General features: G+C 52.0%; 1 protein-coding gene across 1 annotated transcript; it reads left to right on the top strand.

Annotated features, from left to right (window-relative positions):
* The first annotated feature begins 39026 nt into the window (after positions 1-39026).
* Positions 39027-60499, top strand: LOC125626115 (IgGFc-binding protein-like). Its single transcript, XM_075123016.1, has 16 exons — positions 39027-39830; positions 39906-41869; positions 41912-42103; positions 42348-42371; positions 42922-42930; positions 43214-43344; positions 43426-44297; positions 45210-45786; positions 46898-47487; positions 48990-49557; positions 49944-50545; positions 51318-51891; positions 58210-58409; positions 58910-59290; positions 59832-60120; positions 60489-60499. Exons 1-16 carry the CDS (start codon positions 39027-39029, stop codon positions 60497-60499), a joined length of 7788 nt encoding a protein of 2595 aa, XP_074979117.1.
* The last annotated feature ends 474 nt before the right edge of the window (positions 60500-60973 follow it).

Below are 60973 nucleotides of genomic sequence, written 5' to 3'. Positions count from 1 at the left end.
CTCTTGATTTACACCAGGATGAGCAAGAGGGGAATGAGCCCCAGTGACCCCCCCATGGGTTACTCCTGAGCCAGTGTTACATCTTGCTCCACTCTCTATTTACCCTCCTATAAAGGCCAGTAACTCTTCTCTCCCCCAGCTAGATACACACAGGCACAAAGCGAGGGCAGCAAGTGCCCAGTTACCGTTTATCGACTTCCGATGCCTGCCTGCACCCCATCCAGGCATCGCTGTCCCAGTGCAGTTAGTGCTGCTGTGTGCCAACAGGACGGATAGGCCCTGGGCTCAGCTCCCTGGCGTGACTCCGGAGTCACCCCTCACCCACTGATAGCAATGGAGCCAGCACCGGATTCTGCTCTCAATTACACAGGGTAAATCTGGTGTAGCTCACTGACTGTGATGGGGTCCTGCTTTGCCTGGAGGAAACCCAGAGGAACTCCACAGATTTTAATTCAGATTCTGATGTCTGTTATGCTGGTGTCAATCTGGCCTCATCCCTTTCACCGCAGTACCAGTAGCACCAGATGCTAATCTCCATGACCTCGATTTCTGTCCAGAGATGAACTAGCTAACTGAATGGGATTACCAGAGAGTTAATCCCAAAATCAATGAGCCCCTGTGACACCATTGGGGTTACTCCTGATTTACACCAGGGTGAGTGAGAGGGGAATTGGTCCCATTGATCCCAGTGGAATTACTCCTGAGTTACACTAGGATGAGTGAGAGGGGAATAAGAACATAAGAACAGCCATACAGGGTCAGACCAAAGGTCCATCCAGCCCAGTATCCCGTCTACTGACAGTGGCCAATGGCAAGTGCCCCAGAGGGAGTGAACCTAACAGGTAATGATCAAGTGATCTCTCTCCTGCCATCCATCTCCACCCTCTCACAAACAGAGGCTAGGGACACCATTCCTTACCCATCCTGGCTAATAGCCATTAATGGACTTAACCTCCATGAATTTATCCAGTTCACTTTTAAACCCTGTTATAGTCCTAGCCTTCACAACCTCCTCAGGCAAGGAGTTCCACAGGTTGACTGTGCGCTGTGTGAAGAAGAACTTCCTTTTATTTGTTTGAAACCTGCTGCCCATTAATTTCATTTGGTGGCCCCTAGTTCTTATATTATGGGAACAAGTAAATAATTTTTCCTTATTCACTTTCTCCACACCACTCATGATTTTATAGACCTCTATCCTATCCCCCCTTAGTCTCCTCTCTTCCAAGCTGAAAAGTCCTACCCTCTTTAATCTCTCCTCATATGGGACCCGTTCCAAACCCCTAATCATTTTAATTGCCCTTTTCTGAACCTTTTCTAATGCCAGTATATCTTTTCTGAGATGAGGAGACCACATCTGTACACAGTATTCAAGATGTGGGCATACCATGGATTTATATAAGGACAATAAGACATTCTCCGTCTTATTCTCTACTCCCTTTTTAATGATTCCTAACATCCCGTTTGCTTTTTTGGCTGCCACTGCACACTGCGTGGACATCTTTAGAGAACGATCCACGATGACTCCAAGATCTTTCTCCTGATTAGTTGTAGCTAAATTAGCCCCCAACATATTGTATGTATAGTTGGGGTTATTTTTTCCAGTGTGCATTACTTTACATTTATCCGAATGAGCCCCTTTGATCCCAGGGGAGTTATTCCTGATTTGCACCAGGGTGAGTGAGGGGGGAATGAGCCCCATTGGCGTCGGTGGCAGTACTCCTGAGTTACACCAGGTTGAGTGAGGGAGAATTGGTGCCAGTGATTCCTGTTTCCTGCAGTGTAACGCCTCAGGGGCTGTATTCACCGGGGTATAGAAGAGCCATGCTGAGAGTTGTCATGCTCGTGCTCCGGAACTCAGCCCCAGGGCTCTGTGTGGCCTCCTGCTCCATGTGTGTGATCAGCCCACAGGCCTGTGCACACACTAAGGCCCTGTTAGCCCAGGGTGTTAGTCAAATGTTTGCAGATACTTTTCCCCTCATGGCACCTTCAGAGGCATGATACTTCCATATGCAAAACACTCGCAAAACACTCACTGATGTTAGCTCTGCCTCTAGTGCAAATTCTAAACAGAGAGCACCCCTCCCTGCCCAGAGTTGGGGCTAGAACCCAGGCTCCCAAGCCCCCTCACGAAACACACTAGACTCCCACTCCCCACCCCCACTAGACCCCTCCTAGAAATGGGAACAGAACCCACAAGTCCGACTTCTCCTTGTTCTCAATACAAATGTTTATTCAGGGACCAGTCACCTTGCCATCGACAAGGCCAAATCCCCAGCTGGTGTAAATCAGAAAGGGTTCGTTAATTTCAGTGGAGCTGCAGCCAGTTGACCCCAGCTGGGATCTGGCCCCACTGCTTTATTCCATCCCTATGGTTGGGGTGTGGCTGCCAGATTTCAGGCATTTATCTGATGACCTGGAACACTCAGCTTTGTCCCTAATCTGATAATCCCCCAGCACTTTACCTACTCATGTTACAGTGTACAACACCCCAGGGCACAGAGCCAGGGCTGCAGCTGGTTCACACATCACAGGAGTAATGCAGCCACAGGTTGAGAAGCAGACCTCAGAATAGAACCCAGGAGTCCTGGGTCTCAGCCCCCCTGCTCTAACCACCAGCCCCACTCCCCTCCCAGAGCTGGGATAGAACCCAGGAGCTCTGGCTCCCAGCCCCCCTGATCTAACCACTAGACCCCACCCCCCTCTCACAGCTGGGATAGAACCCAAGAGTCCAGGTTCCCAGCCCCAATCTAACCACTAGATCGGGGTGGCCAACCTGTGGCTCCGGAGCCACATGCGGCTCTTTGGAAGTTAATATGCGGCTCCTTGTCTAGGCACCGACTCCGGGGCTGGAGCTACAGGCACCAACTTTCCAATGTGCCGGGGGGGGGTGCTCACGGCTCAACCCCTGGCTCTGCCACAGGCTCTGCCCCCACTCCTACTCCTGATATTCTATGATTCTATAGATTTAGGTTGGATATTCGGAAAAACTTTTTCACTAGGAGGGTGGTGAAACACTGGAATGGGTTACCTAGGGAGGTGGTGGAATCTCCTTCCTTTGAGGTTTTTAAGGTCAGGCTTGACAAAGCCCTGGCTGGGATGATTTAGTTGGGGATCGGTCCTGCTTTGAGCAGGGGGTTGGACTAGATGACCTCCTGAGGTCCTTTCCAACCCTGATATTCTATGATTCTATGATTCCACCCCTTCCCGTGCCCTCCCCTGAGCCTGCCATGCCCTTGCTCCTCCCCACTCCCTCCCAGAGCCTCCCCCACGCCGTGAAACAGCTGATCGGGAGGCGTAGAGAGGGACAGGGAGGTGCTGATCTGCGGGGCTGCCGGTGGGTGGGAGGCACTGGGAGCAGGGTGGGGGAGCTGCTGACGTGTTACTGTGGCTCTTTGGCAATGTACATTAGTAAATTCTAGCCCCTTCTCAGGCTCAGGTTGGCCACCCTTGCACTAGACACTCACTCCTCTCCCAGAGCCAGGATTACAACACCATTCCCCAGTATGCTGCTTGGGAACCTTCTGCTACAAGAGGTTATTCTCACACGCACGTTAAAACCAAGGTCTTCCTTATGCCTCAAAATCACAGATACGGAAAAGCCCCACTGAATTAAATCAGATATCTCCCTCACCTCAGTCCCTGGAAAACTCATGGAGCAGGTCCTCACGGAATCAATTCTGAAGCACTTAGAGGAGAGGAAAGTGATCAAGAACAGTCAGCATGGATTCACCAAGGGCAAGTCATGCCTGACTAATCTAATTGCCTTCTATGACGAGATAACTGGCTCTGTGGATGAGGGGAAAGCAGTGGGCATGTTATTCCTTGACTTTAGCAAAGCTTTTGACACAGTCTCCCACAGTATTCTTGCCAGCAAGTTCAAGAAGTATGGGCTGGATGAATGGACTATAAGGTGGATAGAAAGCTGGCTAGATTGTCGGGCTCAACGGGTAGTGATCAATGGCTCCATGTCTAGCTGGCAGCCAGTATCAAGGGGGGGGGGTGCCCCAAGGGTCGGTCCCGCGGCCGGTTTTGTTCAATATCTTCATTAATGATCTGGAGGATGGCATGGATTGCACCCTCAGCAAGTTTGCAGATGACACTAAACTGGGAGGAGAGGTAGATACGCGGGAGGGTAGGGATAGGATACAGAGGGCCCTAGACAAATTAGAGGATAGGGCCAAAAGAAATCTGAGGAGGTTCAACAAGGACAAGTGCAGAGTCCTGCACTTAGGATAGAAGAATCCCATGCACCGCTACAGACTAGGGACCGAATGGCTCGGCAGCAGTTTTGGGCCCCACACGAATGGGTTACCTAGGGAGATGGTGGAATCTCCTTCCTTAGAAGTTTTTAAGGTCAGGCTTGACAAAGCCCTGGCTGGGATGATTTAGTTGGGGATTGGTCCTGCTTTGAGCAGGCGGTTGGACTAGATGACCTCCTGAGGTCCCTTCCAACCCTGATATTCTACGATTCTTGCAAATCCTTTCCCCACGGCTGCTGCCCACATTTACCCTGTCCCCCGAGCTGGGATTCTGAGAAAGGCCCATCTGTTTGCTAAGCTCTCTCCTCGTGTTAAGTTGCAGTTTCAACATGAAGCTGGCAAATAAAGTATTAGAGGGAATTCCTGGTCCACAGGGCTGGCGAATGTGAAAGCTGGGACTGGGGGACAAGGACACATGAGGATGGCCTAGTCTCGCTCAAACCATATACAGGCCTAGCTAGACTGGTCAGGAGTGAGAAAACCCTTGCCGGTAAAAACCACAGTGTGGACCCAGCTACATGGACAGAAGAGCACTTCTGTCAACACTGCGAATGGCGATTGGTGTCACGGCGTTCCTACCCCCCCAGAAAAATTCCATCTCTGGGAGTCTACACAAGGGGTTTGTGCCGGCCTAGCTACGCTTCCCCAGACCTCAGAGGCTGCTGATTGGGACGGCAAGGACTGGAGGACCTGGACGCTGCAGAGCCAGTGAAACGACCAGGAATGAAAGAAGTGTGTGCCCCAAGAAAAGCAGAGAGAGGCAGGGGTTGGAGAGAAAGTCCCCCATGACTCTTCTCCAGCAGCACACACAATCGCTGCAGAACACCATGGAGCAAACCGCCCCCAATGCTCCGTGCTCCATGGATGACGCGATGTACACAGAGCCATTGGTGCCACACACACATGGCGCCTGTATGGCTGGCCTCCCATTCCATGTAGCTGGAAGAGAGGTGGGTAGAGAACTACCACAATGCATGCTGTGCATCATTCCGGGTCAGGCAATGAGCTCCCAGTGCGTTTCAGTCTGATGTGTGTAATAGACTCATAGACTTTACGGCTAGAAGAGACCATCGTGATCATCTAGTCTGACCTCCTCTGCATCGCCGGCCACAGAACCTTGCCCACCCACTCCTGTAAGAGACCTCTAGCCTCTGGCTGAGTTACTGACGTCCTCAAATCATGATTTAAAGATTTCAAGTTCCAGCGAATCTACCATTTACACCCATTTAAATCAGCAAGTGACCCATGCCCAATGCTGCAGGGGAAGGCGAAAATGTCCTGGGGGAACATTCCTTCCTGATCCCAAGTATCACGGTCAGTGGGTCTACCTTTTAATAAGGCTGCATGTGAGGTTTTCCAGCTGGTGATACCCTCAGTGTTTGCTGTTCTTAAGCAGTCTATTTTTTTTGCACTCAGTAAAGTTTGCTTTTGAAAATTACTGTTTGTTTTATTGGGTGTCAGACGTGTCCCAAACCAAATCTCCCATGTCCCCCGCCCTTCCTCCCCCACCATGCCAACTATCACATTCACAGCAGACATTTATAGGATCACTGAAATGTCAAGCTGGAAGGGCCTCGAGAGGTCACCTAGTCCAGTCCCCAGCACCAAAACAAGACAAAGTAAACCAGAACCACCCTGACAGGTGCTTGTCTAACCTGTTCTTAAAACCTCCAGGGACGGGGATCCCACAACCTCCCTAGGTCACCTGTCCCAGTGTTGACCTAGCCTGAAAGCATGGACGACCCATGCACCCCCGGTTTGTGGAAGCTAGCCCCTTGCCCCTCCCCTTCCACCCAAGCCCCCGCCCCCACTCTGCTCTTGCCAGCTGCTCACTGGTGCAGCCCCAAACCCCTGCCAGTGCCCGGAGCAGCCCTGAACCCCGGCCGGCCTTCTGGTGCCTGGAGCAGTCCGGAGGGCCAAGCCCTAAGTCTGGGCCACCCAAAGGAGCTCTGAGCCCCACAGCAGCCCGGCCCGGAGGCTGTAGCCAGGAGTATTAGTGGAGGTTTGAGGAGCCTTAGCCTCCCCCAGTCTCCATTACCCATTACCCATGCCTTAGAGTTAGAAAGATTTTCCCAATATCTAACTTGCTATGCCAATTCCTTCTTGTCCTACTCTTGATGGACATGGAGAACAATTGATCCCCACCCTCTGTATAACAGCCATTGACACACTGGAAGATTGTTATCACGTCCCCCCTCAGCCTTCTCTTCTCTGGACGAAATCACGCGCACCCCACAATGAAGTACACTACACAAAGCAGCACACAGCAGTGCTGTGCTCTGTGGGTCAAGTGATATTTATGGCACATAGGTAAAGTGATCTTTCAAGGCCACCGTCAGCCCTGCCACTCCTCCATGGGCTTTGATTCCTGCCCTCGCATCTGGCTGTTCTAAATCAGTAGACTGCCTTTCCACTTTGCCCATCCACCCGTCCGGGAGCATGACAGGAATGTAGAATTGGAGAGACAAGGTGGGCAAGGTAATATCTTCTATTGGACAAACTTCTGCTGGCGAAAGAGACAAGCTTTCCAGCTCCACAGAGCTCTTCTTCATGTCATAGGCCAGGCATGGGAGGCCGTTGTCTCGCTTTGCTCACACTAGGGAGGCTGCGGCTGGAGTCCTGGGTCCAGTTCTGGGTGAGGCACTTTAGGGAGGACATATTGGAGAAAGTCCTAAGGAGAGCAACAAAAATGATCAGAGGTTTAGAAAACCTGACCTACAAGGAACAGTAGAAAGAACTGGGCCTGTAGGGTCTAGAGAAGGGACGGCTGAGGGGGGTCTGATGACAGTCTCCGAATATGTTATGGGCCATTATAAAGAGCATCAAGTGTTCTCCATGTCCACTGAAGGCAGGACAAGCAGGAATGGGCTTAATCTGCAGTAAGGGAGATTTAGGTTAGATATTAGGAAAACCTTTCGAACTCTAAAGGTAGTTGAGCTCTGGGATAGGCTTCCAAAGGAGGCTGTGGAAGCTCGGTCATTGAAGGTTTTTAAGGACAGTTGGACAAACACCTGTCAGGGAAGGTCTAGGTTTACTTGGTCTTGCCTCAGCGCAGAGGGCTGGACTAGATGTTCTCTCACGGTCCCTTCAAGACCAACCTTTCCATGATTCCCCACTTTGCTTCACAGCTATGAGGTGATACACACCATGCAGCAATACCAAGAACAGCTGCCTGGCTGTGCCCCAGAAAGCATCACCAAGCACCCGTTTCAGTCTACCAAACCCACATTCTACAGCCATCCTGAAGCTGCCCAGACAACAGCTAAACCTCTCCTTGCTGCTCTCCAGGTGTCCAGTGAAGGGTTCCATAAACCAGGGAACAAAGGGTAGGCCAGGTGCCCCAGAATCACCACTGGCATTTCAATTCCAGGATCTATGCTAGGAATTATTTGGGGCAGTTCTCTGGCCTATGCTATGTAGATCAGACTAGATGATCTACTAGATGGGGGGCAGGGATAGCTCAGTGGTTTGAGCATTGGCCTGCTAAACCCAGGGTTGTGAGTTCAATCCTTGAGGGGGCCATTTAGGGATCTGGGGCAAAAATTGGGGATTGGCCCTGCTTTGAGCAGGGGATTGGACTAGATGACCTCCTGAGGTCCCTTCCAACCCTGGGATTCTATGATCACAGTGGTCCCTTCTGGCCTTGGAATCTATGAACCCTGATGTGATTATGCCATGGTCCTACTTGTATCTTTGGGGAAAGTTATGTGTGCCCAAAGATGTGAGTGCCACGCACCTTCCCAGACCAACCGCCATTCACACCAGTAAAATATCCCTGGTAATCCACCAGCACAGTGTCATGGATTCACAGCATCTGGGTGCTATCCTGGCCTTGAAACAGGACTGTAAGGATCTTGAATGTGCCAGGTACCACAGCAGCAAAGGGGATGGGAAAGATGCTTTAAGATCTATGGATAACAGCCATGGTTGCACCTGAACTCATAAGTGCCAAGCTAGAGGGTTGGAGCTCACCCTGGTTCAAGTGACCCTGCTCAATGCAGTCTTGACGGAGGAAGAGATCTGACGAAAATGGGAATTTGGGTAAAGTTTTTATCATGCTGCTGAGTGTCTCACTTTCCCTCGGTGCTTCGTACTGCTGTTTACTGAATGGGAAGGGAGAGGGCCGAGGTGTTGGCCTCATGAAACCAAAGTCAACAAATGGGATACAGCCAGCGCCTGTGAATGAATCATAGAAACATAGAATATCAGGGTCGGAAGGGACCTCAGGAGGTCATCTAGTCCAACCCCCTGCTCAAAGCAGGACCAATTCCCAACTAAATCATCCCAGCCAGGGCTTTGTCAAGCCTGACCTTAAAAATATCTAAGGAAGGAGATTCCACCACCTCCCTAGGTAACGCATTCCAGTGTTTCACCACCCTCCTAGTGAAAAAGTTTTTCCATATATCCAACCTAAACCTCCCCCACTGCAACTTGAGACCGTTACTCCTTGGAATGGAGGGTCTGGAAGAGACAGTGGAAAGCCAGTGGCCAGGACATTCCCACCAAATGTGTAACAACCAAGAGGCAAGAAATTTCCCCCACACATGCACTGCTCATCAGAGAAGCAGACCAGAGGCCCTGAGCTGGAGAAAGAAGGGGAAAGGTGTCTGGCGCCTGCGGAAAGAGCTGAGCTGACAGATATATACGGCCTCTCACCTGGAAGATGGAGAAGACTCAGAGAGGGGAAGCAAAGATGACCACAGCATGGCTCCAGGGTCTAGCTGCACTGGATTAGCTGCAGGAAGCCATGTAGAGAGATAGGGTGAACTGGCACCTGTAGGTCCCATCTCAGAGTCATGTAGGCCACAGGCTGCCCCTGTGGAGCTATGTGGCAGCAAACTAAAGGGGTTACCCCCAAGGTCCTGGGTCCATGCTGGGGCGGTGTATCTGTGAGAGCTGTAGAAACAGGAGTGTCATACTAGACAGACAAGATCTCTTTTATCCTACAACTTCTCTTGGGGGAAGAAGCTTTCCATCACCACAGAGCTCTTCTTCAGGTCATAGGTAAGAGGCAGGAGATCGTTGGGGAGGCCTTGGCTGGAGTCCTGGGTCCAATTCTGGGTGCAGCACTATAGGAAAGATGGGGACTCATTGGAGAGAGTTCAGGGGAGAGCAACAAAAATAACCAGAGGTTTAGAAAACCTGACCTACGAGCGGAGGCGGATTACAGTTTTGTGGGGCTCTGGGCCAGAGCAAGTGGGGGCCTCTCCCCACCCATTCCACCTGCAGTTTCTCCCCCCACCCCATCCCCTGCGCTCCTTCCAGGGAAATGAGGTCAAGTGAGCAGAATCCCCCACAATGGGGGGTTGGATGAACACCATGGTCCCATAAGACAGCTTGTCACTGAGTAGTTTCACATATGTGCCATCTGGTTCAACCTAACAGAAAGACAGGATGGAGGCCCAAGAGCTTTCCTGCCATCTAAGTTCCAGCAGCAGCTGCCACCTTGCTGTGGAACAGAATGTGTGAGAGCCCACCTACCAAGTGGCATCTAGACTTCACAAGCCTCTCTCAAAGAACACCATGTCAAAGCTTAATGTCCGCTACCTCACCTGAAGAGTTTTAGAAGTGGCTCTCACTGTAGGAGCTGCAAGCAAAAGGATGAGGGCTCCAGAGAAAGTTTGACATATTTAGCTCAAGTTCCTTGCACATTCAAGAAAAAGGCAAATCAACAGATGTCCTTGTAAAAGTGATCAAACTTACATCTACTGTTCTAAATGGTTTGACATTTTTCTAGGTGCACTGTAGAGAGCAGAGTTAGCGTTCCAGAGAGGACCATATAGGCAATAATTTTATGGTCTTCAGCTATATCAGCTTGGACTCTAACCACATTAAGTCACTTTAATGAGGCTCAGGTCTTAGACTCATAGAAAAGTGGGGCTGAAGGGACCTAAAGAGGTCATCTAGTCCTTAGCAGTACTTGCATGAGAAACTCCTAAAGATAAACCCAGGGTGACACAGGAAGTGCTAATAATTCAGAGGATGGCACTCTTCCCTCTGAGTCAGTAATTAATTACAGTCACAGCGTATTTGCTTGAGGTGTTGCCTTTTGGATGAGTCCTAAAATGGCCATTAAAGATCTCTTGGCACTCTTCCCAACAGTAGATCTGTTAACGTCTATGGCTGGTCATGTTCCAATGTGGGTAATTCCATTCTGTCTCTACATTCGTGCTATAGTTCCTGATGGATGCAGTATTCTTCCTAACCGAGCTTATCATATGGTGGTGTTGTACATGTTAAACAGCTGCCACTTCCACTCCTGTTGTGCAGAGTGACTGTGTATAGTTCACAGAGTGATTTAGGATTAAGAGCAACTACAGAAACGAAATATACTGAACTTGCTCATGGGATGGGAAGTGAAGGGGGTTATTCGAAACAGACAGGGTTGCACAGGGACCAACTGTCAGTTACACATCAGTAATAAGATCCATTCAGTCAGAGTTAGAGAAAGTTCTGGAGATTAAGAAACAAACCCTTCTTGCTCCTAGCTTTATAATACAGGGCTGGAAGGCCTGTGGAGATTCTAGGACAAGACAATAGTATTGTTGGGGTATGACAGGGTTCAGTAAAAGACCTGGGAAGCTGCTAATGTGCTGAAATGACATTAGGGGAAAAGGCATAAGCAGGCAGCAGTTCTTTGCTTAACGAATAGTTGCCATATTTTTCCCTTCCCTGTTGCTTGTAAGAATTGATAAGGATGCAGCTGCATGAGAAATGTAGTTGTCGAATGAATGCCCTTGGTGTGAAAGAAGGTAAAAGAAAGGTTATCTCTGCTCCCTTCCTTTCCCAACTACATAAACAAGCCCTGGCTTATGGCCCCTTCCTCCCTCCCCTGAGAACTGCTGATTAGGTAAATTTGTAGCAACAAATCGTTGCAAAGAACTGTATTTTCAAGGTAGAAATGCCTGTATGACATATAAAGAAAAGGAGTACTTGTGGCACCTTAGAGACTAACCAATTTATTTGAGCATGAGCTTTCGTGAGCTACAGCTCACTTCATCAGATGTATACCGTGGAAACTGCAGCAGACTTTATATACACACAGAGAATATGAAACAATACCTCCTCCCACCCCACTGTCCTGCTGGTAATAGCTTATCTAAAGTGATCAACAGGTGGGCCATTTCCAGCACAAATCCAGGTTTTCTCACCCTCCACCCCCCCACACAAATTCACTCTCCTGCTGGTGCTAGCCCATCCAAAGTGACAACTCTTTACATAATCAAGTCGGGCTATTTCCTGCATAGATCCAGGTTTTCTCACATCCCCCCCACCCCCATGATTTCAACAATTTCCATCCCACCACCAACCTCAGCCTGGTCCAGTCCACACAAGAGATCCACTTCCTGGACACTACAGTGCTAATAAACAATGGCCACATAAACACCACCCTATACCGGAAACCTACTGACCGCTATTCCTACCTGCATGCCTCCAGCTTTCACCCTGACCACACCACACGATCCATCGTCTACAGCCAAGCTCTGCGATACAACCGCATTTGCTCCAACCCCTCAGACAGAGACAAACACCTACAAAATCTCTGTCAAGCTTTCTTACAACTACAATACCCACCTGCAGAAGTAAAGAAACAGATTGATAGAGCCAGAAGAGTTCCCAGAAGTTACCTACTACAGGACAGGCCTAACAAAGAAAATAACAGAACGCCACTAGCGGTCACCTTCAGCCCCCAACTAAAACCCCTCCAACGCATTATTAAGGATCTACAACCTATCCTAAAGGATGACCCAACACTCTCACAAGTCTTGGGAGACAGGCCAGTCCTTGCCTACAGACAGCCCCGCAACCTGAAGCAAATACTCACCAACAACCACATACCACACAACAGAACCACTAACCCAGGAACTTATCCTTGCAACAAAGCCCGTTGCCAATTGTGCCCACATATCTATTCAGGGGACACCATCACAGGTCCTAATAACATCAGCCACACTATCAGAGGCTCGTTCACCTGCACATCCACCAATGTGATATATGCCATCATGTGCCAGCAATGCCCCTCTGCCATGTACATTGGTCAAACTGGACAGTCTCTACGTAAAAGAATAAATGGACACAAATCAGATGTCAAGAATTATAACATTCATAAACCAGTCGGAGAACACTTCAATCTCTCTGGTCACGCAATCACAGACATGAAGGTCGCTATCTTAAAACAAAAAAACTTCAAATCCAGACTCCAGCGAGAAACTGCTGAATTGGAATTCATTTGCAAATTGGATACTATTAATTTAGGCTTAAATAGAGACTGGGAGTGGCTAAGTCATTATGCAAGGTAGCCTGTTTCCTCTTGTTTTTTCCTACCCCCCCCCCCAGATGTTCTGGTTTAACTTGGATTTAAACTTGGAGAGTGGTCAGTTTAGATGAGCTATTACCAGCAGGAGAGTGAGTTTGTGTGTGTATGGCGGTGGGGGGGATGTGAGAAAACCTGGATCTATGCAGGAAATAGCCCGACTTGATTATGTAAAGAGTTGTCACTTTGGATGGGCTAGCACCAGCAGGAGAGTGAATTTGTGTGGGGGGGTGGAGGGTGAGAAAACCTGGATTTGTGCTGGAAATGGCCCACCTGTTGATCACTTTAGATAAGCTATTACCAGCAGGACAGTGGGGTGGGAGGAGGTATTGTTTCATATTCTCTGTGTGTATATAAAGTCTGCTGCAGTTTCCACGGTATACATCTGATGAAGTGAGCTGTAGCTCACGAAAGCTCATGCTCAAATAAATTGGTTAGTCTCTAAGGTGCCACAAGTACTCCTTTTCTTTTTGCGAATACAGACTAACACGGCTGTTCCTCTGAAACCTGTATGACATATGTAATACTGTGACCAATAGATAGGGGTGGGTATACTAACAGTATGGGTGTTTCTATTACTTCATAAGGGGTTTTGGGGTGTTGCAACGGATGTAGGCGTTTACATACTAACTTAAATAAAAAGAGTGCTGTAACTATTCCAGTGCTTACTTGACAATTGGCTCGAAGGGAATAAATATCGCAATAAAGAATCCCATCTACTCAATCTGCCTCTAGGTCAACCTGCTCTTTTTCTTCTAACAAGTGTCATTTCTTCCACGCATAGCTCAGTAGCATCCCCTTTGGCCAGTTCAGGGTTGAATTTGACAGGCTCCTAAAGGAGGCAAGTTTGCTTCTCTAAACAGCAAAGACGATAGCTGTGATGTAGGATTTTCAGGGTGGAGAATGAAAAATAAGGGGATCCTCATGGTCAGAGGATCCCACAGAGAACCATTGGTAAGAAATGGGGACGGACTTAACCCAGTGAGGGAAGAGTTAAAGTGTGCTGAAAACACTGTGCCAGCTCACGACAAAAGAGCCGTTAATGACTGGCTTCAGAGCTTACTCCTTTACCTTGGCAAACTTCATCAGCATGTTCTCCCGGGGAATGCGGAACTTGTCCGTTTTTAAGTAGCCATTATCCATTTCATCATAACCAAATTTTGGTCCAATGTCACCCACAGTAATACCTGCCATAGAACAAACAATGGGAAGGAGGATTAACGACAGGTGAAAGACCTAACCCTTCTGTGACGGGATCTCTGGGGTGCAGCCTGGGACTGTGGGACCGCTGTGCCCCCTGAACTCTCTCCAGCCCGGGCTGTCTCTCACAATGCCCTGCTAGTGACCAGCAGCAAACCCTGCCAGGTGCTGTGATCACTCAGCACAACTGCATGTGGAGACCCCACAACCAACTGGCTTGCCTGAATGCTCCCAGAGCCACTCATGAATCACACAGAGAAAGGCACCTGCCAAATCCCCCCAGCTCCCAGCCTTGTACCTCAGGAATATACCCTCTTGCTCAGCTCAAGACGAGCAATGCAGATTTATTAATTGGTTCACCACCTCATCAATGGAAAGTGCACATACACCAGCCTTTGCAAAACCTGAGCAGATTTGCCCCACGCTTTATACAAACTCACTGGTAAAGATAAACAGTTAAAGAAGTTTATTGACTACAAATGATAGATTTTAAGTGATATTAAGTGATAGGCAAAAAGTCAGAGTTAGTTACCAAAAGAAAAGAAAATATAAGCCCACAGTCTAAACTCTCAACCATATTAGACTGTGCAACATCTAGATTAAGCAGTTTTTCTCACACCACTGGATATTGCAGTTCATAGTACACAGATTTCACCCTTGAAATCTGGGCCAGTCCCCTCAGTTGGAGTCTTCAGAGTGCCCTTGTTGCTTACAACGTAGGTGGGTGAAGAAGGAGAAAGGCCCAACATGGGCCCCCTGTGTTCAGTTTTACACCGTCAGTCCCATGTGCTTGGGGAGCACAAGTCCAAGCATGTCTGGGGGACATAGCTCAGTCCCCAGGCAAGGTTGATCAATTTCCCTCGTGTGGCCTCTTGCAGGTGAGTCCCTTGCTGGAAAATGGTTGCTGATGGGTTGATTGACACCCCGCCCAGGGGATTGGTTACTTTCCTTGCTGTTGCCCCTGGGGAGTTACTATCTGGCTGATTCCCCAATTTACAGGATGTTTTAGTGACCACCATACAACACAATTCTCATAACTTCATAGGATGGATAGAGAAATGACCTTCAGCAGATCATAACCTTTCCCCTGATACCTTACCAAGCCTGCTTTATATGCAAGATCACAGTTATATACAGCTGAGGAATATGGGGGTTACAAGACGCTCCCCCAAGGTACTAGTATGTCACACCTTCAATAAGCAGACAGTCTAGATTTCTGGGAGCTCTTGGCATTCTGTACTGAATGGCAGCTGATAAGCAGACTTAACATTATCCTGTCCTCTTACTGCAAGGGTGTGGATTGAAACCCACAAGGATCTTCATATTCCACATCCAGCCCTATAATACAGGGACTGGGGGAACGCTCTCCAAATGTGTCAGTGCCACTCCTGGCTAGAGAACGGTGCAAGGAATTCCTTCCCTCTTGAGGAGAGGATCATGCTGCCTCCACAGCACTCCCAGCAACACGTTCATACCCCAAATTAACCTCCACGTTGGGTTCCCACTAAACCACTAGATTGGCCACATCATTTTAAGTCTCAAGGTAAGAGCCCTCAGGGTTCTAGAGCAGGGGTGGGCAAACTTTTTGACCTGAGAGCCGCATCGGGTTTCTGAAATTGTATGGAGGGCCGGTTAGGGGGGGCTGTGCCTCCCCAAACAGCCAGGGCATGGCCCGGCCCCCGCCCCCTATCCGACCTCCCCACTTCTTGCCCCCTGATGGCCCCTCCCGGGACTCCTGCCCCATCCACCCCCCCGCCCGCTCTCGGTCCCCTGACCACTCCCGGACCCCCCTGCCCCTAACTGCTCCCTGCCGCCCCATCCAACCCCCCCATTCCCCACCCTCTAACTGCCCTGACCCCATCCATGCCCCTGACAACCCCCCAAACTCCCCAGCCCTCTATCCGACCCCCCCCCAGTTCCCTGCCCCCTTACTGCGCTGCCTGGAGCACCATTGGCTGGCAGTGCGGCTGCACCAGGACAGGCAGCCACGCCGCGCAGCACAGAGCACAGGGTCAGGCCAGGCTCTGCAGCCCCGCCGCCTAGAGCATTGCGCCGAGCGGCAGCATAGCTGGGGGGAGGGGGAACAGCCTCCTGGGCCAGGAGCTCAGGGGCCAGGCAGGACGGTCCCATGGGCAGGAAGTGGCCTGCGGCCGTAGTTTTCCCACCTCTGTTCTAGAGCCACACAAGACGTATCCACACACGTGTGTTGAAGTATGCACTGCACTTGCTCTCTAGTTCAGTCTGAAAGATAAGCCATGTATGTTAACAATACTTGCAAAGCTATATGGCCTGACAATGTGTTGACCCTTTGTTTCCCAACAGTGCTAAACCCAAATGTAGACTCTTACCTAGCAAGGGCTCATGGGTGCCCAGCTTCTGTGTGAGTACAATGAAGGCATGCAGCCCTTTGCATTGGCCCTGGGTGTAGAGCTGAGCCAGAATTATGGCATGGTGCAAGGTCTTTCCAACTGCAATAGCAGAGAAAAAATGTATCATTTTAATACATGCAAACTCTCTCCGATAAAACACAAGCCGAGATTTGATTAGCTCTACAATGTCTGAGCTCATCAGTGCTAATTGAGGGCCTGATCCTACAGCTGGCTCACAAATGGAACTCTCATTGGGCGGAGCCGCGGGACCAGGAGCCCAGGGCTGGGACGGCAGGGGGAGAGCAGCGGGACCAGGAGCCCGGGGCTGCGATGGCAGGGGAGGAGCCAGGGGACCAGGATCCCGGAGCTGGGACAGCAGGGGGAGAGCAGCGGGACCATAGAATCATAGAATCATAGAATATCAGGGTTGGAAGGGACCCCAGAAGGTCATCTAGTCCAACCCCCTGCTCAAAGCAGGACCAATTCCCAGTTCAATCATCCCAGCCAGGGCTTTGTCAAGCCTGACCTTAAAAACCTCTAAGGAAGGAGATTCTACCACCTCCCTAGGTAACGCATTCCAGTGTTTCACCACCCTCTTAGTGAAAAAGTTTTTCCTAATATCCAATCTAAACCTCCCCCACTGCAACTTGAGACCATTACTCCTCGTTCTGTCATCTGCTACCATTGAGAACAGTCTAGAGCCATCCTCTTTGGAACCCCCTTTCAGGTAGCTGAAAGCAGCTATCAAATCCCCCCTCATTCTTCTCTTCTGCAGGCTAAACAATCCCAGCTCCCTCAGCCTCTCCTCATAACTCATGTGTTCCAGTCCCCTAATCATTTTTGTTGCCCTTCGCTGGACTCTCTCCAATTTATCCACATCCTTCTTGAAGTGTGGGGCCCAAAACTGGACACAGTACTCCAGATGAGGCCTCACCAATGTCGAATAGAGGGGAACGATCACGTCCCTCGATCTGCTCACTATGCCCCTACTTATACATCCCAAAATGCCATTGGCCTTATTGGCAACAAGGGCACACTGCTGACTCATATCCAGCTACTCGTCCACTGTCACCCCTAGGTCCTTTTCCGCAGAACTGCTGCCTAGCCATTCGGTCCCTAGTCTGTAGCTGTGCATTGGGTTCTTCCGTCCTAAGTGCAGGACCCTGCACTTATCCTTATTGAACCTCATCAGATTTCTTTTGGCCCAATCCTCCAATTTGTCTAGGTCTTTCTGTATCCTATCCCTCCCCTCCAGCGTATCTACCACTCCTCCCAGTTTAGTATCATCCGCAAATTTGCTGAGAGTGCAATCCACACCATCCTCCAGATCATTTATGAGCTGCGGGGCTGCGATGGCAGGGGAGGAGCCAGGGGACCAGGATCCCGGAGCTGGGATGGCAGGGGGAGAGCCGTGGGACCAGGAGCTCAGGGCTGGGGCAGCAAGGGAGGAGCCTGGGGACTGTATCTACCCTGACTTTATGTATCTGTTACCCAGGCTGGGCAAAGTCTCAGGGATTCAGACACTGGGGGCTCAGACACACGGGGTCAGTCTCGGGGGCACAGACACCGGGGGGGGGTCAGATATGGGAAGGTCAGTCTCGGGGGGGGTCAGTCTCGGGGTTCAGACACTGAGGGGGGGTCACACAGTGGAGGAATCAATCTCGGGGGTTCAGACACTGGGGGGGATCAGACACGCGGGGTCAGTCTCAGGGGGGGTCAGACACATGGGGTCAGACATGCGGGGTCAGTCTCTGGGGGTCACTGAAACACGGGGTGTCAGTCTCGAGGATTCACACACTGGGGGGGTCAGACACGTGGGGGTCAGTCTCGGGGGGGTCAGTAACACACGGGGTGTCAGTCTCACAGATTCACACACTGGGGGGTCAGACATGCGGGTCACTCTCAGGGGGGTCAGTAAAACACAGGGTGTCAGTCTTGGGGGTTCACACACTGGTGGGTCAGACACGTGGGGGTCAGTCTTGGGGGGGGTCAGTGAAACACAGGGTGTCAGTCTCGGGGATTCACACACTGGGGGGGTCAGACACGTGGGGGTCAGTCTCGGGGGGCGTTAGTAAAACACAGGGTGTCAGTCACGGGGATTCACACACTGGGGGGTCAGACACGTGGGGTCAGTCTCGGGGGGGATCAGTGAAACACAGGGGTCAGTCTCGGGGGGTTCACACAGTGGGGGGGTCAGACACGTGGGGGTCAGTCCTGGGGGGGTCAATGAAACATGGGGGTGTCAGTCTGGGGGTTCACACACTGGGGGGTCAAACAGGCGGAGGTCAGTCTCGGGGGGGTCAGTGAAACAGGGGGTGCCAGTCTGGGGGGTTCACACACTGGGGGGGTCAGACACGCGGGGGTCAGTCTCGGAGGGGGTCAGTGAAACACGGGGTGCCAGTCTGGGGGGTTCACATACTGGGGTGTCAGCCAGGCGGGGGTCAGTGAAACAGGGGGTGTCAGTCTGGGGGTTCACATACTGGGGGGTCAAACAGGCGAGGGTCAGTCTCGGGGGGTCAGTGAAACATGGGTGTCAGTCTGGCGGTTCACACACTGGGGGTTCAGACAGGCGAGGGTCAGTCTGGGGGGGTCAGTGAAACACAGGGTGCCAGTCTGGGGGGTTCACACACTGGGGGGATCAGACACGCGGGGTCAGTCTCGGGGGGGATCAGACGACGCTGGTTTCATGGCGCAGATGTTGGGGTGCAGACTCAGAGCCTTACAGCCCCTCCCCCACGGGCCGCCGGGCTTCCGCGGCGAGTGTCCCGGGCCGCTCCCGAGTCCCCCCGGGCGGCCCCGCCTCCAGCCCCGGGCCCTCTCGCCGCGGTCCCCGGCGGGAGGGCTCCCCCTGCTGGGCGCTCCTGGAACTGCGCTCCTGGGCCCATGGTCCGTCGTGCAGGGGGCAGCGCTCACACACCCCCCAGCTCCCCACTGCTTCCAGCTCCTTCTCTGGTGCGGAGGGGGCGGGGGTCCAGTGCTGGGGGCGGGGTGGGGCTGAGAGCCAGGACGCCTGGGGTCTCTCCCCAGCTCTGGGAAGGGAGGTGGGTCTAGTGGTTAGAGCAGGGGGGCTGAGAGCCAGGACTCCTGGGGTCTCTCCCCAGCTCTGGGAAGGGAGGGGGGTCTAGTGGTTAGAGCAGGGGGGCTGAGAGCCAGGACTCCTGGGGTCTCTCCCCAGCTCTGGGAAGGGAGGTGGGTCTAGTGGTTAGAGCAGGGGGGCTGAGAGCCAGGACTCCTGGGGTCTCTCCCCAGCTCTGGGAAGGGAGGGGGGTCTAGTGGTTAGAGCAGGGGGGCTGAGAGCCAGGACTCCTGGGGTCTCTCCCCAGCTCTGGGAGGGGAGGGGGGTGTCGTGGTGGAGCTGGGCATTATGACTCCTGGGTTCTGTTTTGAGCTCGGTATGTGACCCTGTACCCAAGCTGCTGCTTCTCGCCAGGCTCAGTTTCCCCGGTGGATACAATCCGAGGGCAGTAGCTGATGAGGGTAGACCCAGGCTCATATCCCGGGACCTTCTCCCTTTCCCAGAGTTCCTCCTTATTTGGGAATCAAAGACATGGGTGCCGTCCTGGAGGGGGAGGGGCACTGGAATCCCTAGCTTTGTTTGTGTGTCCTCTCGTTCCCTGGAGGACATACAAGATAACCTACTACTACTACTGCTGACTCCTGTAGCTCAACCAGGGGAGTTCTGTCCTATGGGGCTGGTATCAATCGGAGACCCCTGCAGTCCCATCCCCTGTGCCATGCCTCCCCCTGGCAGCATGTGGCCACCTTCTTCCCCTCCAAAGTAATAGCAAGGGACTGCTGTCCTCCTGGAGCTAGGATGTTTGTGCTTGGGCGCAAGGCTGGGCCACCCCCTTTACGCCCTCCCAGCTCCCTGCTGGGGTAGGGCTGGCCTGACCCCAAGGGCAGTGGGGCGAGAGATTGACACCCCTTTGGGATGCACAAGGGAGCTTTTGCCCCTCAAAACAATGCGCTCATGCTTAGACAGCATTGCTGCATCAGCCACATCAGAGCAGCTCCCCCCTCTCTGAGCAACAGGCTCAGGCTCTCTGCAGATGCAGGCAGCATCACTGCATTGGTCACACATGGGGCAGCTCCCCACTCTCTCAGAAATGGGTGCACACTCACACAGGCATCAGTCATTTTTTTGTCACAACCACCTGGAAGAGAGTCTCCAGATTTTTTAATGCACCTGGGAGCCTGCTGGATTCTCATGACTCAAGGAGCCGGGGTCCCAGACTGGAGGCTATAATGCCAAGTAATCCACCATTGCACCTGTTGGTCTTCAAAAACGTTGATCCCCAAGAATACTGGACCTGTCCACGGAGTATAGACTGTGCCCCAAGTAGAATAGTGGGGGTGAGGAGTTAAAATCCTAGTTAATCTCCGCACTGAAGCAATCTATTTCTTGGACCCAGCATTTCCCATGTGTCCTTGGCCAATTTTTGTCCACTCTCCAGCCCTGTTACATTGTGCTGGGTGCAGTGCTCTGCCCCAGACAGAGCTGCTTCTCAGGGGCAACATGCTTCCTATTCAGCCCCTTAGACATGGACTCAGATAAGGACTCAGTTATCAGTGCTTCCTTGTGAAGGAGAGAAGTGATTTTATAGACTGGAAAACAGAGGCATGGAAAAGGGAAGTGAATTGCAAAAGGCCTGAGAGAGAGAAAACTAACACCAAAATCCAGGAGTCCTGGGTCCCAGCTCCAGCCACCACTCCTTTCCCAGCACTGGGATAGAACCCAGGAGTTCTGGCTCCCAGCCCCCCTGCTTTAACCACCATACCTCCCCTCCCTATCCTACCCTAGATCCTGGGAATCATGGCTCTGAGTCCTAGCCCCTCCACTAGAACCACCAGATCCATAGCTAGAACCCCGGAGTCCCAGCTCCCCTTCCTCTAACCACTAGACCCCACTCCCCTTCCAGAGCTGGGAGAGAACCCAGGAGTCCCAGCTCCCAGCCCTCTCTGCTCTAACTACAAAACCCTACTCCCCTCCTAGAGCTTTGTAATTTTTTTGGTCTTTAGACAATTCATCCCTCTCTCCCGACGCCTCCCAGCTGGTGTCTGCAGGGACATCCGGGTTGTGGTGTCGCTGGGTCCCAAGGACTGGGTTGGGTGGTGTCAGCACCTATTGTTATCTGGTCGCTGGGGGGGGAGCTGGGGGGTTCATTTGTGTCCTCTCAGGTTCTCTTGCTCCCTTGCTCATGATAATTGAGGCTGCAAAGGAATTAACTCAGGATCTTTTTGTTCTTTTAAATAATAGGTAACTCATAACCACCATCCCCCACACTCCCTCCCCTCCTGAGGGACCTCTGCCCCTTTGCAGGCTTGGGACTCAAGATCCAATCTGCTTTGGAACAATGTGTTCCAGCAAGAAGGATCTTAAAGCACCCTGCAGGGAGCACCCACCTAGCACTGAGATGCAGCCACCTCTGGGGTGGGGCAGCTGGGGAACAGCCACATAGCAGCAGTACATGGGGAGGATGCGTGCAGGGCCCAGATTCAGCCACCTCTGAGGCATAACAGCTGGGTAACATCCATACAGCTGTGCCATAATTTGGGATCTGACAAGAAAGAGAATCATGTATCTAATCCAACTTTAAGGGGTAGGTTTCACACAGATGGACTGGGTACAAATTTAACCAGGAAGAGGGCTGGGAAGGCAGAGCTTGATCCTGACAGTGCACGGAAACAGGAGGCATCCACCCCTGAATTCCATATCAAAGAGATGGGGAGAGAGGGGCATATAAGTATAAGTAGGGGCATAGCGAGCAGATCGAGGGACGTGATCATCCCCCTCTATTCGACATTGGTGAGGCCTCATCTGGAGTACTGTGTCCAGTTTTGGGCCCCACACTTCAGGAAGGATGTGGATAAATTGGAGAGAGTCCAGCGAAGGGCAACAAAAATGATTAGGGGACTGGAACACATGAGTTATGGGGAGAGGCTGAGGGAGCTGGGATTGTTTAGCCTGCAGAAGAGAAGAATGAGGGGGGATTTGATAGCTGCTTTCAACTACCTGAAAGGGGGTTCCAAAGAGGATGGCTCTAGACTGTTCTCAATGGTAGCAGATGACAGAACGAGGAGTAATGGTCTCAAGTTGCAGTGGGGGAGGTTTAGGTTGGATATTAGGAAAAACTTTTTCACTAGGAGGGTGGTGAAACACTGGAATGCGTTGCCTAGGGAGGTGGTGGAATCTCCTTCCTTAGAAATTTTTAAGGTCAGGCTTGACAAAGCCCTGGCTGGGATGATTTAATTGGGGATGGGTCCTGCTTTTGAGCAGGGGGTTGGACTAGATGACCTCCTGAGGTCCCTTCCAACCCTGATATTCTATGATTCTATGATTCTATGAGGGGCTTGGAGCCTGGACTCCTGGGTTCTATCCCTGGCTCTGTGGATCAAATCTAGTGGATTTGAGCAGGGGGGCTGGGAGTCAGGACTCCTAGGTTCTAGCCTCAGCTCTGGGAGGGGATTGGGGTCTAGTGGTTAGAGCAGGGGGGCTGGGAGTCAGGACTCATATGTTGTAGGCAGAACCTCACTGATGATGGAGTTCCCTCACCTCAATCCTCTTGCTAGGCTCATCTGAGCAACATGTGTTAAAACACAGCCCAGTGGAAGGTCATACATGGGGGGGATACAGACTGTCAGGCAGGCTCACAGGCTGGGGGGGGGAAGGGGCTGTACCTTGGAAAGCACCGACTCTGGGAAGAACCCAGGTGTCCTGGTGGAGTCAACTGCCCATGAGCTCCCCAGGTGATGCTGTGGCCAAGAGGGTGAGCGTGACCCTGGGCTGCAGAACCAGGGGGATAGCGAGTAGGAGCTAGAAGGTGGGGCGCATCGGGGAGACTACAAGAGGAAACTGCACCCCGCTTGGGGGGGGGGCACGTATGTCAAACAGTGTCAGGAAATCAGGGAGGGGGTCAGAGAAGAGCCACAGGAACGATCCAAGGGCTGGAAAACCTGCCCAAGAGCCAGGGCCTGAAGGAGCTCGATCTAGTGCATTTAGCTCAAAGAAGGCTCAGAGGGGACTAGATCCCTGTCTGTCTGACCTCCCCGGGGAGATTTCAGGGAGCAGAGGGCTCATTAACCCAACAAACAAGGGCAGAGCAAAAGCCAATGGCTGGAGGATGGAGCCACACAAATCGAGACTGGGAATAAGGGGCAGATTTTCCCAGAAGACTGCCCCAGGGAAAGGGCAGAGTCTCCAAACCTTGGAGTCTTTCCATGGTGATCAGACACCTCTCTAAAAGCTACACTCTAGCTCGACCATCAGATGTGCACTGGAGGCCAGGATTCCTGGAGGAGGTTCTCAGCCTGGGCTAGGCAGGAGAGATGAGTGGGTGGGCATTGGTTGCAAAGCCTTGAAAATGTGATGGAAGTGTAACCAACACCGTGCTGCTGCCTGAGTTTGCAGAGAGCCTGAATCAATTGCTCTGATAGTGCAGAGCTGGGCCAAGTGCAACAGGTGCCGCGACAGAGATTGGAACTGGCTCCCCCAGAAGACCCCATATCCCATTCCCTGACCAGCTAGTCCTCCTTGCCCATATCAAGTTAAGCAAAATCAATATTACATCATAAATGTTTTAAGGGAACTTGATCAAGGTTGCAAAGCCAAGCGCTCCAAAGGTAGGAAATGCCAGAGTTCATGCTGTCTGTGCAACCTTAATTTGGGCATCTGCATTTTGAGACAGTCTCTGATTACAGGATCGCATTCACTGTTGTTTCCAGAAGATGCCATCCTTGTGCTAATGGAGTAACTGATAGCAGTAGTAGGTTGTTATGCTCTGTGCAGACCAGCCTCTAGAGACAGATAGACACACTTTGCCAATAGGTTTCACAAATGTTGGCTGACAGAGGACTGGTGAGACTCGGGACACCTCAATTCCATTCTAGGCTTTGGAGAGGAGCATATTTTTGTGGTCATAAACCCTTCTGCCCATTTCTCCCCAATCCTGACCCCTTCTGCCCCAGCCAGCCCCTTCCCCAGTCCTGTCTCTTCTCCACCCCTTAGTTCCTTGTCCTAGTCTCTCTTCATCCCAGGCTCCTTGTCCAGCCAGTCTTACTCTCCCTCTAGGTGCCACCTTCCAAGTCTCAGTCTTCATCCCCTGGCTCCTAATCTCCCCCACATGGATCCTTGTCCCAGGCTTCTCCCACACCTGAGATCCAGCTGTTGTCTCCTCTCCATTCAAGTCCAGCTACTCCCTTGTCCATGCTACCCGGGTCCAGCAATGGGGCTGCTGGCAGCATGGGAGAAACAGATACTGGCACCTGGTCCACTTCCACAGCATATGGAGGAGCAATTCCAGGGAAAGTCCAGCTGGGACCCAGCAGCCCTAGGCTGGAGCATTCCCCATTCTGCAGGGACATGCAGACCAAGCACATGTAGGAGCCAGAGGCTGGAGCATGCTCACTGCAGATCGAATAGTTGGCTAATTTAGCTGCTAACATGTCTTTATTGAGCATGTGGGAACTGAGAGCTTTATTTTTGGGCAAATTCCAGCAGATTTTCACAAACACAGGAAAAGGCACAACCCTGACCCCAGGGTGACCACACCCTTCCAAAATTCCAGTCCCTGCTCCAAAGCACGGATTCACTAGAGCTGCTCAAGGCAACAGTTGTGTAAAAAAAAAATTTAACAGGCAAAACAAGGTGTTTACCCTTAACATTGAAAATGGCTAAATTGTTGATACTGAAACTTTAAAAACCAACAGAAAAACAAAACAAAACCCAGCAGCCTGAATCAGACACACAGCATGGAACATTTCAGCCCAAATGGATAAAATTTAGCAAAGTTATAAGCAACTGAAAATAGGCTGTTATAATGGGACATGCCAGGCAACATGAACTAAAGCAGTGCTACTAGAGCTGTTTATAATAAAGTTTAATTTAGATTAAGTACGTCCACACCACATTTTGTAGCCATTTAAGTAAATTGATTTAAATCTGATTTAAAGTCTATATTCATAGTTTGCACTGTTTTAACAAGACATCCATTCTTTGCCAGCCATCACTGTTTAGATTTTGAGCTCACGGGCACAGTGTCTATCTCTCATTGTGTTTCTGTGCAGTGCCCAACAAAATAGGGCCCTGATCTCCATTGGCAACCTTCATGGGGATACTGTAATAGAAATAATAAGTAAATACATCTTACTTTTTTGGCCTTCCTATTTGAAAAACAGCTAGCCAAAGACTCAAAAAGTAATTGCAAAAAATTTAAATACATCAGAAACAGGAACCCTGCTAAACAACCAGTGGGGCCACTGGACGATCGAGATGCTAAAGGAGCACTCAGGGATAAGTCCATTGTGGAGAAACTAAATTAATTCTTTGCATCAGTCTTCATGGCTGAGGATGCAAGAGAGCTCCCAAACCTGAGCCATTCTTTTTAGGTGACAAATTTGAGGAACTGTCCTAGATTGAGATGTCATTAGAGTAGGTTTTGGAACAAATCAGTAAATTACATGGTAATAAATCATCAGGACCAGATGGTATTCACCCAAGAGTTCTGAAAGAATTAAAATGTGAAATTGCAGAACTACTAACTATAGTCTGTAACCTATCATTTAAATCAGCTTCTGTACCAAATGCCTGGAGGATAGCTAATGTGATGCCAATTTTTACAAAAGGCTCCAGAGGTGATCTTGGCAATTACACATTGGTAAGGCTGACCTCAGTACTGAGCAAAATGGTTGAAACTAGTAGAGAACAAAATTGTCAGACACATAGATGAACATAATTTGTTGGGGAAGAGTCAACATGGTTTTTGTAAAGGGAAATCATGCCTCATCAATCTAGAATTCTTTTTGGGGGGTCGACCAGCATATGGACAAGGGGGATCCAGTGGATATAGTGTATTTAGATTTTCAGAAAGCCTTGACAAGATGCCTCACCAACGGCTCTTAAGCAAAGTAAGCTGTCATGGGATAAGAGGGAAGGTTCTCTCATGGATTGGTAACTGATTAAAAGATAGGAAACAAAGGGTAGGAATAAAATGATCAGTTTTCAGAATGGACAGAGGTAAATAGTGGTGTCCCACAGGGTCTGTACTGGGACAGTCCTATTCAACATATTGATAAATGATCTGGAGGTGAGGTGGCAAATTTTGCCACAGCATACAAAATTACTCAAGATAGTTAAGTCCCAGGCAGACTGCAAAGAGCTACATAAGGATCTCTCAAAATTGGGTGACTGGGCAACAAAATGGCAGATGAAATTCAATGTTGATAAATGCAAAGTAATGCACATTGGAAAACAATCCCAACTCTACATATAAAATGATGGGGTCTAAATTAGCTGTTACCACTCAAGAGAGATCTTGAGGTCATTGTGCTAGTTCTCTGAAAACATCCACTCAGTGTGCAGCAGCAGTCAAAAAAGCTAACTGAACCTTGGGAATTGTTAAGAAAGGGATAGATAATAAAACAGAAAAATATCGTATTGCTTCTATATAAATCCCATGGTATGCCCACATCTTGAATACTATGTGCAGTGCTGGTTGCCCCATCTCAAAAAAGAGAGATTGGAATTGGAAAAGGTTCAGAAAAGGACAAAAGTGATTTAGGAGTATGGAATGGCTTCTGTATGAGGAGAGATTAATAAAACTGGGACTTTTCATCCTAGAATAGAGATGACTAAGGGGGAGGAGAGATGATAGAGGTCTGTAAAATCATGACTGGTGTGGAGAAAGTAAGTAAGGAAATGTTATTTATTCCTTCTCATAACACAAGAACTAGGGGTCACCCAACGAAATTACTAGGCAGCAGGTTTAAAAAAAAAGGAAGTATTTCTTCAGACAACACATGATCAACCTGTGGAACTCTTTGCCAGAGGATGTTGTGAAGGCCAAGAGTATAACAGGGTTCAAAAAAGAGCTAGATAAATTCATGGAGGATAGGTCCATCAATGTTTGTTAGCCAGGATGGGGAGGAATGGTGTCCCTAGCCTCTGTTTGTCAGAAGCTGGGAATGCGCAACAGGGGATGGATCACTCGATGATTACCTGTTCTGTTCATTCCCTCTGATGTCCCTGGCATTGGCCACTGTCGGAAGACGGGATACTGGTCTAGATGGACCTTTGGGCTGACCCAGTATGGCTGTTCTTATGTTCTTATCTGTATCACAATGTTTTGATGCACAAATCCTGAGCCTGGAAACAAAATCCTTTCAACCAGTATTTTCTGGCTTGGGCTTGTGTTTTTTTTTTTTTTTTTTACAATCAAACTTTTCATTAATAAATAGGGAGCATTGCGTCCTGGAAAATGATTAAGTCCCAGTTGTTCCTTTGCTTAGCAATTATCAGAAGAAAAGGCAGAAGCGATAGTGTAGAGTTGACCCAATGCTGAATGGATAAAATCAGTCTGGGTAGTTCCATTCTGGGTCACAGCCATTCAAACAAAGCACCATATCCCACATACCACACTCTGACCAGCTGGCACTGAGTGCACATTCGTGTCATAATGGGCCATGCTTTTCAGAAGAGGTTCACGATATTGACAACAGCCTGATATCTGCTCCCAAATCTGGGAGAGGAGTTGGGTCTAGTGGGTCAGAGCAGGGGGAGCTGGGGGTCAGGATTCCTGGGTTGTATCCCTAGCTGTAGAAGTGGAGTGGGGTGTAGTGGATAGCACTGAGACCTGGGAATCAGGACTCCTGGCTTCTATTCTCAGTTCTGCTGTTAGAAACATTTGCAGAGTAGGATTTAACTGTCCCCTGAGATCAGGGCCCTATTGTGCCAGAAGCTGCACAAACAAGAGACAGTCCCGGCCCCAGTTGAGATCAGGTCCCCGTTGTACTAGCTGCTGCACAGACACACGAGAGGCAGTCCCTGCCCACAAAAGCTCACAAATATAAATAGTGAAAGGGGGCAGGAAGTGGGACAAAGAGGGGGAGAGGCCTGCCCAAGGTCCCACAATACATCAATGGCAAAGCCAGGAACAAAATCCAGGAACCCTGCACCCCCCCCAATGCAGTGTCATTGCCTCTCGACTCCACTGACACCCAGTGGCAAAAGAGATTTGCCAAAAGATGAGTGCAAACCAACCTCAACCAAGGCATGATGATTCCTGACAGGCTGCTCCTCAAGGTTCTGCCCAGTCCTAGTGCTTAATGTCCTGAGTGATGGGGCTTTCACTCCACTCAGGAGGTGATTCCCCAGCTGCCCAGAGCCCTCTTTGCTGGGGAATGGCCATTGGGTACCAGCATGACATTCTTCTCGCCTTCATCTTCATGGTGATGAGGCATTGGGTACTCTGAGAATGAATGTTAGTCAATAGGGATGGCAGAGTGGCCATAGGATAGATAGATAAGGATATATCCTGCACCCAGCACTCATGGCTACCCCCATGTGGCAGCTGGAAGTACTTCAGCACAGCACTGGGCAGGTCCCACAGGCTTTCCAGAAGGATCCAGCCCACCGTTCCCGCCTACCAAGTCTGAGCAGCCAATGAGAAGGAGGCACCACCCACTCTGAAAGGGGCTGGGGATGAAATATTGCTGCAGGGTGCCAAGTGGGCATGTCCCTCCTGCCATTGGATGGTCTCCCAGATGCAGATAGTACAAAAGCCTGACAATCTAGAGGAGATTTCATCCAGATGGCCCTGACGAAGTAAGTCCAGTCACGTGGTTAGAGCATGAGGGTGCTGGGCACCAGGGCTCCTGGGTTCTATCCCTGGCTCTGGGATGGCAGTGGGATTGAGTGGTTAGAGCAGGAGGGGCTGGGAGCGAAGACTCCTGGGTTCTATTCCAAACTCTGGGAGGGGAGAGGGGTCTAGTGGTTAGAGTAGGGAGGGGCTGTCAGTCTATTTCTAGCCCTCTCTTTTTCAGTTCCCATTTCTTATTTTCTCTTGTTTATTGCAGAAATGGGGCCCATCCGGACACTACTGCTCTGGGCCTGGCTCGCTCTCCTCTGTGGTGAGTTGAACTGTGGGATAGGTGCTATATACAGGGTGGGGGCTCGTGTTGTATGCAGGAGGGCATGTGCTATATGTCTGGGTGGTGAGGACCTGTGTATATGGGGTTATGCCATGTGCTGGTGGTAAGGATCTACCAAATTAGTGGCCATGAAAAACCATCATGGACTGTGAAATCTGGTTTCCCCCATGAAATCTGGCTATTGGGGGGGGGGGGGTCACAGTATTGCCACCCTTACTTCTGTGCTGCCTTCAGAGCTGGACAGCTGGAGAGCAGCGGCAGCCGTGGCCGGGCACCCAGCTCTAAAGGCAGTGCTGCTGCCAGCAGCAGCGCAGAAGTGAGGGTGGCACGATATGGGGGCAGTCACTTTCGGGCGCGGGGGGCAGGGCCAGCCTCACAGGTGGGTGATTGGGCAGCCACCCAGGGCACCATGGACAGGGGGGCACCGATGTCACACACACACAGCCAGCCAACACAAGGCTCTTTTAACCCCTGAGTGAGGGGGCCAGAGCCAGGGAGGGGCACCCCAGCCAGGGGCTCCTACTGGCTCCAGCTGCTAGTCCCAGCTGGGCTGAGGAGGGACGGGACTTCCTCTTCCCCTGCACGGGCTGCTCCAGGGCCAGGTCAGACCCACCTCTGGGAACCTCCCCTGGCTGCAGGAAGCTCCATGGCTGTTGCTGGCAGTGGTACAGAAGTAAGGGTGGCAAAACCATACCAGGCCACCCTCACTTCGGCGCTGCTGCTGGCGGCGGCGCTGCCTTCAGAGCCGGGCTCCCGGCCAGCAGCCGCCGTTTTCCCACTGCCCAGCTCTGAAGGCAGCGCTGGGGTGGCAATACTGCAACCTCCCTCCAATAGCCTTGCAACCCCGCAAATACCCCCTTTGGATCAGGACCCCCGTGGTTCCAACACCAAGACACTTCAGTTTTAAATATCTGAAACTGAAATTTCAGATTCTTAAAATCTCCTGACTGTGAACTTTACCAGAGTGGAAGGTGAATTTCTTAGGGCCCTAGCTGGGGGGCTGACATGTTGTATATGGGGGGGCGCAGATGTCAGGTGCTGTGTACCTGCAGGGAGGGAGGATCTGTGTACATGGCGGGGTGAAGAGACAGGCTGTATATGAGATAGGGAGAAGGTGCTATATATGGGGGGAATGCTCCCTGCTCTCACAATTCATCAGTATAAGTTACCAGGCAACATTATCATTCCTGGGGCCCCCACCCCTTCCACCTGCACCGGCTAAAGGGGGGAACCACAGGACCCCCTCACCTGCCATGGCACAGCTCCCCTCTGCCCAGCATGTCCCCAAACCAAGACACCCTTCCTTCCTGCTCAGCTGCCCTCCTTCCCCTTCAGCCTCCCTCCTGCCCCCCACAACCCCTTGCCCCCCATATCTCCCAGCTTTCCTCCTCCCCCATTCAGAAAGAGGACCAAAAAATGCCACCATGGGAGCAAAAGGGGTGGTTAGAGACCAAAGGGCATCCTTTAAAAAAATGGAAGTCAAATCCTAGTGAAGAAAATAGAAAAGAGCGTAAACTTTGGCATGTCAACTAGCAAAAGACACAAAAACTAACAGCAAAAAATTGCTTAAGTACATCAGAAGCAGGAGGCCTGCCAATCAATGGGGCCAGTGGGCAATCACGGTGCTAAAGGAGCGTTCAAGGAAGACAAGGCCAGTGTGGAGAAGCTAAATTAATTCTTTTCATCAGTCTTCACTGTGGAGGGTGTGAGCGAGATTCCAACACCTGAGCCATTCTTTTAGGTGACAAATTTGAGAACTGCCCCAGACTGAAGTGTCAATAGAGGAGGTTTTGGAACAAACTGATAAAAGTCACCAGGATCTGACAGGATTCACCCAAGAGTTCTGAAGGAACGAATATGAAATTGCAGGACGAATAACTGTGGTATGTAATCTATTGCTTAAATCAGCCTCTGTACAAGATGACTGGCAGATAGCTAATGTAACGCTGATTTAAAAGGCTTCAGAGACAACCCTGGCATTTACAGGTAGATAAGCCTGACTTCAGTAGCAGGCAAATTGGTTGAAACTACAGCAAGAACAGAATTGTCAGACACGTAGATGAACACAATTTGTTGTGGGAGAGCTAACATGGCTTTTGTAAAGGGAAATCATGCCTCACCAATATACTGGAATTCTTTGAGGGGGCCCACAAATGTGTGGACAAGGGTGATCCAGTGGATATAGTGTACTTGGATTTTCAGAGAGCCTTTAACAAGGTCCCTCACTAAAAAGGCTCTTAAGCAAAGTAAGGAGTCATGGGATAAGGGGTCCTCTCATGTATCAGAAATAGGTTAAAAAAAGACAGGAAACAAAGGATAGGAATAAATGGTCAGTGTTCAGTATAGAAAGAGGTAAATACTGGTGTCTCCCACCAGGGGTCTGTTCTGGGACCAGTACTGTTCAACATTCATAAATGATCTGGAAAAAGGATTAAACAGTGAGGTGGTCAAGTTTGAAGATGATACAAAATTACTCAAGATCATTAAGTCCCAGGAAGACTGCAAAGAGCTACAGAAGGATCTCTCAAAATTGGGTGACTGGGCAACAAAATGGCAGGTGAAATTCAATGTTGATAAATGCAAAGTAATGCGCAATGGAAAACATAATCCCAACTCTACATATACAATGATGGGGTCTAAATTAGCTGTAACCACTCAAGAAAGATCTTGGAGTCATTGTGGTTAGTTCTCTGAAAACATCCACTCAATGTGCAGCAACAGCCAAAAGAACTAAAAGCATGTTAGGAAGAAAAGGAAAGTAAATATCAAAATGCCACTATATAAATCCATGGTATGCCCACACCTGGAATTCTCTTTGCAGTTCTGGTCACCTCCATCTCAGAAAAGATATATTAGAAGTCAAATTGGAAAAAGTTCAGAGAAGGGCAGCGGAAATGAGGAGTTTGAAACAGCTTCCATATGAAGAAAGATTAATAAGACCGGGACTTTTCAGTTTGGAAAAGTGACGACTAAGGGGGGATATGATTGAGGTCTATAAAATCACGAATGGTGTGGCAAAAGTAAATAAGGAAGTGTTATTTATTTGTGTCTTCATGTAACACAAGAACTGGGGTCACCTGATGAAATTACTAGGCAGGAGGTTTAACACAAACAAAAGGAAGTATTTCTTAACACAATGCACAATCGGTTGAGGGGGGAGCAGGGGAATGCAACCTAGGCAGCAGTGACCATGAGATGGTTGAATTCAGGATCCTGACAAAGGGAAGAAAGGAGAGTAGCAAAATATGGACCCTGAACTTCAGAAAAGCAGACTTAGACTCCCTTAGGGAACTGATGGGCAGGATCCCCTGAGAGGCTAATATGAGGGGGCAAGGAGTCCAGGAGAGCTGGCTGTATTTTAAAGAAGCCTTATTGAGGGTGCAGGAACAACCCATCTCTAAGTACAGAAAGAATAGCAAATATGGCAGGCGACCAGCTTGGCTTAACAGTGAAAACTTTGGTGAGCTTAAACTCAAAAAGGAAGCTCACAAGAAGTGGAAATTTGGACAGATGACTAGGGAGGAGTATAAAAATATTGCTCGAGCATGTCGGGGTGTAATCAGGAAAGCCAAGGCACAAGGTTTTATTCAATATCTTCATAAATGATCTGGAGGATGGTGTGGATTGCACCCTCAGCAAGTTTGCAGACGACACTAAACTGGGAGGAGTGGTAGATACGCTGGAGGGTAGGGATAGGATACAGAGGGACCTAGACAAATTGGAGGATTGGGCCAAAAGAAATCTGATGAGGTTCAACAAGGACAAGTGCAGAGTCCTGCACTTAGGACGGAAGAATCCAATGCACCGCTACAGACTAGGGACCAAATGGCTTGGCAGCAGTTCTGCAGAAAAGGACCTAGGGGTTACAGTGGACAAGAAGCTGGATATTAGTCAACAGTGTGCCCTTGTTGCCAAGAAGGCCAATGGCATTTTGGGAAGTATAAGTAGGGGCATTGCCAGCAGATCGAGGGACGTGATCGTTCCCCTCTATTCGACATTGGTGAGGCCTCATCTGGAGTACTGTGTTCAGTTTTGGGCCCCACACTACAAGAAGGATGTGGAAAAATTGGAAAGAGTCCAGCGGAGGGCAACAAAAATTATTAGGGGACTGGAACACATGACTTATGAGGCGAGGCTGAGGGAACTGGGATTGTTTAGTCTCCAGAAGAGAAGAATGAGGGGGGATTTGATAGCTTCTTTCAGCTACCTGAAAGGGGGTTCCAAAGAGGATGGCTCTAGACTGTTCTCAGTGGTAGCAGATGACAGAACAAGGAGTAATGGTCTCAAGTTCCAGTGGGGGAGATTTAGGTTGGATATTAGGAAAAACTTTTTCACTAGGAGGGTGGTGAAACACTGGAATGCGTTACCTAGGGAGGTGGTGGAATCTTCTTAATTAGAAGTTTTTAAGGTCAAGCTTGACAAAGCCCTGGCTGAGATGATTTAGTCGGGGATCGGTCCTGCTTTGAGCAGGGGGTTGGACTAGATGACCTCCTAAGGTCCCTTCCAACCCTGATATTCTATGATTCTATGAACTGGAGTTGCAGCTAGCAAGGGTAACAAGAAGGGTTTCTACAGGTATGCTAGCAACAAACAGAAGGTCAGGGAAAGTGTGGGCCCCTTACTGAATGAGGGAGGCAACATAGTGACAGATGTGGAAAAATCTGGAGTACTCAGTGCTTTTTTTGCCTCGGTCTTCACAGACAAGGTCAGCTCCCAGACTGCTGCACTGGGCAACACAGTATGGGGAGTAGGTGAGCAGCCCTCTGTGGTGAAAGAACAGGTTAAGGACTATTTAGAAAAGCTGGACATGCACAAGTCCATGGGTCCAGATCTAATGCATCTGAGGGTGCTGAGGGAGTTGGCTGATGTGATTGCAGAGCCATTGGCCATTTTCTTTGAAAATCCGTGGCGATCAGGGAGGTCCCGGACGATTGGAAAAAGGCAAATCTAGTACCCATATTTTTAAAAGGGAAGAACGAACCTGGGGAACTACAGGCCGGTCAGCCTCACTTCAGTTTCTGGCAAAATCATGGAGCAAGTCCTCAAGGAATCCATTTTGAAGCACTTGGAGGAGAGGAAGGTGATCAGGAACAGTCAACATGGATTCACCAAGGGCAGCTCATGCCTGACCAACCTGATTGCCTTCTCTGATGAGATAACTGGCCCTGTGGATATGGGGAAAGCAGTGGATGTGACATATCTTGACTTTAGCAAAGCTTTTGATACTGTCTCCCACAGTATCCTTGCCAGCAAGTTAAAGAAGTGTGGATTGGATGAATGGACTATTAGGTGGAGAGAAAGCTGGCTAGATCGTTGGGCTCAACAGGTAGTGATCAACAGGTCGATGTCTAGTTGGGAGCCAGTATCAAGCGGAGTGCCCAGGGATCCGTCCTGGGGCTGGTTTTGTTCAACATCTTTATTAATGATCTGGATGATGGGATGAATTGCACCCTCAGCAAGTTCACAGATGACTCTAAACTGCGGGGAGAGGTAGATATGCTGGAGGGTAGAGAGAAGGTCCAGAGTGACCTGGACAAATTAGAGGATTGGGCCAAAAGAAATCTTTTGAGGGTCAACAAGGACAAGTGCAGAGTCCTGCACTTAGGACGGAAGAATCCCATGCACCGCTATAGGCTGGGGACCGACTGGCTAAGCAGCAGTTCTGCAGAAAAGGACCTGGGGATTACAGTGGATGAGAAACTGGATATGAGTCAGCAGTGTGCCCTTGTTGCCAAGAAGGCCAACAGCATATTGGGCTGCATTAGTAGGAGCGTTGCCAGCAGATCGAGGGAAGTGATTAATCCCCTCTATTCGGCACTGGTGAGGCCACACCTAGAATATTCCGTCCAGTTTTGGTCCACCCACTACAGAAGGGATGTGGACAAATTGGAGAGTCCAGAAGCGGGCAACGAAAAGGATTAGGGGGCTGGGGCACATGACTTACAAGGAGAGGCTGAGGGAACTGAGGTTATTTAGTCTGCAGAAGAGAAGAGTGAGGGGGGATTTGAGAGCAGCCTTCAACTACCTGAAGGAGGGTTCCAAAGAGGATGGAGCTTGGCTGTTCTCAGTGGTGGCAGATGACAGAATAAGAAGTAATGGTCTCAAGTTGCAGTGGGGGAGTGTGACGTTCCCCTCTGATGTTGTCTGGATCTCTCCAATCCTTGACTCTGGGAGCCAGCCTTACCCTGCTCTGCTGTGAGAACCCCACTCCTGGGCTGTTCACACACAGCCTCTGGCATGTAAGCTGCTCCCAGCTACTTGCAAGTGAATGGCACTAGCCAATATCTCCAGTCCCAGAAACAACCCTAGGAACCTCCATCTTGCAGTGTCCAGTTATGCCCGCTGGACACTGCAAACTTATATGAGTTCATCAATTTAACAAAGAAATTGATATGTACCAGGCTTGTTCTCCCAAGGGGAGTCTCTGACACACTGAAAACAAAATGCACTGCTTCAGGTAGAATAAACAAACAGATTTATTTACTAGAAAGGTAGATTTAAGTGATTATATGTCAAAGCATAACAAGTCAGATTTCGTCAAATGAAATAAAGGAAAACACATTCTAAGCTGATCTGAACACTTGCAATGTCCTTAAAAACTTAGATGCTTCTCACCAGTCTGGCTTTTCAGCCAGGCTCTCCCCTTTGATCAGCTTTTCAGTCATGTGGTGGTGGTGGTGGTGTCTGTAGATGTAGGTGAAAAAGAGTGAGCATGGCAAAATGTCTCTCCCTTTTATCATGTCCTTTCCTCCCCCCCCTTTGACCCCCCTTCAGAGTCAGGGGAGCATTACCTCATCGCAGTCCCAAACTGACCAAAGGAATGGGGGTGACTCTCTCTAGGGTCTAACACAGGCCTGCACAACTCGTAAAGCAGCGAGGGCCATATTACTCCAAAGAAAACAGCTGAGGGCCAAAACCCCTGGCCCCGCCAAAATAATACTGCCCCCCTCAGCGCAGCCCCTCCTTCCCCAGTGCCACCCCACTGGGTATGAGGGGGTGCAGGGGGGTCAGGGGTCTGGGAGTGTGTGAGGGGGGTGCAGGGGGCTGGGGAGGTGTGAGGGGGGTGCAGGGGTCAGGGTGGCCCCTGCACACTTCTCACACACCCCCTGCCCCCTGCTCTGACCCCTGCACCCCCTCACGCACCCCCTCACACACCCCCAGCCCCCTGCACCCCCCACACCTCCCCTGCCCTGGCTCCTGAACCCCCCTCACACACACCCAGCCCCCTGCCCTGACCTCTGCACCTCCTCACACCTCCCCAGCCCCCTGCACCCCTCTCACAGATCCCCATCCCACTGCCCTGCCCTGCCCCCTGCACCCCCTCATACCTAGCCAGGTGGCGCTGGGGAAGGAGGGTTTGTTTCCACAGGGCGGGCGGCGCTGGGGGGTTGTGTTGTTTCGGCGGGGCCAGTGCGTTTCGGCCCTCAGCTGTTTTCTTTGGAGTAATATGGCCCTCGCCACTTTACGAGTTGTGCAGGCCTGCTTTAAGCCATGAGGATACATTTTCAGCCTCATAACTATATACATGAAATTATAACCTATCACCTCACTATAACATTACTGTAACAATTACTATAACATCCTATAACACCCATGCTCAGTGCATTATGAGCCTTCCGAAGACACCCAACATAACAAACTTTGCATTGGATACCACACAATCATATTATAAAGATGAACATGGGGGTGTAGGGTATTCCCCCAAGGTACAGAGCATCACAGGGAGGGCTAGGGCTAGGTTGGATATTAGGAACACTATTTCACTAGGAGGGTGGTGAAGCACTGGAATGGGTTACCTAGGGAAGTGGTGGAATCTCCATCCTAAGAGGTTTTTAAGGTCAGGCTTGACAAAGCCCTGGCTGGGATGATTTAGTTGGAGATAAGTCCTGCTTTGAGGAGGGGGTTGGACTAGATGACCTCCTGAGGTCCCTTCTAACCCTGATATTCTATGACTCTATAATGAGACTGCCTACAATGGCATGTAGCTGATCTACGAGTGGTAGCAGCAATGTCTCCAACAGCCAGTGTTGGGACACGCGATGGGGAGGGCTCTGAGTTACTACAGAGAATTCTTTCCCAGGTGTCTGGCTGGTGAGTCTCGGTGTGTTACATATTGGAGTTAAGGCTGCATTTTAGTCAGGGATATTTTTAGTAAAAATCAGGGGCAGGTCATGGGCAGTAAACAAAAACTCACAACCCGTGACCTGTTCATGACTTTTACTATATACCCCTAAATAAAACCTGGGCCAGGGGGCCGTGGGTGCTGGGCAGGGGTAGCCCGGGACCCCTGCTGGTGCTGGGGGGAAGAAGAGCAGCAGCACATGACCCGGGACCCCCACTGGTGCTGGGGGGGGCAGGCGGTGGTGCGCGACCCAGGACTCCTGCTGGCGCTGGGGGAAGAGGGGTCTCAGGGCTGGGGCAGGGTGTTGGGGCGGGGGTGATGCTTACCTGAGGGAGGGAGCTCCCTGGCTCCTAGTGATGGCCCTGAAGCTCCTAGGAGGAGGGGAAGCCAGGGGGGCTCCGCATGCTGCTCCTGCCACAAGCGCCAGTTCCGCAGCTCCCATTGGCCAGGAACCGCAGCCAATAGGAGCTGCGAGGGCAGCACTTGTGGGTGTGAGCAGTGCATGGAGCCCCTCCACCTAGGAGCTGCAGGGACATGCCAGTGGGAGCCAGGGGGCTTCCCCCCCACCCCAGGTAAGCGCCGCCCTGCATCCCAACACCCTGCTCCAGCCCTGGCCTAGAGGTTGCCTGGCTCAGGAAGTCCCTTAGCCAGCCACACTGGCTGCAGAAGTCGCAGAGGTCACAGAAAGTCATGAAATCCGTGACTTCCATGCATGGGCGGTGGGTGAACCAGTGGCTTGCAGAGGCTAGCCCCCAGCCTGGCCCACCCCTTCCGACTGAGGCCTGTCCCTCCCTCCCCCTTTCCCCCTAAGCCCAGACACACCTCCTGCAGCCCCGAGCCCTGGATCACGGGACAGGTGGATGGCCCAGATCCCCAGAACACTGGGCAGGCATGCACACCCCACAACCCCAAAGCATCAGGCCATCGGCCCACCCCCCACCCCAGCCTCAGAGCACCAGACACCGCGCAGAGCACCAGACATGCAGGTGGCATGTGGTCCCCCTGGTCCCCTCCCAGCCCTGGAGCACTGGGTGGTGCAGCCCCTGTGCCGGGGGCCCTGCCAGCACTGGGCAGCCCCAGCTACTCCAAGTCCCAGCCGCCCTAGCCCCAGCCCCAGCAGGCTTCCCTTCCCGGAAGAGGAGCAGCCTGCCTGGGCTGGGGCCAACTAGCAGCAAGAAGGGACCGCTGGACAGAACGTGGGCAGGACCATTCGGGGATGTTTGGGGAGCACAGCCTTCCCCTGCCTGTTAGATGCACCACCCATGCTCCCTGACCTCTGTGACAGACACGCAGTCTTAATTAGAGTCAAACAATGGGCACAGATGCAGGCTGACTATGTGCAGTGCCATAGATGGCTGGCCCAGGTGGGTCCTTGTGCCGTCCTGCCTCACATTGCTGTTTTTAGGAGCCAGCTTCATTTCCAGCTCCCGCTAGCTACCACCCAAGTGGTAGGTTTTGCCATGAGCATGAGTGATTCTTCCACGGTGGCCTTTTCAATTAATTGTGTGTATTTTTCTTCCTCAGCTGCTGATCCCGAGCATCCCAAGCACCCAGATCCCTGCAGCGGAGTGCAGTGCCGAAGGGGGTACCAGTGCATCGACAAGAATGGAGAGCCAGATTGCATCCCTGACTTTCGAACCTGCAACTCAGTGTACTGCAAAGAAGGAACTACTTGCAATATTGTACACGGCTGGCCCAGATGCGTCCCCAACCCACCATCCTGCCATCACATCAAATGCAAACAGGGGACTGTGTGCAAACTTCAGAATGGCTGGCCCAGCTGTGTCCCTGTGCCGTCCTGCCAGAACACCCATTGCAAGGACGGGACCTTTTGTCAGATGGCAGACAGTGGGCCCAAGTGCATCCCTCTACCATCCTGCCAGAACACCCACTGCAAGGAGGGGACCATGTGCCAGGTCATAGATGGCTGGCCCAAATGCGTCCCTGTGCCATCCTGCCAGAACACCCATTGCAAGGACGGGACCTTTTGCCAAATGGCAGACAGTGGGCCCAAATGCGTCCCTGTGCCATCCTGCCAGAACACCCACTGCAAGGAGGGGACCATGTGCCAGGTCACAGATGGCTGGCCCAAGTGCGTCCCTGTGCCATCCTGCCAGAACACCCACTGCAAAAAAGGAACTGTGTGCAAAGATATAGATGGCTGGCCCAAGTGCGTCCCTGTGCCGTCCTGCCAGAACACCCATTGTAAATCGGGCACTGTGTGCAAAGATATAGACGGCTGGCCCAAGTGCGTCCCTGTTCCGTCCTGCCAGAACACCCATTGTAAAAAGGGCACTGTGTGCAAAGATATAGACGGCTGGCCCAAGTGCGTCCCTGTGCCATCCTGCCAGAACACCCACTGCAAGGAGGGGACCATGTGCCAGGTCATAGATGGCTGGCCCAAATGCGTCCCTGTGCCATCCTGCCAAAACACCCACTGCAAGGAAGGGACCATGTGCCAGGTCATAGATGGCTGGCCCAAGTGCGTCCCTGTGCCGTCCTGCCAGAACACCCACTGCAAAAAAGGAACTGTGTGCAAAGATATAGATGGCTGGCCCAAGTGCGTCCCTGTGCCGTCCTGCCAGAACACCCATTGTAAAAAGGGCACTGTGTGCAAAGATATAGACGGCTGGCCCAAGTGCGTCCCTGTGCCATCCTGCCAGAACACCCATTGTAAAAAGGGCACTGTGTGCAAAGATATAGACGGCTGGCCCAAGTGCGTCCCTGTGCCGTCCTGCCAGAACACCCACTGCAAAAAAGGAACTGTGTGCAAAGATAGAGATGGCTGGCCCAAGTGTGTCCCTGTGCCGTCCTGCCAGAACACCCATTGTATAAAGGGCACTGTGTGCAAAGATATAGACGGCTGGCCCAAGTGCGTCCCTGTGCCATCCTGCCAGAACACCCATTGCAAAAAGGGCACTGTGTGCAAAGATATAGATGGCTGGCCCAAGTGCGTCCCTGTGCCATCCTGCCAGAACACCCACTGCAAGGAGGGGACCATGTGCCAGGTCATAGATGGCTGGCCCAAATGTGTCCCTGTGCCATCCTGCCAGAACACCCACTGCAAGGAAGGGACCATGTGCCAGGTCATAGATGGCTGGCCCAAGTGCGTCCCTGTGCCGTCCTGCCAGAACACCCACTGCAAAAAAGGAACTGTGTGCAAAGATATAGATGGTTGGCCCAAGTGCGTCCCTGTGCCATCCTGCCAGAACACCCATTGTAAAAAGGGCACTGTGTGCAAAGATATAGACGGCTGGCCCAAGTGCGTCCCTGTGCCGTCCTGCCAGAACACCCATTGTAAAAAGGGCACTGTGTGCAAAGATATAGATGGCTGGCCCAAGTGTGTCCCTGTGCCATCCTGCCAGAACACCCACTGCAAAAAGGGCACTGTATGCCACATGATATATGGCTGGCCCAAGTGTGTCCCTGTGCCATCCTGCCATGACACACTCTGCAAAGAGGGCACCGTGTGCCAGATCATAGATGGCTGGCCCAAGTGTGTCCCTGTGCCATCCTGCCAGAACACTCATTGCAAAAAGGGTACCATATGCCAAATCATAGATGGCTGGCCCAAGTGCATCCCTGTGCCATCCTGTCAGAACATGCATTGCAAAGAGGGGACTGTGTGCCAGGTCGTAGATGGCTGGCCCAAGTGCGTCACTGTGCCATCCTGTCAGAACACGCATTGCAAAAAGGGCACTGTGTGCAAAGATATAGATGGCTGGCCCAAGTGTGTCCCTGTGCCATCCTGCCAGAACACCCACTGCAAAAAGGGCACTGTGTGCCAGATCGTAGATGGTTGGCCTAAGTGCGTCCCTTTGCCGTCCTGCCAGAACACCCACTGCAAAAAGGGCACTGTGTGCCAGATCATAGATGGCTGGCCCAAGTGTGTCTCTGTGCCATCCTGCCAGAACACCCACTGCAAAAAGGGCACTGTGTGCCAGATCGTAGATGGCTGGCCTAAGTGCATCCCTTTGCCGTCCTGCCAGAACACCCATTGCAAAAAGGGCACTGTGTGCCAGATCATAGATGGCTGGCCCAAGTGTGTCTCTGTGCCATCCTGCCAGAACACCCACTGCAAAAAGGGCACTGTGTGCCAGATCGTAGATGGTTGGCCTAAGTGCGTCCCTTTGCCGTCCTGCCAGAACACCCATTGCAAAAAGGGAACTTTTTGCAGCATAGTAGATGGCTCACCTAGGTGTGTCCCTGTGCCATCCTGCCAGAACACCCAATGCAAAAAGGGCACTGTGTGCCAGATCATAGATGGCTGGCCTAAGTGTGTCCCTGTGCCGTCCTGCCAGAACACCCACTGCAAAAAGGGCACTGTGTGCCAGATCATAGATGGCTGGCCTAAGTGCGTCCCTTTGCCATCCTGCCAGAACACCCACTGCAAAAAGGGCACTGTGTGCCAGATCGTAGATGGCTGGCCTAAGTGCGTCCCTTTGCCGTCCTGCCAGAACACCCATTGCAAAAAGGGGACTTTTTGCAGCATAGTAGATGGCTCACCTAGGTGTGTTCCTGTGCCATCCTGCCAGAACACCCAATGCAAAAAGGGCACTGTGTGCCAGATCATAGATGGCTGGCCTAAGTGTGTCCCTGTGCCATCCTGCCAGAACACCCACTGCAAAAAGGGCACTGTGTGCCAGATCGTAGATGGCTGGCCTAAGTGCATTCCTTTGCCGTCCTGCCAGAACACCCATTGCAAAAAGGGGACTTTTTGCAGCATAGTAGATGGCTGGCCCAAGTGTGTCCCTGTGCCATCTTGCCAGAATATCCAATGCAAAAAGGGCACTGTGTGCCAGATCGTAGATGGCTGGCCTAAGTGTGTCCCTTTGCCATCCTGCCAGAACACCCACTGCAAGAAAGGGACTTTTTGCAGCATAGTAGATGGCTGGCCCAGGTGTGTCCCTGTGCCGTCTTGCCAGAACATCCAATGCAAAAAGGGGACCAGGTGCCAGATCATAGATGGCTGGCCCAAGTGTATCCCTGTGCCATCCTGCCAAAACACCCACTGCAAAAAGGGGACTTTTTGCAGTGTAGTAGATGGCTCACCTAGGTGTGTCCCTGTGCCGTCCTGCCAAAACACCCACTGCAAAAAGGGGACTTTTTGCAGCGTAGTAGATGGCTCACCTAGGTGTGTCCCTGTGCCGTCCTGCCAGAACACCCATTGCAAAAAGGGCACTGTGTGCAAAGATACAGATGGCTGGCCCAGGTGTGTTCCTGTGCCATCCTGCCAGAACACACAGTGCAAAAAGGGTACTTTTTGCAGCAAAGTAGATGGCTTGCCTAGGTGTGTCCCTGTGCCATCCTGCCAGAACACTCAGTGCAAAAAGGGGACTGTGTGCAAGGTTGAAGATGGTTGGCCAAAATGTGTCTCTGTGCCATCCTGCCAGAATACCCATTGCAAAGAGGGGACCCTCTGCCAGGAGGAAGATGGCTGGCCCAAGTGTGTCCCTGTGCCATCCTGCCTGAACACCCGCTGCAAAGAGGGGACTGTGTGCAAGATTGATGATGGTTGGCCCAAGTGTGTTCACATCCCACCATCCTGCAAAGAAATCCAATGCAAAGATGGAACAACGTGCAAGATGGTAAACGGCTGGCCCAACTGCCTCCCTGTGCCATCCTGTCAGAACACCCTTTGTAAAGAGGGCATGGTGTGCGAGATGCTTCAGGGGTGGCCCATGTGTGTCTCCTCTCCACCTTCATCATGTGCTGCCTTTTTGTGCCAAGAAGGGACCATGTGCGAGATGGGGAAGGATGGCCCCAGGTGTGTTCCCGTGCCACCATCCTGCCTGAATTTCCAGTGCCCACCAGGGACTGTGTGCGAGATCATTCACAGCTGGCCAAATTGTGTCCCAGTGCCATCCTGCCACCACTTCAAGTGCAAAGAGGGCACTGTGTGCAAACTGGTGAATGGCCAGCCAGAGTGTGTGCACACCCCACCGGCCTGCGATGGAGTACATTGCAAGGAAGGGACTGTGTGTAAGGCCATAGATGGCTGGCCCAAGTGTATGCGATTTTTCAGAGCTGCCCCACTGTCTCCTCCATCTTGTGCTGAAACTGCCTGCAAACTGGGCACCGTGTGCCAGATGGTGAACGGCTGGCCCAAATGCGTGCCAAAGAAGCCCTCCTGTGACGGCATCCATTGCAAACCAGGTACCATGTGCCGGATGCTGGACGGCTGGCCCAAGTGCGTGCTAAAGAAACCCTCCTGTGACAGCATCCTTTGTAAACCAGATACTTTGTGTCAGATGGTGGACGGTTGGCCCCAGTGCGTGCCAAAGAAACCCTCCTGTGATGGCATCCATTGCAAACCGGGTACCATGTGCCGGATGGTGGGAGGCTGGCCCAAGTGCGTGCCAAAGAAACCCTCCTGTGACAGTGTGCATTGTAAACTGGGCACCGTGTGTCAGATGGTGGACGGCTGGCCTCTGTGTGTGCCAAAGAAGCTCTCCTGCGACAGCATCCATTGCAAACCAGGTACTGTGTGCCATATTGTGAATGGCTGGCCCCAGTGTGTGGCAAAGAAACCCTCCTGTGAAACCATCCTCTGCAAACAGGATACCTTGTGTCAGATGGTGGATGGTTGGCCCCAGTGTGTGCCAAGGAAACCCTCCTGTGCCAGCATCCATTGCAAACCAGGTACTGTGTGCCAGATGGTGGATGGATGGCCCAAGTGCATGCCAAAGAAACCCTCTTGTAATGGTGTGCATTGCAAACCGGGCACCTTGTGCCAGGTAGTGAACGGCTGGCCCAAGTGCGTGCCAACCCACAAGTCCTGCGACACTGTCCAGTGCAGCAAAGGGATGGTGTGTGAGGTGGCAGGTGGCTGGCCCCAGTGCGTCCCAGCATCACGCTCCCAGCCCATCTGCTGGGCCTCAGGCCACCCCCACTACCACACCTTCGATGGGCACAGCTATGACTTCCATGGCACCTGCAGCTACACCGTGGTCAAGATCTGCAGCCATAAGCCCAAGCTCCCTGCCTTCCACATCATCACCAAGAGCCAGAAGCGCGGCAACACACAGGTCTCCTTCGTCAGCCAGGTCACCATCAAGGTCTACCACTACAACATCACCATGGTCAAGTACGAGTACGGGCTCGCCAGGGTAAGGACTCAGCGCAACCACAGCCATGCCATTGGGGTCAATGGGGCCAAGTCCCCTCTCACTCACCTGGTGTAAATCCGGAGTGACTCCACTGGGGCTAATGGAGTTACACCTTTGTGTGTGAGAGGAGAAGCAGGTTCCATTGACTATAACAGAGTGGATCAGATGCATCCAGGGGCCACCCTTTTTTGCCGGGCACTGCCCAGACAGAGCGAGACCCAATTCCTGCCCCAGTTGAGATTGGAGCCCTGTTGTGTCAGGCGCTGCCCAGACAGAGCAAGACACAGTCCCTGACCCACCTGAGATCAGGGCCCTGTTGTGCCAGGCACTGCCCAGACACACAACGAGAGACACTGCCTGTCCCCAAGACCTCACAATTTAACTCCAGTAGCTGAACAGGAGTGGGAGGGCGTTGCAGCGCTAGCCTACAAGGTAGGAGACCTTAGTTTACAATTCCCTCCTGTGCCACAGATTCTCTGTTTGATCCCTGTATTCTGCAGATAATGGCCCTGCTCTCCCTCCCAGGGGTTGTGAAGTTAAATCCGTTAATACTTGTGAAGGGCCTAGATGCTCCAGTGGAGGAGGTCCCAGCACTGGGAGATTATGGCTGTGTTCTGCCAGGTAGGCTGCCTGGTTCCCAAGGGAAATTGGCATCCAGATCCCTTGCAAAGGGTGGTGGGGAAAAAATCCCGCCCTAGTACAAGGAGTCTGGGACAGAGAAAGGAATCAACACTGCTGAGGCCTAGCCCAGCCCCCAAGCCAGTGCTGAGAGAGAGCCCTAGTGGCACAGGTGGGACTTGAACTCAGGTCTCCAGAGACCCCAGCCAAGGCCTTAGCCACAAGGCTGCTCTTCCCCTCAGCCTGGTGTTCAGCATTTAGCCTGATGGAGGCTGTTCCCTTAACCCTCCCCAGGTGAACGGCCAGCGGACCCGCCTGCCCGTCTCCCTGTACGACGGGAAGCTCTGGCTCCACCAACGGGGAGGCCAGCTGGTCGTGGAGGCCGAGTTCGGCCTGAAGGTCTACTACGACTGGAACTACTACCTGGTGGTCAAGGTCACCAAGGCCTTCCTGGGCAGGCTGTGTGGCCTGTGCGGCAACTACAACGGGGACCCCAGTGATGACTTCCTCACCCCCTCGCGGCATCTGGCCACCAGTGCCATAGAGTTTGGCAAGAGCTGGAAGGTGGAGGACGGTGACAGACAGTGCAGGCATGGCTGCAAGGGGAAGTGCGGGGGCTGCTCACCCGAGTTGGTGAGGCGCTACCACGGAGACGCCTACTGTGGTCTGATCACCAAGACAGCCCAAAATGGCCCCTTCCGACATTGCCATGCCCTGATCAACCCCAAGGCCTTCCTGGATGACTGCGTTGCCGACCTCTGCACTTATGATGGCTACAAGCAGATCCTGTGCCGGGCGCTCAAGACTTATGCGGATGCCTGCCAGCGGGAGGGCACAGTGGTGAAAGACTGGAGGAAGCAGGCCGGCTGTCGTGAGTAATGAGAGGAGATGGGGCCATGGGCAGCCATATCATTGAGTGCTGGGAGTGTGGGGAAGGGCTAGGACATGGGTGTTGTGTCCAGTGGGTACAGTTTGCTGGGTTGCAACCAGCATGGGGCTCTGGGTCCCAATATGATGGAATGTGGTGTAAATGTCTGGATGGAAGGATACCTATAGGTCCTGAAGAAGAGTGGATAGACAGAGTAGATTCATATATGGACAGACACATCTGTTAGATGGATGGGTGAATACCATGGATGGATGGAGAGGTGAACAGATAGATAGAGACAAACGGAAGAAAGAGGGATAGACTGAGGGATGGATGATAGATACCACAGATGGATGGAGAGATAGAGACAGATGGAAGATGGATGAATAGATATTGCAGAATAGAATAGAATATCAGGGTTGGAAGGGACCTCAGGAGGTCATCTAGTCCAACCCCCTGCTCAAAGCAGGACCAATCCCCAATTTTTGCCCCAGTTCCCTAAATGGGCCCCTCAAGGATTGAACTCACAACCCTGGGTTTAGCAGGCCAATGCTCAAACCATTGAGCTATCCCTCCCCCCAAAAATATAAAAGAAAGCAGGGCCAATCCCCAATTTTTGCCCCGATCCCTAAATGGCCCCCTTGAGGATTGAACTCACAACCCTGGGTTTAGCAGACCAATGCTCAAACCACTGAGCTATCCCTCCCCCTAAAGGCAGTTAGATGTATGCTGTAGATGGAGATGGACTGTAATTGGATGGATGGATAAATATTCTGTCTGCAGTGTGCATGTGTATAATAACTACCACCTCCCGCAGGATGTGTTGCACCTGGTCTCTGTGTGTGTGTGTGTGTGTGTGTGTGACCGCACCCACTGCTGGATGGAATCAGACTTGAACAGCTGTGTGTCATACCCCCCATACTGCTGTCAAAAGAGAGTGGTTCCCCTTTAGCTCAGGAGGCCCAGGCCTGTGTTTGCACAGCAGGAGGATCTGAGTGCCTCTGATGTGTGATAGAGACCCCGGGGCACCCTTATAATGTAGCAGAGATTCTGGTGGCCATGGCTTTGTTAGGAAGCAGTAAACACTGATGCTGATGTCCTGTCCCTTTGACAGCTCTGCCCTGCCCAGAGAACAGCCAGTACCAGCTCTGTGGCTCCGCCTGCCCTTCCACATGCAACGACTTTGCAACCCTGAACAAGTGCCGCTTGCCCTGCATGGAGACCTGCCAGTGCAAGAAGGGCTACATGCTGGACGGGGGTCAGTGCATCCCCAAGGGGCGCTGCGGCTGCATCCACAAGGGGCGTCTCTACGCACCTGGAGAGCATTTCTGGGGGGACAAGAAGTGCCGGCAGAAGTGCCAGTGCAACCCGCACAGCAGGAAGGTCGCCTGCCAGATCTCCCGGTGCCAGCCGGGCGAGGAGTGCCGGGTGGCCCACGGTGTCCGGAGCTGCTATCCCACCCTCTACGGAACCTGCTCCGCCCTGGGGGAGTCGCACTACATCACCTTCGACGGGCTTCACTACGACTTCCGCGGCACTTGTGTCTACCTCCTGGCTGGCTTGTGCCACAAGAACTCCAGCCTGGTGAAGTTCCAGGTCCTGGTGCAGTACCAGAGGAAGGGCAGCAAGAGTGGCTCTGGCACCAAGGTGGTAGAGATCCAGGTCTACGGAGTGAAGCTTGTCATTATCCACGGAAAGATCCGGGTAAGTGTGCAGTCACTGCATGCAGCTGCACAGATGCAGGTGCCTTCCTTTGACATCAAGGAGTACTAGCCAGTAAAGAGTGAGTAAATTCAGAATAAAGAATGAGTAAAGAGAAACTACTGAGTAAGGAATGAGTAATAAGTTATTAGCAATTTAGCTAATAAGTATTGAATAAGTAGTGGGTAAGGAATATGTAACGAGTAGCTACTAAATAAGGAAGAAGCGTTGAGTAAGGAGTGAGAAAGTGAATAAATACTGACTAAGGATCAAGAAATGAATTTACTACTGAGCAACTCGTAGGGAATGAGTAAGTCATGAATAATGAATGAGTAAATAACAAGTAAATACTGAGAAAGAATGAGTAAGTACTGAATAAGGAGAAAGGAAGTAGTAACTACAGAGTAAGAGGTGAGTAAGTACAGAGTAAGGCATAAACATTAATGAAGGCATAACTTCTTAGTAAGTAGTGAATACCGAGTAAGGAATTCATAAGGCACAAATACTAAGGAGCAAGGAATTTATAACTTCTTAGTAGGTAATGAATAACTACTGAGTAAGGAGTGAGTAATCAACAGACAGCTCCATAATGTAATTTTCTAACACCGCATTGTTCAACGGAATTATTTTAATAGTGCTGATTTTGAAACAAACTTGTGTTGTTAACATAAGGAAGTGTTGTTTACTACTTCTCATAACACAAGAACTACGGGTCACCGTAGTTAATTAATAGGCAGCAGGTTTAAAACAAACAAAAGGAAGTATTTTTTCACAAAACGCACAGTCAACCTGTGGAACTCCTTGCCAGAGGATGTTGTGAAGGCCAAGACCATAACAGGGTTCAAAAAAGAACTAGATAAATTAATGGAGGATAGGTCCATCAATGGCTATTAGCCAGGATGGGCAGGAATGATGTCCCTAGCCTCTGTTTGCCAGAAGCCGGGAATAAGCGACAGGGGATGGATCACTTGATAACTACCTGTTCTGTTCATTCCCTCTGGGTGGCATTGGCCACTGTCAGAAGACACAATACTGGGCTAGATGGACCTTTGATCTGACCCAGTAGGGCCGTTCTTATGTTCTTATGTCCCTGTTTGAACATGAATTGTTAGTTTTGTGAGCATTCATGGCCCGCCATACAATTTCCATACCCAGATGTGGCCCTCAGGCCAAAAAATTTGCCCACCCCTTAGTTACTAAGGGGTAAGGAATAAGTAAGTAGTGAGTAAGGAATGAGTAACTCCTGAGTAAGGAATGAATCATGAGTAAGTCATGAGTAATTAATAAATACTACTGACTAAATACTAAGCACTCAGGATTAGGCTCTGTGGTCAAAGATGTACAAGATGTTCTAGGCTCGGTCCTGTCCCCAATGAGTGGGATCCGTATTCACCTAGACACCGATGGGTGTTTTCTCCTGGGCTAAAGACGTTTCCATGGCCAAAGGTCAGTTTTAATCTTGCAGTATTCTCTCTCCCCTTGTATCCCACTGCTGCCCTCCACAGCTGAACGGCCTGCAGATCAACCTCCCCTACAATATCGACTATGACAAGATCTCGGCCTACCACCGGGGCTGGGACATAGTAGTGAAGACAGCCTTTGGCCTAACAGTGACCTTTGACGGCCAGAACCACATCCGGGTGAAGGTGCCAGCCACCTATGGCCGCTCAGTGTGTGGCCTGTGTGGCAATTTTGATGGGGAAGATGACAACGACATGACCATGAGCAACCTGCTGCCAGCGCCCACCCCATCAGACTTTGGGAGGAGCTGGAAGACCCGGGACATCCCAGGCTGCATGGAGATGGAGAAGGAAGACTGCATGGACATAGCGAGAGTGGAGAAGCAGCATAGGAAGGACAAGAAGGAGTGCGGGCTCCTCCTGGACAGGGACGGCCCATTCAAGAAGTGTCACAACAAGGTGAACCCAGAGGGGTACTTCAAAGACTGCATCTTTGACCGCTGCTCCCACAAGGACAACCAGACTGTGGTCTGCCACATCCTCGCCTGCTATGGCGCAGCCTGCCAAGCAGCTGGTGCCAAGGTCTATGAGTGGAGGACCAACAAATTCTGCCGTGAGTGTGCTCACTGCATGGTGTGTCATCTCTTCCCGCCCCGCACCCCCAGGGCTCATGCTTTTAGATCCAAGGGACTCAGATTTGATTCCCACTGGGCACTCTGTATAAATACATTCCCACAGACAAGCCAGCTGGTGACACTTCCACTGTCCCAGCCGTCCAGGGATGGGGTGGGATCCAAGGGGCAGGTCCTCTCTCCAGTCTCTGGTTGGGTGGGAGAGGGGCAGGGGCACACGGGAGGAGGGGTTGGGTTGTTGGGGGATGGAGAAGAGGGGAAGGGGGTTTGAGAGCATAGAGGGGATGGGGAGAGGATCACGGAAATAGGGGTCAGGGTCAGCACTAGGAAGCTGGGACATCCACATCCCTCTGATGTTTCCCCATAGGGCCACCCTGCCCCCAGAACAGCCACTACGAGATGTGCTCCAGCAGCTGTCCGGCCACCTGCCGCAGCCTCTACACCCCGTCCCGCTGTCCCAGCAAGTGCCGGGAGGGCTGCGTGTGCGACGAAGGCTTTGTGCTGAGCAGTGATCAGTGCGTCCCCCTCTCCCAGTGCGGCTGTGTCCACCGGGGCTTCTACTACAAGCCGGGCGAGACCTTCTACCCCAATGGCTTCTGCAAGCAGAGGTGTTCATGCCAGGCAGGGGGGATCGTGGAGTGCCACCACTTCTCCTGCGGCCACAACGAGGAGTGCCGGGTAGTGGACGGCATCCAGAAGTGCCACCCAGTGGTGCCCAGGACTGGCACGTGCCATGCCGCTGGTGACCCCCACTACCTGACCTTCGACGGCTTCCCCTTTGATTTTCAAGGCAACTGCACCTATGTCCTTGCCAAGAGCTGTGTCCGAAAGGGCTACCTGCCCTCCTTTGCCATCCACGTGAAGAATGAACGGCTGGGCAGAAGCAAGGCCGCTGTCACCAACACTGTGTCCATCATCGTCTACAGACGCACTTTCACCCTGGTGCGGAACAGGAACGGTGTTGTCCTGGTAAGAGCGCACACAGGGCTTTTGGGAAGCCTCTGTCTCTGATTGGCTGCCGAAGGTGGCAGGGCATGGGGGAAAGGCGGGATGGGGAAATGGGGAAGAGGGGTGGAAGGATGCAGGAGGGTGGTAGGTGGAAGGATAAGGGGATGCTGAGAGAAGGGTGGAGAGATAGATACTAGACTGGTGAATAGGTGAATTAATAGGTGGATAAAGAGTTGCATAGATGGATATTAGTGGTTGAATGTATATAGCTCATTAGGTGGGTGGATACTGGTGGATGGATGGATGGATGGATGGAAGGGAGTGTGTGTGGGTGGATGGATAAAGTGAGTGAGTGAATTGGTGGCAAGATGGATAAGGAGGATGGGTGGGTGGTTGGATCAGAGGGATGGATGGATAAGGTGAGTGGGTGGACACACAAGGGGGATGGTTGGATGGATGGATGGATGGATGGATGGATGGATGGATGGACAAGGGGAATGAGATGGAGAAGGTAGATGGTTGAACAGACAAGGGGGATGGATGGATGGAAAAGGTGAATGGAATGGGATGGAGAAGGTAGATGGCTGGACACACAAGGGGGGTGGATGGATGGATAAGGTGTGCGGATGGATGCATGGATAGATGGACAAGGTGGATGGATGGATGGATGGATGGATGGGTAAGGTGGGAGGATGGAAGCATATGTAAGAGGGCCTATCATAAGCAGTAGCTACCTTACACAGTAAATGCCACAGTTCCTATTAAACCCACTCTCTCCCCTCCCCTGCCCCAGGTGGATGGCATCTCCTACTACCTTCCCTTCCAGCTGGAGAATGGCTTGGTGCGTGTCTACTACCATGGTGCCAATGTGGTGTTGCACACCAAATTTGGCCTGCACCTCTCCTTTGACCTGAACTACTATTTGGCCATCACTGTGCCTAAGAGCTACCATAGCCAGACCTGCGGCCTGTGCGGCAACTACAATGGCAAACCACATGATGATCTCCTGCGGCCCAATGGCCACCTAGCCCGAGACCTGCGGGACTTGGGTGTCTCCTGGAGGGTGAGAGTCCCCGGGGCAGTATGTGACCATGGCTGTGCCAGCCTGGTCTGCCCCGCCTGCCAGGAGTCCCGGAAGGCAAGCTACGTCCACAACAACTACTGCGGCATCATCCGGGCGCCCTACGGGCCCTTCAGCACCTGCTACTCTACCCTCAACCCCACCGTCTTCTTCAACAACTGTGTGCACGACTTGTGTAAGGCCGGGGGAAACCGGAGGCTGATGTGCAGGTCCATCCACAGTTACGTCACTGCCTGCCAGGCTGCTGGTGTCAAGATCAAGCCCTGGAGGACCAAGAAGTTCTGCCGTAAGTGTCGCCCATGGCTGAAACCAATCCATCCCTCCTCGATATCCCTCTGCTTGTGTCACAGACTCACAGATCGTGCACACTCTTGGCCCCATACGGTCCCTGGGGGGAACCCCCTTCAGTGTGACAGCCCTTCTCGGGGGTCCACTCTCGGGGGTTAAGCCCCTCTGCCTCCTGGAACCACACCTCTCTGAGCCTTTAGCACACCTGTCTCTCATCGTGGGCCCTCTCAGGGAGTCCACTCACTCACCCAGAGCCCCCCGCTTTACAGCTGGGCATCGAATATCACCGGCCTCAACAGCTCCTCCCCGGTCCTTTGTCTTCCGTACCAGGTCTGATACTGGGTTGGATGGGCCCGTTGATCTGATCTGAGGTTTGTCCAAGTCTGGGTTTACCAGCATCAGTCCCTGGGTTAGAGCCTCCTCCCTGGCACTGCTCGTTCCAGACCCCCTTGTCTGGCTTGTCCAACTTACCAATCTTCATAATGGGAGCTAAGGTGGGGTACAAACCTTCAGTGGTACCCGGCCATCCCATTAGAGGCCTGGGCTTGCGTCTTGGTTTGAGGAATGGGCCAATCTCTGGTTACCTTCACCTTGGCTGGCTCTGGCTTTAGGCAGCCGCTTCCCACCGTGTGGCCCAGGTACGACACCTCTGCCATCCTCATCTTACCCTTTCCAGCCTCTATTATCCATCCTGCATCCTGGAGGCATCCCAGCCCCCTCTTCACTGGGACACACGGTTCTCTCAGGTCGGGCTGAAGACACGGATATCGTGAACGTATGCCAGACACAGTCCTCTACCCCCCTCAGTAACTGATCCCCTGGCACTGGGGGCTGGCAGGCGCTCCCTTGAGAGCAAAAGGTAGGACCAGGAACTCAGAGCCCTATAGGGGTGATGGGAGCAGATTTCAACCTGGCAACTGGGTCCAAAGGCACCTGCCAGTAGCCTCTGGTGAGATTCACAGTAGTGAGGTAATGCTCCCCACCCTCATGTCTAGGATTTTGTTAGTCCTGGGCTTGGGGCAGGCATCAAACATGGTGACTGTACTGAGCTTCCAATAGTGCACGTCGGATCTAATTGACTCATCTTACTTGGGGTCCAGCCCCACGGGTGAGTCCCAGGGACTGGAGGGTGGCTGGATCACCCTAACGCCAGCATGTCACTACCCTCTCTTTCCAGATCCCAGGCTGTTTTCCCGGCGACTGTGAATGGGGAACACCTCCCCTCCCCCCAGAGACAGCTAGATTAGTGAGCCCAGGCCAGCTGGCGTCCGGCTGCGGGTACAAACGCAGCCCCTCTGATCTCAGCTGGCAGGGAGATGTTAGCTGGTCAGAGTGGGAAGTTATTCCAGCAGGAGGTCGGCTCTGGGTCAGGAGATATATTCCCTTTCCCCTTCTCCCCCTGCCCACACACAAGGCCATACTAACAGTCTCCCTGTCAAAGTACAGCTTCATTACGTCGACATGGTACAACTGCCCAATTGGGCATCTCCAGCACATGCATCACCTCCTTCAGCTGGTTGCTGATTTCACAGGGCTCTCCCCAGGCGCTCTCCACACTGAGCTGAGACCCCTCTTCTGGTCCCTGATCAGGCACATTGTCATACCAGCCCTTTTGCAGTTCCTGGACCCCGGCTAGGTTCTTCCTGGCCAAACCCATGAGCTCAGTGAGCTTTCCCCAGAACGATAGTTCAGAATCCATCACCGAGTTCCCCTTTCTTTCTCATCAAGTCCAGGGGTCCCCTCCTTCTCCTTCCACACACCAACTCACAAGGGTGGACCTCTGTGAATTTCCGGGGCAGTAAACATTCTGCAGCAGCTCTCGCCGGGTGCGCTGAACCCCCTGATGTTTAGAAGACAGGACATCCCCCCAGTGGTACTTCTGGGGGACCAACTGACACCCCAAGTTCAGTTTTCCCTCAGGGAGCCCTTTCCTGGTACCGGGTCCCTTCTCTCACCTGGATCCTTCCCCAGGATCTCGCAAAACTGGGGCCCACAAGGCCCCTGCTTCTTCCAGAAGGGATCCTTCTGCGGCTAGGTCTAGAATTCAGCGGCTGGGTTTGGGGCCCAGCCCTCATTGCTGTGCCTTAGTTTTCCCATGTCAGGACAAGGCCTAGGTCTCAGCCCTGTTAAGCCCTGTCCCTGGCAACTCACTTCCCCGCACTGGAGGTTCCACGCCCCCCTGCAGGGTGGATTGTCGGTGCCAGGCCAAGTGGCTCTCCCTGACCTCAGCCACAGGCAAGGACCAGGACACCGTCTGGCCAGTTCTTCAGTCCATCCCCCATCTGCACCTCTGCAGGTAGCTGATCATGCACCCCAACCTCTTTGGAGCCCCCATTCAGATGTGTCCTTACTACAGGATCTTAACTGGGGGTCCGACCACCCCCAGCACCCGTGTCCCAGTGAGGGTAGGGAGCAAGCCCACTGCTTTGGTTGCCGCATCAGAGCCAGTGTGAGCCACCTCTCCCCTGTGCAGGGCTGTTGTTCCACTCAGCTCCAGGGCCTGGCTACAGACAGGCAGGAAACCAGAGCTTCTCAGTTCTTCCCTTGTGCTACTTGCCAGGGGGAAAAGTACCCCCCTCCCTGCCAGCCAGGCCATTTATGGGCCATTCACGTGCTCACTGGCTCCTGCCCTCTGCACCGTCCGATCTCTGGGTTCAGCTCTTTGGCCGTTACAGTCACTTCCCAAGAGTACATCAAAGCTGATGTGCTGAAGGACCCCAACTAACAGCCCTGCACCCCAATCCTTCCTGTGTCTACACAGGAACCCCGGGTGAATGGCTGCCATCTGGGAGCCTTCCCCCAAGTTGTACAGCCCCATAGCAGCTGGTGCAGTTGCATCACACCCACAAGAGTCTCATCCCAGAATCGCTTCACTCCGTGAATGTCTCCCCACTGCCCCCCACTTGCCACTCCCACTGGGGATCAGGGGCCTGAGCCCGGGGGTCACAAGCAGACATATCTGCTGGGCTTGGAGGGGAAGCCCATCTGCCTTCCCCCTTCCCCGGCCAGCTCTGCCCCAGGAGCCAGCTGGGTGACAGGTTCCCAGGTCACTCTCTCAGCCTCTGTTACAGGCTGTCTCCCCTTCGCCCGTTAACCCTTTGAGGGTTCTCTTGGGCGAAAATTTCCTGTGTCTTTGGGCGTGACACCACCTTGGGTCCTTTTTAGCCACAGTAATTACATTTCAGGTCCCTCAAGTCCCACGAGGGGCGTCGGCCCATCCTGGCCTTCATGGGCACCCCTGAGTTGGGCTTCCTGGAGTCTCACCTTTGAAAGGTCTCTGGGTGACTCCCCTTCTGAGTCCCCGATGTGGGTCTCCTGCCTGCCCCCAGTCTGCTGTCCACAACTCATCCTCCAGTGCCCCCGCACAGTGCAGATCTTTAGGCTTCCAGTCCACTAACCACACCTTAAGGTCTGGAGGGCAGATGTCATACAGCTGCTCCAACCCCACCAGGTTATACACGTCTTTGACGGTAGTGGCTCCTGTGCCCTTTCCCCACTTGCAGAGAGATGTTCCCCCAGTAGGTTGGTGACCCCCTTGTAGGTGATGCCTTATGTCTTGCGTACACCCCGGAATTGTTTCCTGTACGCCTTGGGGGTCAGTTCAAACTTCAGCACCAAAGCCTGTTTGAACAGGTCATAGTCCCCCATCTCAATACCATCCATTTGGCTGACGGCATCTATGGCCTTGGGATCCAGCAGGAGGGTCAGACAGCGGAGCCTGTCTGCGGGGTCAGTCTGGTTCAGATCACAAGCCTTCTCAAAGGATGTGAGGTAGACATCAAAATCCCCCCCTTAAACTGGGGTAGCAGTTTGATGTCTAGATTCCCTGCAGAACTGGCGTCTCGGGACTCTTAGCCACTTAGCCTCCGGCAGGCCCTCTTGGCCCGCCGCTCCTCCAACTCCAGCTCATGCTGTCACTGCTCCGAGCGGCCAGCTAGCCTCCGCTCCTCCAGCTCCAGCTCCTTCACTTCCAGCTCCAGTTCCCATCTCTTCACACACACTGGGAGGAACCCAGGTGGGAAGCCCCGATCCTGACTGGGGAATTGGGTCCAGTGGACCCCCTGCCACTACCCCAACTACGCCCTGCTACTCCCAGGCTCTCCGGGCATCCCGGAAGCCCTGCTGGGATCTGGAACTTGGCCCTTGGACTGGTCAATCTCTACCAGCCAGGCAACCAGCTGCTCCTGGGTGAGCCTCCCAATGCTCAACACTCTTTCCCTGCACTGATGTGCCAGGTCGCTCTTACAGAGCTGGTTATAGGCCATTTCTGCACTGGTTCCTTTAATCCCCTCGTTTTATCACGGGCAGCCACTCACTGCAAAGCGCCTACACTCAGAGCTAACTGTCTACAGGGTGCATCCACAAACCATCCTCTGCCCACTCTTGGCCCCGTACGGTCCCTGGGGGGAACCCCCTTCAGTGCGACAGCCCTTCTCGGGAGGTATCTCTTGGGGGTTAAGTCCCTCTGCCTCCTGGAACTGCACCTCTCTGAGCCTTAGCACACCTGTCTCTTGCCGTGGGCCCCCTCAGCTAGTCCACTCACTCTGGACCCCTGGGGCCTCCACTCCCAGAGGGAATAATGTCCCCTGTTCTCTAGACCAGAGCAACTCTCAGCCAGCGTAAAACAGGAGGGTTTATTGAGTGTCTGAACCCAGCACAGGAAACTCTCAGGGCCTCAGGCCTGGCCTCCCTCAGCACAGCACATCTATGTCTCTCCTGCATCCAGATGGGCTCTGCCTGCTCTCTCTCTCCAGTCCAGAGACCATGCGCTTTCCAGCTGGGCAACGGATCTCTTCCATCCCAAGTAAACAGGTCGCTGGGGCCCTTTCTCTTCCGTCCTTTGTTCCCCTCCGGTTGGAACTACCTGGTCAGGTCACCGGGGCCCTCTCTCCTCAGCCCTTTGTCCTCCCGCTGGCCAGAACCAGCTAACAGCCAGGCTTAGTCTCCAGGTCACCAGTTGTTAGGGTTCCCCAACTCCAGGCCGTTGTCTGGGAATCCCAGCTGCTAGGCGAGGTCACACCTGGTCCTCTGCAACAACATACCCTCTCCCACCACCTTGTTAAACATGCAGCACACAGGGAAACTGAGGCGCGCACATGCTATTTATGTAAAACACTACAAAAATCCCCAACTTCATCACAGCTTGTCTCTGCATCCCTTCATCCACTTCTTTCTTGGTCCATCCATTCACAGCATCCACCTCTCTTCAGAATCTATTTCACTCTCTTTCCACTCCACAGCATTCATCTATTAACAATATCTATATCTCTACCCAACTGTCCATCCATCCTTCTTCAGTATCCTTCCCTCTACATTCATCCATCCATCAGTTTGAAATCTCTCTCTCAGTCCCTCCATCCCTGGTCAGGATCTATCTCTCCACAGATCCGTCCATCCACAGTATTTATCCACCCATCAGTTCACAGTATCTATTCCACCATCCATGATATCTCTCTCCTCTCCTTTCATGCATTTGCAGTATACATCCAGCTAGCCACCCACAATAGCTTTCTTTCCATCTATCCACCAATTCATCCATCTATCCCTTTATTTGCAATATCTCTGTCCATCCAACCATCCATCCACAGTATCTGTCCATCCATTCATCCCTCCATCTATCCATCTGCAGTCTGTCCATCCGTCCATCTATCCACAGTATCTGTTCATCCGTCCATCCATCCATCAGCAGTATCTGCATCCACACATCCATCCATCCACAGTATCTCCATCCAAACATCAGCAGTATCTCTGTCTATCCATCCACCTATCCCTTCCTCCATCCATCCTAGTATCTGTCCATCTATTCATCAATCTACAGTGTCTGTCATTCCTTCATCAGCAGTATCTCTGTTTAGCCATCCATCCCTCCATCCAGCAGCAATATTTGTGTCCATCCATCCATCAGCAGTATCTCTATCCATCCATTCATTCCTTCCTCCATCCATCAGCAGTATCTCTGTCCATCCATTCATCCCTTCCTTCCTCCATCCATCAGCAGTATCTCTATCCATCCATTCATTCCTTCCTCCATCCATCAGCAGTATCTCTATCCATCCATTCATCCCTTCCTCCATTCATTCATCTGCAGTATCTCCACTGCTCCTTTCCTCCATCCATCCATCCTCAGTATCTCCATCCATCCCTGCCTCCATCCTTCCATCCATCAGCAGTATCTGTCCATCCATCCACCCATTCATCCAAGAGTAGCTGAAAGAGGACACTTATAAAACCCCTTCTTCCCCCTCCTACTGCTCCATTTCCTCCCCACCCGTCCTCTATGTACTAACCCTCTCCATTCCCCTCTCTTCCCCTCTAGCCATGACCTGCCCAGCCAACAGCCATTACAAACTCTGTGCCAATCCCTGCTCCAGCGGCTGCAAAGGGGTGGCCAACATCACCAAGTGCCCCAAGATCTGTGCTGAAGGGTGCCAGTGTAACAAAGGCTATTTCTGGGCTGGCAACGAGTGCGTCTCCATTCGGCACTGCCACTGCTTCCACAAGGGCAGGTACTACAAGGTGAGCCCTCGCCCGATAGGGCCAGCCCAGTGCGGTAGGCATCTGGAGGCAGAGAAGGACCCAAATGAGAACCCACAGCTGCCCCACACAGAGCTGGGGAACCAGGGGTTCAGCACAGGACTGATGTGTGAGGGGGGAACAGAGAGAGATGGGGGCTGTGGGGAGACGGATAGATGGATGGAGGGGTATGAATGGGGATGGATAGCTCAAAATACCCTAACATTGGAATCATCCAGTCTGAAGCTGCTACTATGAAATCAGAAAGGATGTAACATTCCTTTCTGGATATTCCCAGAGCTGTGGTTAGAACCCAGGAGTCCTGACTCCCAGTCTCCCTGGTCTAACCCACTAGACCCCACCCCCCTCCCAGAACCCAGGACTCCTGGATCCCAGCCCCTTCTCCCCCACTCTAAGCACCAGCCCCCACCCTGCTCCCAGATCTGGAGATAGAACCCCGGAGTCTGCTCTCTCGCCAACCATGTGCCTGTCTCTCCTGGCAGCCAGGTGCGCGGGTGCTCACGCCAAGGTGCCGGCAGCGGTGCAGGTGCATCCCAAGAGCGGGGGTGGTGTGCCAGTCATTCCAGTGCCCGGCAGGGGAGCTCTGTGAGCTGAGCCAAGGCCGATGGGGCTGCATGAGACGGGACGGGAACTGCACCATCACCCGAGGAGACGTCTTCACCTCCTACGATGGGGTCTCAGGGAAGGTGCCCCTGGACGGCACCTATGAGATCTCCTCGCTCATCGACACTAGGGCCGCCAGCTGGTTCCGAGTGGTGGTAGAGTTCCAGACCTGCAAAAAGTGCCGTGCACCCAGAGTCACGGCCATCACCATCTACTTTCACAAGCTCACCATCCTGGTCAACCGCAATGGCAGAGTCTTGGTAAGGGGCAAAGGTGGGGAGGTGCCACTGGGAGGCCTGTCGGTCTGTCTTCCTATTGCCCCTACAGTGTCTGTCCATCCGTCTGCCCATCCATGTCACGTACATTGTCCATCCATCAATCCATCAATAGAATCTGTCCGTCCATCTAACCATCCATCTATTGTATCTCCCATCCATCCATGCCACCTACCATGTCCACCCACCCTTCCATCCATCCATAGCACCTAGCATCCATCCATCCATAACATTTATAGCATCTGTCTATCCATCTAACCATCCGTCTGTCTATTGTACCTGGAGTATCCATCCACCCATCCATCCCTTGCACTTACAGTGTCCATCCATCCATCCATCCATCCATCCATCCATCCATGCCATCTGCAATGTCTGTCCATCCATCCCTCCATCCCTGGCACTTACAGTGTCTGTCTCTGTACCCACCCAACACAGACCCTCTCTCCTCAGTCTGAAGTGTTTCTCTATCCCCTCTCTTTGTCTCTCTGGTGTCTCTGGCTGTGACCTCTCCATTTGTACATTCCAGGTGAATGGGCGCCCAGTGCGACTCCCGGCCAGGCCCTCCAGAGTCGTGTCAGTGAGCCGGGCAGGGAACGTGGTGACCGTGGCCCAGGGCTCAGCACTGCAGGTTCTCTTCAGCACCAGTGGGGACGTGACTGTGAGAATTGATGGGAAGCTAGCCAGGAAGGTGCAAGCCGCCTGTGGGAACTACAACGGGAACAGTGCCGATGACCTGCGCCTGCCTGATGGGACGGTCCTGGACAACATCGGCGAGGTCCTCAGCTACTGGAGATTCTCCGAAAACCCCCAGGAAGGTACGTGGAGCAGAGCAGAACCAAGAGCCTGTGTCCGAGGGAGCTATGGGGCCAGTGTCCGAGATTGGTATCCCCTGCCCCAGACCAGATCAATGGGCCCATCTAACCTGGTATCCCGCCTCCACCCTGCCATCCAGGAGCCCATCTACCCTGGTATTGTTCCCCCAGCCCCCATCACCACCCCAAATCAAATCAATGGGCCCATCCAACCCAGTATTCCCACACTACGGCCCCATTTCAGACCCATGGGCCCATCTAGCCCTGTATTTTTGGAATAACAGAATTTTGACTCTCAAATGAAGAGGAAGTTAAGTGATTGCTTTTTTTTTGAACCCTCCCTCCCTTTTTTGTTGTTGTTGTTGTTTTAGAATATGACTGAAATACGAATTTCTGAAGCCCTCTAAGGATTTGGGTCACCCTCTGGAAATCCACCAGGCTCTGAGACACAACGGATCCCAGCTTAGCACAAGCACTAAATTCCCTTCCCTAGATCCCTGTGCAGAGCAGCTGACTTTGTGGATTGCTTGCAATGCAGAGATGCTGTTTAAACGCTATGGCAGTGGATGTCCTCAGCTGCTGTCAATCAGCGTAGATCCAGCAATGGATTTCCACCAGCGGAAGATCTTAGTCTAGATTGCAAATTAATGCCTGATTTCAAAACTCTCCGTGTTTTTTACTTAATATTACCAAGCCCTTTTTGTCTCAAAGTGTTATGCTAATTATTTATGTTGAGGTCACTTTACCTGCCACTGAGATGCAGCCACCTCTGGGGAGGCAGCTGGCGAACAGCCACACAGTGACGCTTCACAGGGATGATTCGCCCAGCACTGAGATGAAGCCACTTCTGGGGCGG

The sequence above is a fragment of the Caretta caretta genome, chromosome 24 (assembly GCF_965140235.1).
Source record: "Caretta caretta isolate rCarCar2 chromosome 24, rCarCar1.hap1, whole genome shotgun sequence".
In the NCBI taxonomy this organism is placed as follows: Eukaryota; Metazoa; Chordata; order Testudines; family Cheloniidae; genus Caretta; species Caretta caretta.
Note: the sequence above shows the minus strand (reverse complement) of the source record. Positions and strands in the feature narration are given on the sequence as shown.

Bases quoted from the DNA above. Each gene is read 5' to 3' on its own strand.
- LOC125626115 (XM_075123016.1), top strand. From the start codon at position 39,027: ATGGCAGACAGTGGGCCCAAGTGCATCCCTCTACCATCCTGCCAGAAC. The intron at 43,345-43,425 runs GTACCATGTGCC...TTTGTAAACCAG, and splicing joins CGGCATCCATTGCAAACCAG to ATACTTTGTGTCAGATGGTG. The intron at 45,787-46,897 runs GTGAGTAATGAG...TCCCTTTGACAG, and splicing joins GAGGAAGCAGGCCGGCTGTC to CTCTGCCCTGCCCAGAGAAC.